The sequence below is a fragment of the Canis lupus genome, chromosome 1 (genome assembly GCF_048164855.1).
Source record: "Canis lupus baileyi chromosome 1, mCanLup2.hap1, whole genome shotgun sequence".
Classification (NCBI taxonomy): domain Eukaryota; kingdom Metazoa; phylum Chordata; class Mammalia; order Carnivora; family Canidae; genus Canis; species Canis lupus.
The window spans coordinates 70,825,431-70,897,519 of NC_132838.1; the positions used below are offsets into that span (position 1 = coordinate 70,825,431).

Genomic DNA, 72,089 nt, shown 5'->3' on the forward strand with positions numbered 1-72,089 from the left:
CGGCCTCAGCCCGGCTTCTTGCGGCCCCCCCCCTTGGATGCTTTTGTTTCTTTATTTCTTTTTTCCTGTCTTCCTACCTTGATAGAAGCACGAACTCTACTCACTGTAGCATTCCAGGTGTTCTCTCTTTAATTCTCAGGCCGAATTCATAGATTTTCAGGATAATTGAAGGTTTTCTAGGTAATTTGGTGGAGACAGGTGATTTGGGGACCCTACTCTTCTGCCATCTTGCCCCTCCCCCTCCACCATTTGCTTTGATGTGGTTGGAACTGGAGGGTATTATGCTAAGTGAAGCAAGTCAATCGGAGAAGGACAAACATTATATGGTCTCATTCATTTGGGGAATATAAAAAATAGTGAAAGGGAATAAAGGGGAAAGGAGAAAAAATGAGTGGGAAATATCAGAAAGGGAGACAGAACATGAGAGTCTCCTAACTCTGGGAAACGAACAAGGGGTGGTGGAAAGGGAGATGGGCGGGAGGTTGGGGTGACTGGGTTATGGGCACTGAGGGGCATACTTGATGGGATGAGCACTGGGTGTTATGCTGTATGTTGGCAAATTGAACTCCAATAAAAAAATTTTTTTAATAAATAAATAAAAATTTAAAAAGAGAACTACAAGCCAGTATCTCTGAAGAACATGGATGAAATATCCTCAACAAAATACTAGCAAACTGAATCCAACAATACATTAAAAGAACCATTCACTATGACGCCTGGCTAGCTCAGTCAGTTAAATGAGCCATTCTTGGTTTCAGCCTAGGTTACCATCTCAGGGTCCTGGTATCAAGCCCCACTTTGGGCTGCATACGGATTCTCTCCCTCTTCCTCAGTGTGGAGTCTACTACAGATTCTCTCCCTCTTCCTCTCCTTCCCCTACTGCTCCTCCCCCACTCACACTCTCACTCTAAAATAAATAAATAACTAATTAAAATCTTTTTTTTTTTAAAGGAATCATTTGCCACAATCAAGTGGATGTATTCCTGGGTTGAAAGGGTGGTTCATTATTGACAAATCAATATCTTGATATTGATTCTCACCAGTAAGAGAAAAGATTAGAATGATATGATCATTTCAATAGATCATTTCAATAGATATGTTTTTGAGAAAGGGTAATATCCATTCATGACAAAAAAAACCTCAGCAAACTAGGTTTAGACGGAACATACCTCAATATAATATAAGCCATCTATGAAAACTCCACAACTAATATCAGCCTCAATGGGAAAAACTGAAAGCTTTTCCCCTAAGGTTGGGAAAACAATAGGGATGCCTACTCACACTACAGTTGTTCAACATAGTACTGGAAGTCCTAGCCTCAGCAATGAGACAACAAAAAGAAATAAAAGTCATTCAAATAGGCAAGGAAGAAGTTTCAATATTTGCAGATGACATGATACTTACTATATGTAGAAAACCCCAAAGACTCTACTAAAAACCTGCTAGAACTGATAAACCAATTCAGTAAAGCCACAGGATATTTAAAAAAAAAAAGCATGCAGAAATCTGTTGCATTTTTTTAAAGTATTTTATTTATGTATTCATGAGAGACACAGAGAGAGAGGCAGAGACACAGGCAGAGGGAGAAGCAGGCTCCATGGTGGGAGCCCAATATGGGAATCAATTCTGGGACTGCAGATTCTCACCCTGAGCTGAAGGCAGACTCGCAGCTGCTGAGCCACTCAGGCACCCCTCTGTTACATTTCTATATGCCAATAATGAAACAGCAAAAAGAGAAATTAAGAAAACAATCCCACTTAAAATTGCACCAAAAATAATAAGATACTTAGGAATAAACCTAATCAAAGAGGTGAAAGACCTGTACTCTGAAAACAATAAAACACTGACGAAAGAAATTCAAACTGACAGAAAGAAACAGAAGGACATTCCATGCTCAATTGAACAAATATTGTTGAAATGTCTACACTACCCAAAGTAATCTACACATTCAATGCAATTACCTACCAAAATACCAACAGCATTGGTGTGCCTGTGTGGCTTAGTTGGTTCAACATTCGACTCTTGATTTTGGCTCAGGTCATGATCTCCACGTTGTGAGACTGAGCCCCATGCCAGGCTCCACGTTGGGAGCAGAGCCTAGTTAATATTCTCTCTCTTTCTCTCTCGCTCCCTCTGCCCCTCCCCCCACGTGCACTCTCTATCTAAAAAAAAAAAAAAAAAAAAAAAAAAAATTCCAACTGCATTTTTCATGGAGCCAGAATGAACAATCCTAAAATGTGTATATAACCACAAAAGACCCCAAATAGCCAAAGCAATTTTGAAAAAGAAGAGCAAAGCTGGAGGCATCACAGTTCCAGACTTCTAGTTATATTATAGAGCTGTAGTGATCAAGACAGAATGGTGCTGGCACAAAGATAGTCACATAGATAGACATAAGAACAGAATAGAGAACCTATAAATGAACTCACAGCTATATGGTCAATTAATCTTCACAAAGCAGGAAAGAATATCCAATGAGATAAAGACAGTCTCTTCAACAAGTAGTGTTGGGAAAACTGGACAGCAACATGCAAAAGAATGAAATTGTACCACTTTCTTACATTATACTCAAAAGTAAATTCAAAGGAGATTAAAGACCTAAATGTGAGACCTGAAACCATAAAAATCCTAGAAGAGAACATAGGCAGTAATTTCTCTGACATAAGCTGTAGCAACTTTTTTCTTCATTGTCTCCAGAGGCAAAGGGGAAAAAAGCAAAAAAAAAAAAAAAAAAAAAAAAAAACTACTGAAAAAATCAAAATAGAGAGCTTCTGCACAACAAAACTAAAGGGCAAACTATGGAATGGGAGAAGATATTTGTAAAGGTCATATCTGATAAAGGGTTAGTATCCAAAATATATAAAGAACTTATAAAACTCAACACCCTAAAACCAGAGAATCCAGTTTAAAAATGGACAGAAGACACGAATAAACATTTATCCAAAGAAGACATCCAGATGGCCAACAGACACGTGAAAAGATGCTCAACATCACGCAGCATCTGGAAAATACAAATCAAAACTACAATGAGTTATCGCCTCAGGCCTGTCAGAATGGCTAAAATCAACAACACAAGAAACAGGTATTGGGGAGGATATGGAGAAAGGGGAACCCTCCAGCACCATTAGTGGAAATGCAAACTGGTGCAGCCACCCTGGAAAACAGTATGAGGTTTCTTCAAAAAGCTAGTAATAGAACTCCCTATGATCCAGCAATTGCACTACTAGGTGTTTATTTAATACAAAAATACGGGACGCCTGCGTGGCTCAACGGTTGAGCATTTGCCTTCAGCTCAGGGCGTGATCCCAGGGTCCTAGGATCAAGTCCCACATTGGGATCTCTGCAGGGAGTCTGCTTCTCTCTCTGCCTGTGTCTCTGCCTCTCTTTCTGTGTCTCTCGTGAATAAATAAAATCTTTAAAAAGAAAAAAGAATACAAAAATACTAATTCAAAGGAATACATGCACTTCAATGTTTATAGCAGCATTATCTACAATAGCTAAACTAGGAAACAGCCAGTGTCCAGCAACTGATGAATGGATAAAGAAGATATGAGATGATAGATGACAGATTGATTGATAGATCGATAGATCATGGAACATTACTCAGCCATAAAGAAAGAACAAAGTCTTTCCATTTGCAATGATATGGATGGAGGGTATTATGCTAAGTGAAGTATGTCACTCATGTGGAATTTACAAAACAAAACAAACAAGCATAGTGGGGGAAAAAGAGAAAGAGAGGGGCATTCTACCTCATTAAAGTTTCTAGAGGCCTAATGATATCCCTTCCAAGGTGAAAAAAATCAGTCACCACATCTGGCCTTACCTGCAAGCAAAAACAAGGTATAGCCCCTTCTGGGCTTCTTTGGATTTTGGAGGCAATATGCTCCTCATTTGTGTGTGCTATTCCAGTCCATTTAACAAATAACTGAAAAAGTTGCTAGTTTTGAGTAGGGCCCAGAACCAAAGAAGGCTCTACACCAGCTCCAAGCTGCTATGCAAGCTACTCTGATACTTGGGTCATATGATCTAGCATATCCAATGGTGCTTGCAGCGTTACTGGCAGATTAGAGATGCTGTTTAGAGCCTTTGGCAAGTCCTCAAGGTGAACCACAATGCAGACCCTTAAGATTTTTGAGCAAAACCCTGCCATCCTCTGTGGACAAGTACTATCCCTTAAAATGGTTAGTCCATTTTCAGTTGTACATAGGACAGTTATATCATGTTAAGAGGAATCATGAACTTGTTGTCTTTATTTGGTGATTAAGTATAGTTTAAGGGAATGTGTATGGGTACCAAGTTGACAAGGAATGAACAGTGATGGTTAATTTTATGTATTGATTCACCTAGGTTATGGTGTCCAGTTGCTTGGTCATACCTCTAAAAGTTGCTGGGATGGTATTTCCTAGATGTGATTGACATTTAAATCAGTACACTAGGAGTAAAACAGATTGTCTGCCTTACTCTATGTAGACTTCATTCAGTTAAGACTGTCTTCAGACTTGACTGAACCTTCACTCCTGTCAGAATTTCCAACCTACCAGCCAGCTGTACAAATTTCAGACTTGCCAGTTCCTAATCACATGTCCCAATTTCTTAAAATAAATGTCTATACATCTTGTTTCTCTTGAGAACCCGGACTAAAAAAACGCTTCACTCTCAGTAATGAATAGACCAATGAAATAAAAAATCTATCAGGCTATCAAAGATTTTTAAAATATTTTCAGGGGACTTGACCTGACCAGTGTTTCAAATGTAGATATAACATTTACAGACAGTCCATATTATGGGTCACAGAAGTCTCAAAAAATTCTCAAAGACTGAAGTCTTAGAAACTTTTCTGATGACAGAGGAATTTTATTTTTTTTTAAGATTTTATTTATTTATTCATGTGTGTGTGAGAGAGAGAGAGAGAGAGAGAGAGGCAGAGACACAGGCAGAGGGAGAAGCAGGCTCCACGCAGGGAGCCCGACGTGGGACTCGATCCGGTGTCTCCAGGATCACGCCCTGGGCTGAAGGTGGCGCTAAACCGCTGAGCCACCCGGGCTGCCTGACAGTGAAATTTCAAAATCTAAAATCTTGTGTTATTGTGATCTCTAGATTTTAGATATCTTAATTCTCATGTACTGTTTCACCGGCACATTCCACAGGCAGTTACTTTCTTTCTTTTTCTTTTCTTTTTTTTTTTAATTTTTTTTATTTATTTATGATAGTCACAGAGAGAGAGAGAGAGAGGCAGAGACACAGGCAGAGGGAGAAGCAGGCTCCATGCACCGGGAGCCCGATGTGGGATTCGATCTCGGGTCTCCAGGATTGCACCCTGGGCCAAAGGCAGGTGCCAAACCGCTGTGCCACCCAGGGATCCCTCTTTTTCTTTTCTATTGAAGTATAGTTAACATAAAATGTTGTATTTGACAAGCAGTTTCTTGATCAAAAGTCAGTAAAATAACAAAATTGTGTTCGAAGTGTTTATTCTATGAAGGCAACTCTACCACATAGAGTGACTGTTTCTGAGGTGACCTAACCACATCAGCTGGGAAGGGCATCTCTCTCCCCAGTAGCAGCAGTATCCTCCTGTCTTCTGGGAAGTAAAAATGCTAAGTGTATATAGAGAAGCTTCAGATATTGGTGCTGAAATTATGCTTCAAATAATAAAGAACATCAGGAAAGATAGAACAAACAACTTCATGTATTCAAGCCTTAATTCCAAGGACCACACCAATCCTTTCTCCCAAGTCTGTTTTAGAATAGAGAAGGCTTTACTAGGGACCATCTATGTGTCAGCCCCTTATTTTGCCTTTACAAACATAAAAAAAAGCCAATAAACTTCTTCTTAAGGACACTTTCATATCCTGGAGGTCTAACTTCCTAAAGAAACTGGTATTTTAAGGAAAATCACATATTTGTTTATATAGCCAGTCTGATCTACTATTATGTTCAAAGGAAGAAGAACATAAATCAGGTTATCAATTCCTGAAATAAAATATATAAAAGCTTCTGAGTTGGACTACAGAAAGAGAATATATTTATTTAAGATTTTATTTATTCATGAGAGAGACAGAGAGAGAGAGAGAGAGGCAGAGACACAGGCAGAGGGAGAAGCAGGCTCCATGCAGGAAGCCCGATGTGAAACTCGATCTCAGGACTCCAGGATCACGCCCTGGGCCAAAGGCAGGCACTAAACTGCTGAGCCACCCAGAGATCCCCCAGAAAGAGAATATTTATTCACACATATATTCTAGTAGACTCATATGAGAAGTGCCATTTTTAGGTCTTTACTGTAAAGAATCCAATAAAATGCTGAAATATGCAAAGTATAATTTTAACAACTGAAGGATATATTAAACATGAAAATGCACAGAAAGCATAAAAAAAAAAAAGAGGAAAGACAGTTTCAGGACATGGAGGGCTCTCCAGAGCCTGCCACCCAAATTCATTTGAACCCCTATTTACGCTCTACACAGTATTACCATCTTAGCATTTGCTACTGAAGACTATAGAAAGACATATCCCTCCCCAGCAGTCAACCTCAGAGATCCAGGACCAGAGCAGAATGTCCTAGAGAGAAAACTGTATCAACCTGTTTATAGATCCACCTGATAAACCACAGTTTCCTTTCCTGAATTTACTCCCCTGAGATGGACACTGGGAATATCCACTCTCCTTGTGGGCCACAGCAGGGAACTGGGCCTCAGCACATAGCCATCTCAAGCAAGGCATAAGACTTCATCTTATGACCCGCAACCCACATCTCAGGTCTTAGTCCTGCCTCTGGTTATGGTGCCCGTTCTCAGCCTGTGGCCCTCACTATAATTGAAGACATCATCATGTTAAGGCTAGGGCCAGCAATTAGATGACAATTTTCCAGCTTCTTTTAGAACTGCTGTTCAAAACCTGCTTTTTGTTTTTTTATTGTTTTGGTTTGGGTTTTAGAGGAAATTATATATTTTTATTAATGACAGCACTATTGGGCTTAAAATATCACAGTTGTCTTTGATTCTCCCTAAACATCTACATCTAATATGATTCCAGGTTTAACCCCATATGGTTTTCTTACCCTATTGCCTTCTGTTACCATTACTTACACCTTGTCAAGGGCCTTGTTACCTGCTGCATGGACTGTTGCACACATGTGCTTGTGTGCGTGATGGGATGGGGTGTGTGACAGAGGGTGAGAGAGAGGATCATAAGCAGGCTCCACAACCAGTGCAGAGCCTGAGGTGGGGCTTGATCTCACAACCCTGAGATCATGACTGGAGCCAAAATCAAGAGTCACTTAACTGAGCCTCAAGTGCTTCACACACCAGATGCACTCAGATATTCAGCATTTGCCAAATTTAACCTTAATTTTGCATCATGGTAAGTGCTTTGGGATTACAGGGGTAGAAACATGGACTTTGGGGGTAGAAAGGTTAAAGTTATAATTATGGCATCAGCTGTACTTGCATGAAAACTATTGAGCCTTGGGTTTATCTTATATCATCTGTGAATGATGACTACTTTGAATGGTTGTTGAGAGGTTAAGCAAGATGGCATGTAGCAAGCATCCAGAACGATTCCTGCATAGAGTCAATGTTCAATCAGTTCCACTGCCAGATTTCTGTCTTTCAGCTAGAGTGGACCTGTATGATCCTGCTTAGATATGCAAAGGTTTATTTTATATTATTACCTACTTGTGGAATATATCTTTAATTCCTCATTACTGACTTTAATCCTTTTTTCATTGATTTTCCATAAACACATCTTAGTTCTATTTTCAGCATTTATTCTGTTCTATATTGTGTTGTGGTTCATTTTAAAAGAGACTAAAGGGTAAAGAAGTGAACAGAAGAGAGGATAAGCAACTGTTCAGAGGAGGGAAATGCAGAGTGCTTAGAAAATAGGGTACAGTGCTCAGTAGAATTGTATAAATTGGTGGTAGGACACAGGCAATGAGAATAAAAAGTAAATGAGAAGTAGATCTAAACTTCCTTTCATGCCATGCAGTGAATTTCTGATATTATTCCATGAAGCTGAATTCTGACAGGTTGTTGCTTCATGTTTATGTGCGGGGCTGAATGCAGTTGCTTCCATCTGTTATGCTCAAATCCAAGACCATATTTTGGATGACAAAAATATAATTGTCTAACAATTTTGTTTGCCCATCTCACAGCTCTTCCAACTGTACATGTTTGGCTGTGCCTTTCACTCTACTTTTCATTCTTGTCTGGAAGTGGTTTATTAGTTTCTACTTACCTTTCAAGACAGCCAATTCTAAATTACCACTTGTTCAAAATAATTTGTGAGATATCTCTTCATTTTCTTGTAAATGAAAGTAAAGTCAGGATGACCTGATTGGGAAACATCCCAGCTTTACATTAAAGATTCAGTTCCCACTCACCTTCACTAGCCATGTGTACTTTTCTTTCACCCAGTCTTCTCAAACTTTAACCCAATATGCCAAAATATAATAACCAGAACATGAAGTTGCCTATAGGTAACAACAGTTTTTTATAGGTACAACAGTTTTTTAAATTTTTATTTATAAAGTAATCTCTTTCCCCAACGTTGGGACTTAAAATCACTACCCCAAGATCAAGAGTCGCATGCTCTACTGACTGAGCCAGCCAGACATTCCTCCTAAGTACAACTTTTAATGAGTTGAGATAGTTCATAGTCACTGCTCAAAAGGCAGGTTGTGCAAATGAAAAGCCCCCAGCTCACACTCTAAAACTACATTCCAACCTAAGTCACCTAGAACATATTTAACTCCAAAAGAGAATATTGCCACTGGCATGTTCCTAGAAATTACAGCAGCCATATTAGGAAAAAATCAGACGAGTGAGGCTTTTTCTGTGGGTTTCTAATAAGGATGGATTTAGGAGGTTCTTATGAGTTGAATTGAGGTCCCCCACAAAAGATATGTTGAAGTCCTAACTTCAGTCCAGTACCTCAAAAAGTGACCATATTTGGAAAAAGGATCTTTACACAGATAATCAAGTTAAAATGATGGGCCCTTATCCAGTATGTCTGATGTCCTTATAAGAAGATGAAATTAGGGGGATCCCTGGGTGGCGCAGCGGTTTGGCGCCTGCCTTTAGCCCAGGGCGCGATCCTGGAGACCCGGGATCGAATCCCACGTCAGGCTCCCGGTGCATGGAGCCTGCTTCTCCCTCTGCCTGTGTCTCTGCCTCTCTCTGCCTCTCTCTCTCTCTCTCTCTCTGATTATCATAAATAAATAAAAATTTAAAAAAAAAAAAAAAGAAGATGAAATTAGGACACAGAGACAGACATGCACAGAGGAAAGACAATATGAAGACATGCAGGGATATGATGGCCATGTGACTAGAGTGGTGGATCTAGAAGCCAGTGAGCGCCAATGATTACCTGCAAATGCCAGAAGCTAGAAGAGCTAGGAAGGATTCTCCCCTAGAGCTGTGGCCTTGCCGACATCTTAATTTTGGAAAGATAAAAATATTCTCTTCTGGTATTTATAAGATCACTAAAGGGAGATATTATTGAAAGGTGTTTTTTTTTTTTAATGACCTGCATACATCACAGAATTTCATATATTTCTCAGAAAACAAACCAACCAAAAAACACAGGTTTAGAACAAGACCTCTGTGTCAGATTTCCAAGATAAACCCCAGCTTGATGATTCAATGATTCACTTGAAGGACTCACAGGACCCAGAAATTGTTATATTCCATAATTACTGTTTTTTACAGCAAAAGACACTGTCTTTCCTCAGTGAGCCACTCAGGCTGCCTGCAAGCAGATCTTTCTAAAGATGATGTCCCAGGCCTGATATAATTTTCTTCAGCAAAGTCCATCCCTTGGCCCTTAGCCAAACTGTCATCAGTAGGACTCCACGCAGGAGGATGAGATCAGTATTGTTATTAATCTCAGTTATGCCCCTTGAGATTTAACACAAATCCCATTAATTACAAACTCTTTATTAGAAAGTGAGGAGGCTTCCTCCTCAAGTTTTTGTACGAATCTTTTTTATGTGACCTAAGGCATCAATTCAGGCACAGAATCACCTGGCCGTAGATTGAAGCTACGTAAATGCTGCCTAGCTGAGATAGTGTCATAATGATCAGGGGCCATACAAAATAAGTACAACCTCTGAGGGCATATTTCAACTGTTAGTGCACCCTAAGTAGGACACACAGTAGGTCCCCAGGTTAACAGAGCATCCAGTGGACCCCCACTGGGCCCTCCAGCCCCAGGATTTTCAGTTTAATTGGAAAACTTTAGTTGGGTCCTTGGTTTTAGAGGGACTGCATGAAGGCAGTTCCAGTTTTGTTTAGCTATGACATCAGTTCACCCATCCTTTGACTGTGTTTTGCATAAAAAGCGCAAGAGCTAGGGCCACCCAATCTGTCCCATTGCCAGCACTATCAGGTGTGATCTACCATCAGCTGTCTGAATCAGAGCATTCTCAGCAGTTTCGAAAGGCAGCACAGGGAGTTTCCTTCCAGAGGGGAAAGTTTCCAGGAACAGTTTTGAAAAACAAAGGTTATAATGCTGCCCCCCACTCCCATGCCTACTGGGGTTTTGTTTTTCTCATTGTTGCAAAATCAATGTGTCCTTTTCAACAATCATGACTTTATGTTTTTTAATCTTTCCCTACTCTTATGCAAACATTTCATCAGGAAGGGTTGTATGCAAGGGGAATAAATGTATTTTCACAGGAAAAAAATATTTTTAAACAACTCAAATAGAGAGAATTGGCATATTCAGGAATCCATGAGAAAATCTTGAATTTTTAAAAATTTTAAAATGGCTTTTCATAAACTCCCACCCCTCCCACCCTGATATTTTATTCAGTGAGCACCTAGAAAAAAAATTAATCCCTTATGAGGAACAGCTGCACTTCATGATCATTTTGCTTTACTAAATAAAGCTTACTTAATGATCAGATGCAAACTGCAGCTAATCTGAAAAGCCAAATATAATCATCAACAACAGTGAGCCACCCCCGAGAGGGGGTCAAGAGTCCATTCTGCTAGGAGTGGGCAGAAAGTTCACAGTCCTTTCAATATGTCCTTCCCTACTTGTACATAGTTCTTTTTTTTTTAATTTATTTTTTATTGGTGTTCAATTTACTAACATACAGAATAACCCCCAGTGTACATAGTTCTTAGCAGAAATCACAGGTTAGAATGCAATTAGTTTTGTGTTAGAAATATAGAGCTAATCAGCAGCCTGATTCCAGATGGTCCTAGTAGAGAACAATCTCTTTCCTGTGGACATTTGCATGTGACCCAAGCAGCTCAGACAGTGTCCATGATGTTTTCAGCCTGTAGCCCCATGCAGGGGTGCTCTGAATCTGCAGTGATACCCCAGGCTAAGTGATGTCTGCTTTTAGCCTAGCACAGTTTGTGCTGAGGCTGAAGCAGCCCCCAGCAGAGAGTTTCAGGTTTTAGCTTACAATCAGGTTCAGGCAATTAGGATCTGTGAGTTAAATTCCAGGAAAAAAACAGCAGCATTTGTTCTGCTGGTAGCAAAACAAACACCCCATGCACCAGCAGCAGGTGTTTTAAGTCCCAGTAACAAGCCAAGGCTTTCTGAAACCCTGGTCATCTTGTTTTCCTAGAACCAAACTGATCCATTCAAAAATATGTGCAGCAGCCAGAAAACTATCAGTCTCTATCAAAGGTCTGATTTTACAGGAGCTCATTAGTAACTAAAAACAGCATTTTAAAATTCTATAAGTGTATCTACATTTATAAATTATCTCTTTTCATGGTGCCTTCCTTGTTTCAGACTCTAATAGGCAAAAATTAGAGCACATACCTCATGTTACACAAAAATTAAACCAAAGTGGATCATTAAAACATTCTTTTTTTTTTTAATTTTATGTATTTATTCATGAGAGACACAGAGAGAGGCAGAGACACAGGCAGAGGGAGAAGCAGGCCCCTTGCAGGGAGCCCGATGTGGGGACTCGATCCTGTGTCTCCAGGATCACGCCCTGAGCTGAAGGCGGTGCTAAACTGCTAAGACACCCAGGCTGCCCTAAAAACATTATTCTAAGAATCCAGAGACAAAGGGCCAAATATTATATGATTTAATTTATATGAAATGTTCAGAATAGGCAACTCCTATTTAGACAGATAGATTAGTGGTTGTCAGTAAGTGGGATAAGGTGTGACAGCTAATAGGTACAGCATTTCTTTAGGAGAGGATAAAAATGTTCTGCAATTATATAGTAGTGTTGGTCCCATACCTTTGTGAATATAATAAAGACTGAATTGTCTATGTCTGTGTCTATGTCTTGTACTATGGTATGTGAATATCTCAATTTTAAAATACCTAGTGCTTAAAAGAAGTTCTCAAGGCAGTGATAGTAAGTAGAGAAAATTAGAAAATAATCTAGAGATAGGAAATTCAATAAATTTTGTCAGGTTAACATGACAATATGTTCAGATGTCAAAATTATGTTTAAAAAGATCTTTTATGGGGCGCCTGGGTGGGTCAGTTGATTAACCATCCAACTCTTGATTTTGGCTCAGGTCATGATCTCGGGGTTGTGAGATAGAGCCCCCGTGTCAGGCTCCACAGTGGGCAGGGAGCCCACTTAATTTTCTTTCTCTCTCTCTCCCTCTGGCCCTCCGCCCTCTCATTCCCTCTTTAAAAAAAAAAAAGCCTTTTACACAACACCAAAGGCACATCCATTTTTAAGAAACTAATTGATAAGCTGGATTTCATGATAATTAAAAATGTCTCCTCTACAAAAGACACTATCAGGAAAATAAGAAGACAAGCCACAGACTGGGAAAAAATATTTTTAAAACATATACCTGATAGAGGACTGTTTTCCAAAACATACAAAGAATTTAACAATAAGAAAACCAACAACTCAATTAAAAAATGGCCCAAATATCTTGACACCTCACCAAAGAAGATAGATTGCAAGTAAGCATAAAAACAGATGCTCCACATCTTATGTCATTAGGGAAATGCAAATCAAAGCAAAATTGAGATACCAGTACACATCTATTAGAATGGCCAAAATCCAGAGTATTAACACCATCAAATTCTGGTAAAGATGTGGATCAACAGAAACCCTCATTCATTGCTGGTGTCACCAGCTAGACCCCAAGACCTGACTTAATGCCTGCCTGCTGGTACTCACTGAAGCTTGTCCCATATTTTTCCTTAAGCTTTTATTTCCAGCTTCTCTTAACTCAGGCAGAAGTGAAACCGCCCCCTCAAGCAATAGCACCTGCCCTAACAAGACCTCCAGCTGGCCCAGACCACCCAAACCAGTTTGAACTTAAGCCTTGACTTGCATCTGTGCAGATGGGTGATGAAGTGACCTCAAGAATAATTGACAACTACTTTGCCTCATTATAATACTAAAATCTCAGCCCAAGGAGCAGCACAAGCAACACAGCATAAGCCATGTTATGTTTACATAACATGCGGTGTGTATAGACCTGTTTCCTTAAGGCACATGTGTGACCTTATGTCCACCTGTACATGGATTGACAGGGCTTCCCTACCTAAATACTCATCTTAACCATAAGTAAAAGGAACCCATTCATCCTTGCTTGGGGAGTCATGACTTTGGAAGCCATTACCCGTAATCTCCTTATTTGCTACAAATAATTTTCTTTGTGTGACAAGTCTACCTGGCACAGTTTCTGACTCACTGAGGAGTGAAATCAATGATTTGGTTACACTCGAAGGAATACAAAATGCAACCACTTTAAAGACATTTTAGCAGTTCCTGACAAAACTAAATATATTCTGACCATTCAAACTGGCAATTGAGGTATTTGGTATTTACCCAATAATTTAAAAACATGTCCACACAAAAGCCTGAACATGGATAGTTATGGCAGTTTTATTCATAATTGCCCAAACTTGGAAGCAACCAAGATGTTATTTAGTAGGCAAATGAAAAAATTGTGGTCCATCCAGACATTGGAATATTATTCAGCACTAAAATGAAATGAGCTATCAAGCTATGGAAAGACATGGAGGAAACATCAATTTATTTTACTAAGTGAAAAAAGAAACAATCTGAAAAGGCTGGTAAGTGTATGAATCCAACTATATGACATTCTGGAAAAGACAAAACTATGGCAATGACAAAAAGATCAGTGGTTGCCAAGGGGTTGGGATTCAGGAGGAATGAGGAGGTAGAACAAGAGGAATTTTAAGGCAGTAAAAACTATTGTGTATGGTACTACAATGGTAGATATATGTCATAGTTTTTTCAAAACCCATAGAATATATACAACACCAAGAGTGAACCCTAATGTAAACTCTGGACTTAAGGTGATAATGATGTGTCAATGTAGATCTATGGATTATAAAGAATGCATCACAGTGGTGCAGGATGTTGATAGTGGGGAAGGCTTGCGTGTGTAGAGATGGGGGCTATATGAGAACTCTTTATACCTTCTACCTTCTGCTCAATTTTGTGGTAAACCTAAGACTGCTCTAAAAAATTATATATATATACACACACACACACTGCATGGCACATTCCAATGAGAGACAAAATGATTACTCAGAGTCCAATATCTTGAAACAAAGAGAGGCCTGAATGAGCTACATATGGTAAGACACCGCCAAGAAGTGCAGGTACAGAGGTGAAGCCCCGAGTCCAGACTGGCTCTCAGTTTTATCATAGAATGTAAAGTATGTGGAAACAAGGAAGGAAAAAGAACTCAAGAAACCAACCATGTAAGGGCAGCAGGGAACTGCATACGTGACTATCTGCACAGGTCTCAGAGAAGCATTAACTAGGGGGTTGCAGGAGATGGGAGAACCGACCTTGGCAGGCCTGGCTATCTTATCCATTGTCATTGCTATTTGCAGTATGTACTGTTTTCCGTACCAATGGATAGCAGAAATAATTGGCTTTTGCTATACACATAAAGCTGTCGTCATTTATGCATGTCTATGTTATTATTGTTTTTTTTACCCATTGAGGTCTTGCTCTCCCACATATATAATATATATAAATATATATACACTGCGTATTCAGTATATATATTCAATATGTACATATTTTTCAGTATATATATATACTGTATATTCAGTACATTCAGTATACTATATATATTGAATTCTTCAGATAAATTTGAATTCTTCTATTTTTCTAAGATTTTATTTATTTATTTATGAGGGACACAGAGAGAGAGACAGAGACACAGGCAAAGGGAGAAACAGGCTCCCTGTGGGGAGCCTGATGGGAGACTCGATCCCAGGACCCCAGGATCATGACCTGAGCCAAAGGCAGACGCTCAACCACTGAGCCACCCAGGTACCCTTAAGTTTGAATTCTTCTTCTTCTTTTTTTTTTAAGTTTGAATTCTTCAGATAAGCCCTATTTGGTTTGAATTCTTCAGATAAGCCCCATTTGGTCAGCATATATTATTCGTTTTATGTATTTCTGGGTCCCATTTACTATTATTCCACTAAGGATTACCATATACAAGGAATTTTGGTGAATTGATTCAGTGATTGCGTGATTTTGGTGATTTTAGTTTTGTTTTCTTTGAATATCTTTGTCTGGTTTTGCTATTAAGATAATGCTGGGGAGGCAAGATGGAGGAAAAGGAGGGGTCTTCATTTCATCTGGCCCTCTGAATTTAGCTAGATATATCCTGAACACCTATGAATGCAACCTGAGGAGTAAGAAAAGAATGGCTGGAACTCTACAAATAGAAAAGCGACCACTTTTTGCAAGGTAGGAGTGCAGAGTAGAGAAATGGAAGGGATATATCCAAAGATAAACAGCAGTGAGGGGGCCTCTATGAGCTGGCTACTGCAAAGTGATATAGCTCAAGTGGGCAAAACTGGGACCTTTAGGAATCTGTTCCAGTGAGAGACATCCCTGCCTGAAAGGGGCTTAGTGGTGAAACAGAGCAGAATCCCAGGTGGAACAGTGAAGTCTCAGGATCCCTGGAGTCACAGAAAGAACACGGGTGCCTGAGCCTGCAGAGTTCCCAAGCATTATTGGAGCAGGGAAACGGTTTAAGTCAGCCAGCCTGGGAGGGGCTCTCAGCTCATTAGTCATACACTTCAGTCAATGGTCCAATAGGGTGACAAGTCTCCTTGTTGGGTCCTTGCAAATGACTGGAACACAGCAACCTTCCACCTTCCTTAGGGAAGGCAGAGCAGGTGCATGAATGACTGGGCAAACTCTTTCCCTACCAGAGCCCTGCAAAGTAAACAAATCAGCATGGCTCCACTCCCCCCCACCCCCCACCCAAAGATCAGAGTGGACATACACCATAGGAGTCTGCAAGGGTGGCACATACCTCAATCTTTCAGCACTGGGGGAGAGATCAGGTTCAGGCATTTATATATTCACCCTCTCAAGAGGCACAGAAAGCCTTCAGGAAACAAAAGCCTTACACAGCAAACACCTTAAACTGAGCTCAGCCCCCTGGCAAGGGGTGGTGCAATTCCACCCAGGCACAGACACCAGAGAATCAGGGCAGCAGGTCCCTCCCCCAGAAGAACTGCTGGAACAACAGGTGAATCCAAAGTTTACAGACCAAACAGGATTGGAAAACTCCAGTGCTAGGGGAGAATAGTATATAGAACTCGAGGTTTTTATTCTTATGAATCATTTATTTTTCAGTTTAAAATTTTCCAATTTTTTTTCTTTTTCCCTGACTCAACCATTTTCTTATTTTATCAACTCTTTGTTTTTAAGTCTTTTTTAACTTTCATTTTTTACATTTTCATTTTATAGATATATTCTTCATTTTTGCCTTCCTTTCACTTTATTCAATTTTATTTGTTATTTATTTATTTATTTTATTATTTATTTATTTATTTATTTATTATTTATATAATTTTTGCTCTCTTTATAATTTTAAAATTTAGTGTCTTCTAAGACACAGACCAAAATTTGATCAGGACCAAGTGGATCACCCTGTTTTGTTCACTCTGTTAGATTAAATTCTCTCTCCCCCAACCACATTTTTTTCTTCATTCCTCCTTTTTTGTTTATTTTTTTCTTGTTTTATTTTCTTTGTCTATCTTTTCTTTTCTGGTTTCTCACCTCTTTGGATTTCTCTAGGGTGTATTTCTCTAGGGACATGGTTGAGATTTTTTTATAGTGCTTACTCGTTCATCCATTCTCTTCTGGGCAAATCACTAGAAGGAAAAAGCAACAAAAAAAGGAAAGCCAGACGTAATATTCTGCCACAGATCTAATTGATATGGATATAAGTAAAATCCCTTTTATCTCTAAGGATAAAAAATATAAAGTTGCTAGCTGGTCTTGAAAAAAAGCATAAAAGAAACTAGAGAATCTTGTAATGCAGAAATAAAATCTAATCAGGCTGAAAATAAAAATACTCTGAGATGCAGTCTAAACTGTATGGTCTAACAGCTAGGGTAAATGAGGCAGAAGAGAGAGTCAGTGACATAGAAGACAAGTTCGTGGAAAGGAATGAAGCTGAGGAAAAGAGAGAAAGACAACTAATGGACCATAAAGGAGAGGCTTAGAGAAATTAGCGATGGCATAAAATGAAGATATATCAGAATTACTGTGGTGCCTGAGGACAAAGAAAGAAAAAGGGAGCCAGAAGGTATATTTGAGCAAAGCATAACTGACAACTTCCCTGATCTGGGGAAGGAAACTGGCATTCATGTCCAAGAGGTAGAGAGGACCCCTCCCAAAATCAATAAAAATAGATTAACAACCTGACATATAATAGTGAACGTTGCAAATGTCGGAGACAAAGAGAAAATCTTGAAAGCTGCTAGAGACAAAAGGTGGCTTACTTACAGGGATAGGAACATCAGAATAGCAGCAGACCTCTCCACAGAGACCTGGCAGGCCAGAAAGGGCTGGCATGATATATTCAGAGTACTAAATGAGAAAAACATGCAGCCAAGAATACTTTATCCAGCAAGGCTGTCATTCAGAATGGAAGGAGAAATAAAGAGCTTCCAGGATAGACAGAAACTGAAAGAATATGTCACCACCAAGCCAGCCCTGCAAAAGATATTAAGGGGAACCCTGTAAGTGAAGAGAGAGCCCTAGAGTAACATAAACCAGAAAGAAACAAAGACAATCTACAGAAACAGGGACTTTACAAGTAATACAATGGCACCAAATTCATATCTTTCAATAGTTATTTCGAATGTAAACAGGCCAAATGCTCCCATCAAAAGACATAGGGTATCACATTGAATAAAAATCTAGACCCATCAATAAGCCTACAAGAGATTCATTTTAGACCTAAAGAGACCTTCAGACTGAAAATTAGGGGGGTGCAGAATGAGTTACCACACAAATGGACCCCTATAGAAAGCCAGGGTACCAATCCTCATATCAGAAATATTAGATCTTAAAATAAAAAAACAACACAGAAATATTAGATCTTAAGCCAAAGATTGTAGTAAGGGATGAAGAGGGACACTGTATCATACTTAAAGGGTCTATCCAGTAAGAATATCTAACATTATAAATATTTATGCTCCTAATTAGGGAGCAGCCAATTAATAACCAAAGTAAAGAAACACATTGATAATACAATAATAGTAGGAGACTTCAACTTCTCACTCAGAGCAATGGATAGATAATCTAAGCAGCAGATCAACAAAGAAACAAGGGCTTTGAATGACACAATGACCAGATGTATTTCACAGATATATACAGAGCATTTCATCCAAAATCAACAGAATACATATTTGCCTCAAGTGCACATGGAATTTTCTTCAGAATAGACCACATACTGGGTCACAAATCAGGTCTCAGCCAATATCAAAAGACTGGGATTATTCTCTGAATATTTTCAGACCATAATGCCTGAAACTTGAAATTGAACTCAATCACAAGAGGAAATTTGGAAGGAATTCAAACACTGGAGGTTAAAGAGCATCTTCTTGAAAAATGAATGGGTCAACCAGGATATTAAAGAAGAATTTTTAAAATTCATAGAAATGAATGAAATGAAAATACAACTGTTTAAAACTTTTAGGATGCAGCAAAGGTGGTCCTAAGAGGGAAGTACATTTCAATACACGCTTCTCTCAAAAAATTAGAAGAACCTCAACTATACAAGCTAATCTTATACCTAAAGGACCTGGAGAAAGATCAGCAAATAAAGCCTAAACCAAGAAGGAAAAGAAATAATAAAGATTAGAGCAGGAATCAATGATATAGAAACTAAAAAAACAAAAACAGTAGAACATATCAACAAAAGCTAGGAGCTGGTTCTTGAAAGAATTAATAAGATCAATTAACCCCTAGCCAGACTTATCAAAAAGAGAAAGACCCAAATTAATAAAATCATGAATGAAAAAAGAGAGATCACAACCAGCACTAATGAAATACAAATTACTATCAGAACATATTATGAGCAACTAGTTGACAACAAATTAGGCAATCTGAAAGAAATGGATGAATTCCTGGAAAATTATAAACTACCAAAATTAAAACAGGAAGAAATAGAAAATCTGAATAAACCCATAGCAGCAAGGAAATTGAAGCAATAATAAAAAATCACCCAAAAACAAGTGTCCAGAGCCAGATGGCTTCCCAGGGGAATTCTAACAAACATTTAAAGAAGAACTATACCTATTCTACTGATGCTATTTCAAAATATAGAAATGGAAGAAAAACTTCCAAACTCTTTCTATGAGGCCAGCATTATCTTGATCCCAACATCGGACAAAGACCCCATCAAAAAGAAGTATAGACCAAAATCCCTGATGAACATGAATGTCAAAATACTCCCCAAGATGCTAGCCAATAGGATCCAACAGCACATTATAAGGATTATTCACCACGACCAAGTGGGATTTATTACTGGGATGCAAAGGTGGTTCAACATTCATAAATCAAACAATGTGACACATCACATTAATAAAAGAAAATACAGAACTATATGATGCTTTCAATGATGCAAAAAAAAAAAAGGTTTTGACAAAATATAGCACCCTTTCTTGATTAAAACTCTTCACAGTGTATGGATAGAGGTAATATACCTCAATATCTTAAAAGCTATCTACAAAAGCCCACAGTGAATATCATTCTCAATGGGGAATGATAGAGTGCTTTTTCCCTAAGATCAGGAACACAATAGGGATGCCCACTCTCACCACTGTTATTCTACATAGTACTAGAAGTCCTAGCCTCAGCAATCAGACAACAACAACAAAATAAGTAAAAGGCATTCAAACTGGAAAAGAAGTCAAACTTTCCCTCGTTGCAGATGAGATGATACTTTATGTGGAAAAGCCAAAATACTCCACCTCCAAATTGCTAGAACTCATACATCAATTCAGCAATATGGCAGGATATAAAATCAATGCACAGAAATCAGTGGCATTTCAATACACTGACAATGAGACTGAAGAAAGAGAAATTAAAGGGATCCCTGGGTGGCGCAGTGGTTTAGCGCCTGCCTTTGGCCTGGGGCGCGATCCTGGAGACCCGGGATCGAATCCCACGTCGGGCTCCCGGTGCGTGAAGCCTGCTTCTCCCTCTGCCTCTCTCTCTCTCTCTGTGACTATCATAAATAAATAAAAAAAGTTTTTTTTAAATAAATAAATAAAAGAAAGAGAAATTAAAGAATCAATCCCATTTACAATTGCAGCAAAACCCATAAGATACCTAAGAATAAACCTAACCAAAGAGGTCAAGGATCTGTACTCTAAAAACTACAGAAGGGGGATCTCTGGGTGGCTCAGCGGTTTAGCGCCTGCCTTTGGCCCAAGGTGTGATCCTGGAGTCCCGGGATCGAGTCCCACGTCGGGCTCCCAGTGCATGGAGCCTGTTTCTCCCTCCTCCTGTGTCTCTGCCTCTTTCTCTCTCTCTCTCTATGTCTATCATAAATAAATAAATAAATCTTTTTTTAAAAAAAAAAATAAATAAAATAAAATAAAAACTACAGAACACTTCTGAAAGAAATTGAGGAAGATGTAAAGAGATGGAAAACATTCCATCCTCATGGATTGGAAGAAGAAATACTGTGAGAATGTCTAACATTTTAACAGATGTACATGTCAGAGCAATCTACACATTCAGTGCAATTCCTGTCAAAATACATTGACATTTTTTACAGAGTTGGAATAAATAATCCTAACATTTGTATGGAAGCAAAAAAGACCATGAATGTTGAAAAAGAAAACCAATGCCAGGGGCATCACAATGCCAGACTTCAAGCTCTATTAATAAGCTATAATCAGGACAGTGTGGTACTGGCACAAAAAAAGACACATAGGACAATGGAAGAGAATAGAGAACCCAGAAATGCACCCTCAACTCCATGGTCAGCTCATCTTCAACAAAGCAGGAAAGAACATCCAATGGAGAAAAGACAGTCTCTTCAATAAATGATGTTGGGAAAATTGGACAGCCACGTGCAGAAGAATGAAACTAGACCATTCTCTAACACCATACACAAAGATAAACTCAAAATGGATGAAAAATCTAAATGTGAGACAAGAACCCATCAAAATCATAGAGGAGAACACAGGCAGGAACCTCTTTGACCTCAGCCACAGCAACTTCTGGCTAGACACATCTTTAAAGGGAAGGGAAACAAAAGCAAAAATGAACTATTAGGACTTCATCAAAATTCAAAGCTTCTGCACAGAGAAGGAAATAGTCAAAAGAAAAAGGCAGCCTATGGGTAGAATGGGAGAAGATACTTGAAAATGACATATCAGATGAAAGGCTAGTATCTAAGATATATAAAGAACTTATCAAACTCAACACCCAAGAAACAAACAATCCAATCATGAAATGGGCAAAAGACATGAACAGAGATCTCACAGAGGAAGACATAGACATGGCCAACATGCACATGAGAAAATGCTCTGTATCACTTGCCATCAGGGAAATACAAATCAAAACCACAATGAGATACCACCTCACACTAGTAAGAATGGTGAAAATTAACAAGCCACGAAACAACAAACATTGGAGAGGATGTGGAGAAGGGGGAACCCTCTTGCACTGTTGGTGAAAATGTGAACTGGTGCAGCCACTCTGGAAAACTGTGTGGAGGTTTCTCAAGAAGTTAAAAATAGAGGTACCCTATGTTCCAGCAATTTCATTACTAGGTAATTACTCCAAAGATACAAATGTAGTGATCTAAAGGAGCACTTTCACCCCAATGTTCACAGCAGCAGTGTCCACAATAGTCAAACTATAGAATGAGCCACGATGTCCTTCGACAGATGAATGGATAAAGAAGATGCAGTACATATACACAATGGAATATTAGTCATCAGAAATTAAGAATACTTATCATTTACATCAAGGTGGATAGAACTGGAGGGTATTATGCTGAGCAAAGTAAGTCAATCAGAGAAAGACAATTATCATATCGTTTCACTCATATGTAAAATATAAGAACCAGCACAGAGGATCATAGGGTAAAGGACTGTACCTGAATGGATAGTCCTTAGAGTAGGAGAAAAACCATGAGAGACTCTTAACTATAGGAAACACACTGAGGGTTCCTGGAGGGGAAATGTATGGGAGGATGGATTAATTTGGTGATGGGTACTAGGAGGGCACGTGATAGGATGAGAACTGGGTGTTATAGGCAACTGATAAATCATTGCACACTATGTTTGAAACTAAGTATGTGGGATACCTGGGTGGCTCAGTGGTTGAATGTCTGCCTTTGGCCCAGGTTGTGATCCTGGGGTCCTGGGATCAAGTCCCACATCAGGCTCTACACAGGGAGCCTGCTTCTCCCTCTGCCTATGTTTCTGCCTCCCTCTGTGTGTCTCTCATGAATAAATAAATAAAATATTTTTTAAAGGAATAAATTGGTTAATTACATTTAAAGTTAATTAATTAAATTTTTAAAAGTATAATGCTAGCCTCCTAAAATGAATAAAATATACAACCATACAAAGGAGTAGCTAATACACATAACTGTATTGATAAATCTTAAAAGATTATGTTAAGCAAAAGAAGGCAGACACAAGAGAGTACAACTCTATGACGATAGTTACACAAAATTATCAGACAGATCAATCTAATCTAGAAGGATAGAATACAGATCAGCAGTTGCCTGAGGGTAGACGTGGGGATTGACTAGGGAGGGAATCAGGGGACCTGTTGGGATGATGGAAAGTTTTAAATATAGATGGTGGTGAGTACATAGAAGTATAAATTTTCAAATCTCATCCAAGTATATGGAAAATTGGTATTTATGGTATATAAATCATGCCTTTAAATATACTTTAAAAAAGTATATAGGTGAGTTTCAGGACTTCATTTTGTGGTGAGACAGTCAATTCTGAACTAATCAAATTGCTTATTGTCCTCACTTGGTTATTATTCCCTGCTCCACCCCCTTCCAGGTGGTTATATGATCCTTCGCAAGTCATGTCTCACCACTAAAATCCAGTTTCCTCTTCTACAAAATGGTCAATAATGATTCTTATTAACTACAGTTCTTTTAGGGAATATTTTCTAAGGTAATCTGCACCAGTCACTTAAAACAATGCCTGACACAGAATAAATACCAGAAAGTAGTAACTTTAGTAGTTATCTATTGCTATATAACAAATCACCACAAACTTCGCGGCTCAAAACAGCATATATTCCTTATCTCACAGTTTTTATGGGGAAGGAGTCCAGACACAGCTCAGCAGTTCCTCTGTCCTCTCGTAAGGCTGTAATTCTGGCATTTGACCAACTTAGCCACCTGAAGTCGTGGCTAGGATATAATTCTGTCACACTTACACAAGGGCTAAGGGGCCGGGGGCTTCTGTTCCTGGTGACTATTGACCTGAGGTTGCCTGCAGCTCTCCATACATGGGTGTGTGAGATTTCTCAGTCCTGTGTAGTGTTTGGAGAGAGCATGTGAGCAGATAGCACTGGAGGGCTTTATAGAAGTAATCCAGGGTAAGGAAGCACTGGCTGTTTAGATGTGAAACTGTCCATCTAAATGGAGCAAAATAAATACTGAGAGGGCAAATTCATTTTCTACTGATATATACTTCTTTGTCCAAAATAGCTACTTTGCCTCAATTTTTAAATTATTGCTTATTTTCCCAGCTGTTGGAAGTGGACTGCCCATCATTGTGAATGAAAATGAATAAGGCCTTCCTACAACTGTAATTCTTTCTCATTTGTTTTAATTTCAAAGGAATACATTGGAAAAAAAAGAAATGTAATACATCAAAATACAAAATAACATTAAAAGAAGCTCCTAACCTCCCACCCCATCATTACTAGCAATAGTTTGCTACGTATTCTCATGGACCAGTGTTTCTCAACTTCAGCACTATCCACATTTTGAGCCAGTTAATTCTTTATTGTAGGATCTGTCCTATGCACTGTAAAGTGTTTAATAGCATCCCTAGCCTCTACCTAATAGATGTCAGTAGCACCCTTCCCCAGTCATGAAATTCAAAAACATTTGTAGACATTGCCAAATGTCCCCTGGGAGGACAGAGCAAAGTCGAGTACCACTCTTCTAGACTTTATGCATATACCTATATATGTTTATCAAAATACACATACACCATTATCTTTTTTGGTTTTTAATAGAATTAAATTATGAAGTATTCTGAAGTTTGCTTTTTGCACTCAGTTATATCATATCCTTGACACCTTTCTATTACACACAGATACATCTCATTCTTTTTTTTTTAAGTTTGTATTTATTTATTTATTTATTTATTTATTTATTTATTATTTATTTGAGGGAGCACAAGCAGGAAGGAGGGGCAGAAGGAGAGGGAGAAGCAGGGAGCCCAACATGGGGCTTGATCTCAGGACCCTGGGATCACGACCTGAGCCAAAGGCAGCTGCTTAACTGACTGAGCCACCCAAGTGCCCCACATATCATTGCTTTAAACTTTTTTTTTTTTTGAGAGTGACACAGAGAGAGAGAGACAGTGTGCATGGGGGGGAGGGGCGGCGAGGAGAGGAGGAGCAGAGGGAGAGGAAGAGAGAGAATCTCAAGCAAACTTCATGCCCAGCACAGAGCCCAATGTGGGGCTCGATATCATAATCCTGAGATCAAAATTTCATCAATATACCAGCAAATTCCCATTTTTCCACACTCTTAAATATCATTAATCTTTTTACTTTTGCAAAACCAAGAGGTTAAAAATAGAAAGATAGCTTATTTTAATTTGCCTCACTTTCATTATGAGAAGGTAAGTATCTTCTGGTATTTTCTTCTCCTTTTGCCCATATTCAGAACAAGACAGGCCATGAGGTGGAATCTATGGTGGGAACAGCATTTCCCCTTGATTTCTTGACTCAGAATGTTTTCATCAGAGAAGCAAAAGCACAGGAACCTCAATGACATCTAAGATGAGCAGTACATTGAAATGTTTTGAAGGACTCTGCAGGAAAATGTAAATAAATTCTGAAAGGGAGTCTAATAGAGGTTTGTAAGGGCTTTGATAACTGGAGAATGATGATGTTATTCACATTTGTAAAAGTGTTAATGATTATGCAGACTGAATATTACTTGTCTATGAGTCAGATTTGGCCACAAATTTGCAACCTGATCTAAAATGACAAAGAATCTAATTGTTCAAAGAAATACATATAAGAATTAGATTTTGGCCTCTGTAGAAAAAAAAAATCTCTTATGTTCAAAATTCTAATATTTAGCTAAATCTTTTTGTTTTAAATTTAAGTTCAGGTTTTGACTTAATTTTGTTTAAAAATTAAGATTAAACTTAATTTTTTTGGAAAACATATACTGTGTTTTTTTTTTGACTCACTTATACCCATAAAGAAAGATCAACTGAAAATAACTATGAATTTGCCAAGAAGCAAGTATTCCACACATTCGATTCAATTCAATTCCACACATTCCAATTAAGAGAATTCTTAATTTTTTTAAGTTGAACTACATGAAATTGACATTTTGAAGGTCAGAAATAGTTGAATGTCAGCAATCTCCTATGTAAATCAAAAACTTTTCTGTAAACTTGTCTATGCCACATTACCTTATTTTAAAAGGTCCAGACCTTTCAACAGGAGAGTAAGAACAATACCATTGAAGTGATAATACTCTTATGAATTAGTTTGTTTTTATAGCTGATTCAAACTTCTTGCTTCAGCTTTTGTTTATTTGATTGCCAACTCATGAGAGAGCCAGGTTTTGGTTGTAGCCTTCACCAAAGGAAACAAACTGTATGTCTCTAAGAGTCTATTTACAGAGTTACTATCCTTCAAAAATTCTACCTTTCTGGGGGTGACTGGGTGGCTCAGTCAGTTAAGCATCCAATTCTTTTTTTTTTTTTTTTAAGATTTTATTTATTTATTCATGATAGACATAGAGAGAGAGAGAGAGAGAGAGAGAGAGAAGCAGTCTCTATGCCAGGAGCCTGACGCGGGACTCGATCCCGGGACTCCAGGATCTCACTCTGGGCCAAAGGCAGGCACTAAACTGCTGAGCCACCCAGGGATCCCCAGCATCCAATTCTTGATTTCGGCTCAAGTCATGATCTCAGGGTCCTGGGATCAAGGCCACACCCAGGCTGGTGCTCAGTAGGGAGGCTGCTTGAGGATTCTCTCTCTCCTCCTGCCCCTCCCCCCAACTTGTGCTCTCCCTTTTTCTCTAAAATAAAATAAATAAATCTTTAAATTAAAAAAGTTCGACTCTCTTCAAAGATGGCTTTTTGGCTCTGACTGGAAATAGTAACACTGACAGGCAAAATGCTTTGTGTTGCTTTGAGGTATGAAACATTACCTGTTTGGTGAAACATTACATAACTCCTGTACCTGGCCTCTTCCATCAAATGATTCATCTGTTTGATGAAGTCATTTGTCAACATCATTATCCTGATCATGACCAATTAGCATTTGTAGAGCAGCCACACAGAGATGACACTGTACTTGATGCTTGACAGAGTACAAGGTAGACAAAGAGTCCAACTTATAAAGTAAACTACTGGAACTGTGCATTTGAATATGAAACATAACACAAACATACCTATGAATCTTAGCGTACCTGGGTCACACATGGTAAGAATAAACTCATGGAAACTCACCTTGAGCTTCACCGTGATTATTTGTGTTGCATCAGAGGATGGAGCAGATGGTCTTCCCACATGAAAGATCCTGAAAAAGGTTCCAGAATCACACTAAAGGTTTGGGATGGCTTTTGCTGACTCTGAGCTGAAATCTCCACAATCCTTTTACAGTGCCCCTGGCCAGGGAGTGACCACCAAGTCTCTAAAGATTTGAGGAATTTGAGGATTCCAAAGAAGATTCAGTAGGTTAAGCTATGGAAATTTCAAAGACTTCTATTAAAAAAAACAAAAACAAAACAAAACAAAAAAACCCTGGAACAAAAACACACTTGAAATTTTCAGGGGAGAACCGTGATACAAATGTTTTTACTTAATAGCTTTAATTAGAGACTTGAAGTGGGCACTGGAGTTGAACCAAGACTATTTTTCACCATTGTTACCATTCTGATTTTAAAGTATTCCTTGATGCTGTATATTTTCTTTCATTCTATCTTGTACTAGGATAGAAGCAGGATAAAAACACCAAACAACAAAGTCTACTAGCACCTGAGAAACTCACTCAAAGCTTCCTAGGAGATTAGGACAGGGTAACCCCAGGTGACAAGCAGGTTGTGCCCTTAGTGTGCATCCAATGGGATGTTAGGAAAATAAGATCTGTTTTCCTCCAGGACTGAGCTCCTGGTGGTTAAGCCCTGAGACTGGAACAGGACACTCCACTTACCTGGCAGTGCACCAGAAGTGGTGCCACATGATGTCACCTAATGGAACCTAACTCCTGTGAGCTACAAGATCTCCCTGGGAAGCCAGGTGCACATCTGTTCCAGTGCAGATGATCAAGACTTGACCTTCTAGCTGCCCCAAGTGGGGCAGCAGGAAATGTGGGCCCTTCCTGGCACCCTGGTAGGACAGTGCAGCCTGACAAAGGAGAGAGATCAGAGTGGCATCCAGGCAGCCTCTGATGACCTTGCCTAGTAGGTTTCCCATCACCCTCTTTGTTTCTGCAGGCCCACAGATCTGCACAGGGGTTCCTTTTCACTAAGGATTTGGAAGTGGCCACTTCAGAGAATGCCCCACCCTCCAGAGGTTTCCTGAGTGTTTATGGCAGATAATGAGGCAGAATGAGATGAGGGCAACAGTCCCTTCCCCGCCCCTTGGTACAGCCCAGTGAACAGAACTACAAGGCAGCTTGTCTGCAGGTTTGAGCAAATCCAGGCTTTGGCCATGAAGGGTCTCTAGTCCCAGGGCTGGGGTACAGGTTTAGGGACAATGAGCAGGCCCAGGGCTATACCTCTGCTGCTAGGAAACCACCCCCCCAGTTGGGTGCCAAGGAGCAGGGGTAGAAGCAGTTCTTCTCATTTTCCTCTCAAAGCCCCACCTCCTAATTGGGCACTGTGAGGAAATAGGCCAACATGTGGATCTCCACAGCAAGCTGGCAGTTGGAAAGGAGGAGGCACCTCCAGGGGGGCAGAGAAAGAATGACAGCATGTATGGCCAAGTGGTCCATTTGGTAGGAGAAGACTCTCAAGCAGCTTTAGAAAAATAAAGTCAACTTCCATATCATTCACTGAGTTTTTAAAAATGTACTTCTATAAATTTATGAAAAGATCAATGACCCAATAGAAAATGGACAGGGACATAAACAGTCTATCTTAGAAGAAATACAAATAAGCGGTATGAAATTATAACAAAAAACGCTAATAATCAAAGATCTGAATCTCAAAAACATTGGGCTAAGTGAAAGAACCCAGCACATAAGAAAACGGACTATATGAGCCATTTATATTACATTCAAATAAAGGCAAAGCTATCATGGCAGAAAGCAGTGATTGTCCAGTGCAGGGCTTAGGGGAGTAGATGGATGGCAAGGAGCAGGAAGGGAAATCTGTGGGGTGATATGGTGGTTACACTACTGGATTCATTTCTTAAAACTGTTCACTTAAAATCGACAGATTTTAGTTTGTAAATGATACCTCAAAGCCAACAATAAAATGATTTTAAAGCCTCCTTGCCTGTATAAAACAAACTTATAATTGTAGACTTTTTAGCCTGAAAAAGTCTTTAGAGACCATTTGGTGTAACTTCTTTCTTTTATGTCAAATAAGTAAGGAAATGAAGGTCCACAGAGAGATTGTGTCACTTATTCAAAATGATACACAGCCTACTAGCTGCAGAACCACATCCAGGCATCCAGTCTTTTCAGATTTCTTTCTATTCTGCTGTCCTCCCAGCACATTTAAACTGTAAATGCACCAGGTCACCCATTACTCACAGGCACCATAAAATACCTTTCAGCTATACAGTACTTTTAGTTTTTAACACACCCCCACTGTGTTCAACCAGAGAGGCAGAGGCAATAAGAACAAATCAACTGATTGCATACCAGGCCCACTCAGTCTACCTGAGGTAATCGCCCTTAATTAAAACCAACTGAGAGGGACTTTTAGCAACACAACCAACACCTAGATTAGTGTTTGATTGAGTAACTAGGGAGTATAACCGGACCCAAGTTGGCCAATAAAACTGACCATCACATCTATGTAATAAACACGATACTACCACTTCCGTTTTTCCACTAGAGGAATGGAAGCACAGAGTGCTTAACTTATTTACCTAAGGGCACACAGCTATCTCACATTTTGTTTTTCAATTGTAAATCAGTTAGCAGTTCTTACCTCACGTGATTATTGTGAAAAATAATTAAGTCCATTCCAACTGTGTATGTAAATCTCTGGCATATTGGGTTCTCAATGTTGTAAAGCAGCAATTAGATCACATTTTGCTTATAAATGAGATGGTTTACAATTTCTGAGGAAATGAACATTTTCATTTGCTACAGGTAGGCAGACACATTGGAATAACTTCAGTAAGTAGTTCCATTTCCAGAAGTTAGTTTTATAATATTTGCACACCCTCATAAAGACACATGTTGCAAGGGGCACCTGGATGGCTCAATCGGTTAAGCATCCCCCTCTTGATTTTAGCTCAGGTTGTGATCTCAGGGTTGCAAGATCGAGCCCCATGTCAGCTCTACACTGGGTGTGGAGCCTGCTTGAGATTCTATCTCTCTCTCCCTTTCCCTCTGCCCCTCCTCCCTACCTCTGTCTCTCTCCTTCTCTGTCCCTCTTTCACTCTCTCTCTATCCCCTTCTCTAAAAAAGATGATACATGTGCAAAAATATTCATTGCAGTAATGCTTGTAAGTGAAAAACAGAAAAACTAACTGTTCATCAATAAGAGAAAAGGAGAGTACTGAAGTCATGGTAGGGGTGAACACTGGAATGCTCTATGTATTGTCATGGAAAGATATCTATGCCATAGTATTAAATCGAAAATAGAAGAGTTTATATTATTTGATGCCATTTAGGATCCTAGACATTTTGCCATTTCCTTTGGTGGTGGGCAGGGGATGGATTTTGTGCCCATTCCATTCAGATGAACATTCTGCCTCCTGAGAAAGAACTCTAAGATACTGATGTTGGTTTGGTTAAAACTTCAAAGTTTGTACCATATGCCTCTGACTATTCTCTCAGATTAGAATACCAATACCTGTTTTCTCTGTGAACACAGGAGGACCTGCAAAGGTTAATAGTGAGGTCGCCACAGGGACTCTTTGGGCAGACAGGCTTAGGATCAATGGTGCATTGAGATGACTTCTTGAAAATAGAGACCAGACAGCAGGTCACAATCAAATGAACTAGAACTGAATCAAGTGACAGATAATGGGCCATATAGTTTGGGCAGAAATACCTGAATCAACAAGGCTCATTTGATCCATGATCAAATGAGCACATGCAGCCGTGGTCAGAATGTCTTTTATTTTATGTCGTTTAGGCCTTCTCTTTTTCCTGATGAAATCTGGAGAAGGGGAGGCTGCTATAGTTTCTCAGGCTCCTTCTATCAGGGGATGGGACAGCTACATGGAAACCTCACTACTTGGGGACCCACAAAATGAGAAGCTGGCAAGACTTTTAGGTCAATGGCAAAGAAAGAAAGCACAAGTCTATATATTATCCAAAGGGAATATTTGACTCATACCTACTGCATCATTGGATGTAAGCTCCTCCAGTGCAGGGAATGTGTCAGTGTTCATTTATCTTTGATTCCTCCGCACAGGACTTGACATAATAGGGACTTAGTAAGGACTCATAGAATGAATGAGTGGCAAAACATCATTTCCTGAATCCAGCTGATGAGGGAGCAGAATGCAAGCTGCGAACAAAGCACTAGCTGACACCCCGCAACCCCCTCCCTCACCCCAAGTGAGATAAGTATGACATTCCTCAGGCACTCCTGGCTTCCCTAAAGCTAAGGGAAGGAAAAACAAATGGTAAAATTTATAAAGATTATAATCCAGCAAGACATGAGTCTCCCTCAATTTACAGATAGATGTCTTAGAGATTTACAAGAAAAAAGCATTCTTATCAATAACGTAACTTCCCAGAAGGAAATGTAGATAAAATAAAATGTCTTTATAACCTGCAGCCCATTGACAAATACTTGAGGCAGGCAGAGTATAATGTTCTTCCAGGAAGCTCCAGCTGTCTTAATGTTGATTCGCCACCTCCTCCTCGCTGGAGGGAAAAACAACCTTAACTTGACAATGGCAAGGGCTCCAGTACCTTGGTAAGTCCTCTTTAGCACATGAAAGTCCTTTTGAAAAACCTCCCTTTTCTTGCCCTCCCCCAACTCCCAAGTATACAATTAGCCACCCCTGTCCCCAGGCTTTAACAAAACCACCATTTTGCACCAAAGACATCTCAAGAATTCTTTCTTGGTCGTGGGCTCCAGACCCCACCTCACCAAACCTCATCTACATTCCAAAACTACATCACAGCCATTGTACTGTCATTATCCTGATCCCTGCCCTTCCCTTTTTAACACTTTATACAGTATACCCAGGAGTAACGGAATGCAGGTCATTTGCATAGGAAGAAATGGAGAGGACACTCAATCCCACAGACTTGGCTAGAGAGCTAGCAGTAAGGACAAGGGCCAGTCTTTCATGTCACTGTTGGCTCAGGCTTGGCACTTTGAGCCAGTGCTGTGTAAAGTAAGCCTCAACTCCTTAAGACCTGTCTCACTGCCTACCACTTTTCCTCAAATGGAAAGGAAGTATATTATACGATTCTGTAACTGTTCTTAGAGGATTTCAAATGCATTCATAAATCCAAATGAATCCCTGGAGGGGAGGGCTTCCTAGGACAATAAGGTAAAAAATGGAAGAAATCTGGCAGAGGACCCTCTGGAATGGGAAGGATGCCAGCACCCATGGTTTTATGGTTATTGAGAGCTGTTTTCCCTGAATCAAGTTACAAACTCCTCTAATGCCTTACAGTAGGATTCTAGATATGTAAGAATGGTCAAAGCCCTAAGCATGGTCAGGACACAATCGCAATGGCAACAATTTTTTCTGCAACGTTAGTGTGACTTTGGATTGAATTATTTCTCAAAGACATGTCAATTTTCAAGGGAGAAATTCTATAAATGCCTCTTTATATCAACACTTATATTATCTCATTTAATTTTTAATACAACTTTATGAGGTCCTTAGTATTATCCACATTTTATAGTGGGTAAAACCAGGGCTTGGAGAAAGTAAATTATTTGTGCAAAGTTTATGCCTTCCAAAGATGAGATAGGAGTTATCTACATTCCAAAGACAGTGCAATTGGGTGGTAAACGGTCCAGAAGTACTAGAAATTGTTTCTTTTATTGGCCTGTCATTTTTCCATTGACTGTTTTAATGCAGATATGGTTCTAACATTAAAAGATTTTAAGCTTTGTGATAGGAGCTTTGTGATATTCTGTAATTTGGGTTATCAAAGTTTAGTATTTACAGCAAACATCCTTATTTATCAGCTCTCTCTTCTACCTCAACCAAAATAATAAAGTATTAATGAGTTTTTATCACTTCTCAAATCCAAAAAGATAAAACAGAAATGAAATTCAGGTAAGTCTCCAATTTTCTTCCCTTTCATAAATTGGGCAAAGCAATTAAATCATCTGTTTTTAGATGGCAAGTCCCTACTGTGCTTACAGAAAGCTTCCTTCAGAGTCCTCAACAGGAGGAAATACAATATTACACCAAATGACTCTATTATGCTAGTATTGTTGGAAATCACTGGATTAAACACTCGATTAATATGAGTCTTAATCTCGATGCTCATTTTTACCATTTTTCTCATGTGCCTCAAACTATTTCTTTTTATCCTCAATAAAATGTTCACAAAGGAGTGGAACAACAGAAGAGGGTCTCCCTTCCCTGGGATCAGTTGAGCAATAGTAGCCACTTGGCTTACCATCCCAAAAGGCCACCCACAGGGAGCTCTTATACTGCCTAAGTGGACTCTAGCAGCGTTCTAAAATCCACCAGCACCCTAAGGATTGGGGTGTTCAGGCCTTAAGAGACCCTTGATGGCTAGTTTCTGTCTTAGGGACTGTCTAAGGAAAGAGGTAGTTCTAAGTTCCTTGTGGCATTTCTAAGCATCTCAAGGACAGTGAGGAGGATCTAGGATTTGTGTCCTAAGAGAAGTTTCCCAAGTACACCAGACCCTGAGCTCTGAGCCCAGTGCCAGGGTCCCCAGGGAGCTTACCCAAATTGGCAACAATTCCTCTCTTAGCCCAATAATTGCCATTTTGCAGTGATATTTATATTTGCAATGATATTCATCACGTTCTGGGGACCTCAATACTATTAAACAAAGTCTTTGTCCCTCAAAACACTTTTGTTGGAGAGACAAGACATGTAACTTAGTTTTGCTTGTCCTCCTGATACAACGAAAACACTTTCTCATGTCATTCAAATTATCATCTACTTCCATCTCCCTCTTTGGAGAAACTCTTCTTTACTACTTCCCAAATTTTTTCAGTCAAATTCCATTTACTTTCTACAGTCATGCAAACCATCCCTGGATACCATCAGTTAGCATTGCATGTCAATAGCTTCTACACTGAGCCAATGGAAATTTATAAACTGGTAAAGTGTTTGCCAGGGTGTAGGGCACTGTGCAGAGAGGTGGATGGATTTCCACATGCCATATCCATAGTAGACACTAATTAGCTTTGGAATCGCCACCTTATGTGATCTTGCTCCCTGGATGAGAAACCTGGGATGATGGGCAAGGAAGCACCCAGGCAGGACAACCAGGCTCCAAGCCTTACTAATACAGTGGGCAGTGGGGCTACACACTGGGGGGATTTGTGCATTCTGCAATGTGCCTGATTTATCCTCCTAGAGTAAAAGAATGCCATCCTGGCACAGGATTCTGTTAATAATAAGAAGAATAATTCTGTTAATTTGAAAGAAGTAGTAGTTGTTGGGGTGCCTGGGTGGCTCAGTCAGTTAGGCATCTCCTTCAGCTCAGGTTATGATCCCAGAGTCCTGGAATTGAGTCCTGCATCAGGCTCCCTGCTTAGTGTGGAGTCTGCTTCTTCCTCTACCATCACCCCTACTCGTGCATGCTCTCTCTCTCTCTCTTCCTTTCTGTCTCTCCCCTCTCAAATAAATAAATAAAATCTTTAAAAGAAGTTGTTGCTTCCTTGGATCAGAACTGTCTATTCTATACTGAACTCTTACATGCCATTTATCTGACCACGTAAGCAGCAATCTTGAAGAAAAATCAGATTCTTTACTCACAGAGTGAGTTAGTTCTCAAAAATAAAAGCTAGGTTCTTCAGTGGATGCTATGGATTTAAGAATAAAGTTTACATATACTCAAGACCACAGTTACAGGTCTGCTCTGAGGACAATAAAACCAAGATAAGAAGGCAGCAACTGTTGGGTGGTGGGTGGTGGATGGGCGAGGGCAGAGAGGGAACACATGATAAAAGAGAAAACAAATGTAAACCACCAGAGTGGAGTCAGTGACTCAGCAAAATTATCAAAGCTTCTGTTGAAAAAATTTCCCTGGTTTTGGTTTTTGAGAGCATATAGGAAATTGGGGGTCCTTGATTGCACAGTTTTATTTCCTTTTTATGGTCTCAAATTTTTTTAAAAAAGAATAATTTACACATGTGTTTCTAGAATTGGTGAATGAATGAACCTCACTTTTTAAATACCTGAGCTTCTCAAAACCCATGAGTCACTGAAGCATTGTCATCAGAGGTAGTCTTAAACTTGAAAATGAATTGATTATAGCTAAGGTAACAGAGTTTTGTCTTCTGGAAATGATCAAGCAAGGAAACACCCTGGGGGCACAGGGCAAAATGCCTTCCAGGAAGCTGGTGGAGCAGGAAGATGTGGAGGCCCAGCCCAGTGAGGGCAGCAATGCCTTCTGCATGGCTCACCTGTCTTCCCTTCCTTTCAGCCCAATGCCAGGCAAGCCTATGTTGAAGTCCAAGCAGGAGAGCCTGGCCCTGGAGAGGTTTGACACTTTATCTCATTATGGCCTCTAGCAGTTTATTGAGGAGAAAAAGAAATATTTTGAGGCACATAAGAGAAATGATAAGTGCTCACTTTCTACTTCTCCTGCTGTCCTCTGGCACCCAAAGTTCAGTTTGCCAAGTAAGTGATGGGGGCTGGGGCTGAGGGCAAAGTCCCCCAAAGTCCAGCTTCCTTTTCTAAGCCCTGCTGTCCTAAAGTACACTTAAGTTCTTTCTTCACGCTAGAGAGAAACCTGTATCACCATTGATTTTGTACACTCCCCACCATGACCATCTTCATCTGTAAAATGGAGTGTATAATAGTACCCATCTCCTAGAGCAGTGGTTCTCAAAGTGGGTTCCCTGATCAGTAGAATCAGCATTGCTCGGGAACTTGTTAGAGAAGCAAATTCTCAAACCCCATGTCAGATCCACTGCAATAGAAACTCGGAGGATAGAAGTCAGCCATCAGTTTCACAAGCACTCTGGTAATTCAGATGCTCACTCAAGTTTGAGAATCGCTATCACAGGGTTGTTGTGAAGAGTGAATGATAGAGGAGCTAGCACATGCTCCACTGAACAGTGCCTGGTACCTCAGTGTTATCTAGCTATTGGTATCCTCATCATAGTCACCATCAGCACCATCATGATCATCACAATTATCATCATTGCAGGAATCCTTTCTAATAACACTTTAATCTCCAAGGAGTGCTGGGTACTCTCCTATGGAGATGCCTATCCTGTAGAACAAAGCCCTAGCACATGTATGTTCAAGGTGACTATTAATAACATAAAGGTCTTCTCTGTCTTGACTACTTACCATAATGACACAAGGTGCCAGGAGAGGAAATGCAAAAACTTATATTTGTAAGGAAAGACTGTATTAATGGGGGCAATTGACATAAGGAGATGCTCAAAGCCTAACTCAGAAATGTTTTCAGGAAAGGATGGGTGAGTAATGCTTTTATATGCAGAGATCCTGGAATTGGTGGCTCTGGAAATATAAGGTGGGTTGGGGAAGAAAAAGGTAATAAAAACTGCTGTGTAGGAGTCTTGAGCCTTAAAAAACTGTGCCAAACATTGCACGAACAGGAGAGTCAAGGCAGGAAATGTCTGTAGTCAGGGACGTGAGCAAATTTTCAGAGTGGGAAGTTCACACAGAGTTTAGGGCCTAGCTGTGCTAATCAAGCCAGCCTAAAAATGTTAAACAAAAAGTTTCAATCAGTTTTCTCAAGAAACTAGTTTTTATTTATGCCATGTTATAGTTGATTAAATAATGGTCCCCAAAGATATCAGATCTTAATTCTTAGAATCTTAAATATTACATAGCAAACATTTTCCAAATGTGATTAAGGATTTTGCAAGGGACAGATATCCTGGATTATCTGGATGGGCTCTAAGTGCAATCACAAGGGTTCTTATAAGAGGGAAGTGAAGGGAAATTTGACTTAGACAAAAGAAGAGAAGGGAGAGATTGGGGTGATGTGCACAAGCCAAGGAGTGGCTGAAGCCACCAGAAGCTGGATAGAACAGGTTTTCCCCTAGACCTCCAGAGGGAGCACTGTTCTGTGACAACTGGTTTTCAGCCCAAGTGATGAGATTTTGAACTTCTGCCCTCCATAACTGTGAGAGAACAAAATCCTGTTCTTTTAACCCATTGTGGAAATGTGTTGTTATAGCAGTCATAAGAAACTGATACTTCTTGTTTCATGAAAAGACTTTTTTTCAGATTTGAGGAAGAGATCCTCTGGCAGCCAAAGGAGAGTTTGTGGATTATAGTCTTGACAGTGGGAAAAATCCCACTGGGACAAAGGTCAGCACCTTTGTTACCTTCTACATCAAGACACTTTGCCATAATTTCATTTAAATGATACTGGTAATGGCTGTGTTCATATGCTGTAAAATCAAGATTACCGTAGTTGATATCAGATTTCATTTTATTATTTTTTTAAAGATTTTTTATTTATTTATTCACAAGAGAGAGAGAGAGAGAGAGGCAGAGACACAGGCAGAGGGAGAAGCAGGCTCCATGCAGGGAGCCCAACATGGGACTTGATATTGGGTCTCCAGGATCACACCCTGGGCTGCTGGCGGTGCTAAACTGCTGAGCCACCTGGGCTGCCCAGATTTTATTTTTTTTTAAGATTTTATTTATTCATGAGAGACACAAAGAGAGGCAGAGACACAGGTAGAGGGAGAAGCAGGCTCCCTGCAGGGAGCCCAGTGTGGGACTCTATCCCAGGACCATGGGATCAGGACCTGAACCGAAGGCAGATGCTCAACCTCTGAGCTACCCAGGTGTCAATATCAGATTTTAAAATGGAAATGCTGGGATCCCTGGGTGGCGCAGTGGTTTGGCGCCTGCCTTTGGCCCAGGGCGCGATCCGGGAGACCCTGGATCGAATCCCATGTCGGGCTCCCGGTGCATGGGGCCTGCTTCTCCCTCTGCCTGTGTCTCTGCCTCTCTCTCTCTCTCTCTCTCTCTCTCTGTGTGACTATCATAAATAAATAAAAATTAAAAAAAAATAATAAAATGGAAATGCTGAGCTTCAGTAAAGCTAGTAGGGAAGTTACATGTAGAACATGTCTAAGTAAATGAACAAACTATACCCTGAGACGACAATGATCACAAAGTAAGAGTTTAATTAATTCTTAATTGATTTACTTAACAAATTGGCTGGTTGTTTAATATTACAGTAGCTAAAAATATATATATTATTTCATACATGATTTCATATGAACATCTAACCATAAACAGGCTCTTTTTCATAAAATTATAAATTATAATAAACCATTTTACAAATAGACAGTTGTCTGGATAATGCTTTTAAGAGTAAGTCTTGGCTCATTGAATTTAAACAAATTGGAATAGTTGTTATATTGAGGAGAGATGTTAAGTGGCCCCAGGATCTTGAATACCATTACCCTGGATGTGTTCACTGCCCCATGGTTTAAAACTTCCAGAGATGAGGTGAAGAATTATATCCTGTTTTACTGGTGAGCAAAAGAAATCTAGACATGAACATGAGAATATACTTTCACAGAAACTGCATTTTATTTTATTTTATTAAAGATTTTATTTATTTATTCATGACAGACAGAGAGAAAGAGAGGGAGAGACAGAGAGAGAGAGAGAGAGAGGCAGAGACACAGGCAGAGGGGGAAACAGGCTCCATTCAGGGAGCCTGACATGGGACATGATCCCAGGTCTCCAGGATCACACCTGAGGCTGAAGGCGGTGCTAAACTGCTGGGCTGCATTTTAAATAGGAATTGGGAAATCCTGACAAATGAATTTTATCAAAGGCAGAACTAAATTTTGGCTGCTTGACTAAAATGTGACAATTTTAATATTAGCACCCATTTAAGTTATTTTGCAAAGGAATAAGAAGAAAATGGACACAATGGTTAGTAATACACATTTCTGTAATGCATTATTTAACAGATTATGTAGAAGTACATGTCATGAGTTGGATGGAGCAATATCTTCCACTCTTTTGCTTAAATGACTTTCTCCCATATTTCTCCTGAATTTATATATCTCTTGATTTAATCTTACGTTTTGAGCATAGACACCATTTTCTCCTCTATTGAGTTTGTATCACATTCCATCAAGCAGAGGTGATGCCATTCTTTGGAGCAGCACCTGCCAGTCAGCCAGCCTCCCGCCAGGCTATTACCTAGGTGCAGGCATTCACACAGTAGCAGGTTTTTCCACCCTGTGCAATCTTATGGAGCTGTGACCCCAGGGCAACTATAAAACCCACGTGCTAGAATAATTTAGATTTCTTGTGATTGACTGAGTAAACAAGCAAACAATGGCCATACTTTACATAACAAAGAACTCTGACCCACAAAAGAAACCTCTCTGGCAACTGTCTCAGAACAGTCAGGACTTGCTGAATGGCTATTACTTTATCTTTGCCTCCACTTCCAACCCAGGACAAACCGGAGAAATCCAAATATTCTCCCCCAAACCAATCACATAAATGAAGTTCCATTTCTAGTTATTCGTCCTCCAGCTTCCCCATGACAACAGAAGCCTCCCTCTTTTTACATAATTAAAGCTTTTCCTCACTCTGGTTGTTTTAAAATTGTGTCCTTTTTCTTTTCTTTTTTGGAATTGTCTTTTTGTATCGTGGGTGGTCTTCATTTATTTCTATTTGCGTATGATGCTTGTGCTGACCAGCATTGTTACTTTTTTTTTTTTTAAGGATAAAACAGCAAAATCAAAGTCCAGCCATATGCAATACATTTTTGTAACTACCTGAAAACTTGGGGCCCTTAGCTGTGTGTGAGAGGAAAAGGATTCTACTTTCCAAGGACATAAAATGAAATTTTTAATAAGTTGACTTTTTGTTTTAAAGATCTTATTTATTTATTCATGACAGACACAGAGAGAGAGGCAGAGAGGCAGAGGGAAAAGCAGGCTCCATGCAGGGAGCCCGACGTGGGACTCGATCCTGGATCTCCAGACCTGGGCTGGAGGCGGCGCTAAACCGCTGAGCCCCCGGGGCTGCCCAATAAGTTGACTTTTAAAAATATCTATTTGTCTGACTTTGTACTTAGTTAAAATTAAATTGATAACTTTTGTAGAAGCAAATTCACATGCACCAATTTCTGTAAAAATTAAAAAAAAATATATATATATATATATTTATAGGCCTAGAAAAAAGGAGGGAGAGCACAGGGTTGTTCATTTTCTAAAATATATTTTCTACAATGAATGTTTCTTACACAATTTAAAAAAGAAACTTTTAGAAACATTTCTAAATTGATTTCCTTAAATCTCTACATACAGCTAACACTCGAACAACACAGGCTTGAAATGTGGAATTCACTTACATCCAAATTCCTTTGATAAATGCATTAGAATACTGTAAATGTATTTTCCCTTCCTTATGATTTTTCTAGTAACGTATTTTTTTTCTAGCTTACTGTAAGAATACAATACATACAATATATATGTTAGTCACTGCTTGTTATCATTGGAGAAGCACCCTGACAATAAGTGTTAGAAAGCATATTCCTTATAGCTTAAGAGAAGTACTTTGGATACTGAGAAAGACCAAACAACCTCTAATGCAAAGTGTAGGGAAATAAAAGTTTCCACCTTTCTCAACAGCGTTTTTCATTGAACCAAATTTTTCTGTAAATAATTTGTTTCATTGTTTTTGAGAAAGGCTGGAGAGGGAAGAAGGCAGAGATACAGGAACGAAGCATTACGAAATACCAGGCCTTTGTGTACTCCTACCCAGTCTGTCCCTTCGCTTTCCAAGGATTTAGGTCTTGACTACCGCATCCGTATTTGGGGGATTTCCAGTCCCCTCCAGATTCTTCCCAAACCGAGAGGCACCGCATCCCCCATCCTCCACCCGCCCCACCTCTGCTTGGAATAAACAGGAACCACTAGACAGACTATCCTGTTCTCAGCCTTCCAGGAGATTTTAACCGAAGACTGTAGGACGAAAGGACACGCAGGGGGATGCTGGTGAGCTTCCTTTCGAGAACGACCTCCCCCACCGATCCCGTGAGTTGGGGTCATGACGCCATCTAGGTCCCCAGCTGGCCCCTGGACACCACCCCCCGCCCACCCTGCCTCGCCCCCTCGGCGCTACCCCTGGCCCCCCTGAAGCAGGCCTTGGCTAACCTTGAGGTCATGACGTCATCGGGGCTCCCAGACTGGCTCGGGATCCCACCCCTCCAGCCCGCCCCCCCCCCCCCCCCCCGGCGCTATACTCCACCCCCCTGAAGCCGGCCCCAGCCGCCTCGGGACCTGTCCAGACGGCGCTGCGTCACGCGCTGGGAGCCCCACGCCCGGAGGCCCCGCCCACAGGTCGGCGCAGCCAATCGCCGCGCGGGCAGGCGGCGGGGGCGGGCCCGAGAAGGCCGAATTCCCGGGGCCTTAAAGGCTGAGTCAGGCGCACTCGGGCCAGACTCCTGGGCCTTGGCGATCGGTGGGGTTCGCCTGCGCAGCTGTGGGCGCCGCAGGTCAGCGTCTCGGTCTGGGAACCAGCGCGTCGGGCACCGGGACTGGAGCGGGGGTCCACCCCGGGGCTCGGGCGAGGGGCGGGTGCGACCCGCTGGGTACGAGTATCTGCTTACCTGGAGTTGATGAGGCTAAGTCGACGCTGCCGGGATCCCGTAAGCCTGGAGGTGGGAAGTGCGGGTTGAACGGTTGGGGGAGCCCAGGGCGGCGCTGAGACCACCAGGGCCCTAGGCTGCGCGGGAACCGGAGCGCCTCTGGCCGTGGCGGACTCAGGTGCGGTAGCCGGGAGCTCGCGGCAGCCTGACCGCGGCGTCGGCTGCGGGGCCCGGCGCCCGGTGCGGTCGTCCGTCAACATCCTCCCGGCGCGCAGGCCGGTGAGCGGGGCGGAGAGCCCCCTGGCCCAGCCCCGCCTGCCGCGCCGCTCTCGTACGGGTCGGGAACTGGCTGCCCTGGACTCCGTCGTGCCTCGGGACCTCGTCCTTGATTTGGGGGCCGGAGAGGTGTTGGCGGCAGAGGCCAGATATGGGGGCACCGCGTGCACTCCCGTCTCCCTTCTGGGAATGCCTTTAGAGAGGTTTCAATTCAAGAAATAGAGGTCCGAAGGCATGTCTCCCCTCATGCTGTACATTAGTTCAGAAGAAAGGTGTGAGGGGCTACTTGAGTCCTGGGGGATCCCTGCCCCTACTTGGGAACAAGTGTCCTGATAAGATTTCCTGGGTCACCTCGGTATTTTCAGTAAATAAGTTGGACCAACAGTTTCTGAGTTGTCTAAAGATTCTGAGACCTCTATCAAAACCTAAATTGTCATTGCACTATTACAATGAAGTCTATTTCAATTCCTACAGCACTTGTCAGCCTGTTTTTCAGTTGAAGGCTGAATCATATATAGTTCCTCTGTTTAAGTCCTTGGCCTGTTTTTCTCCGCCCACATCCATAGCCTTCTTCCACAGACCTGTAAATATTTGGGAAAATGGTTTTTAAGTGTTTTTACTTAACATCTCAGGACAAAATAGGATGGCTTTTTTAAAGGATCAGTCTCATCAAATATTCATTTTGTTTTCCTTATTAGGTTTTTGAAACATGAATCCTTCACTCTTCTTGACTGCCCTTTGCTTGGGAATAGCCTCAGCAGCTCCCAAATTTGATCAAAGCTTAAATGCACAGTGGTACCAGTGGAAGGCAACGCACAGGAGATTATATGGCATGGTTAGTAACATGAAACTGTCCAGAGGGACCCCAAGAGAAAGGCCCTTGCCGTTGAGAATTTATAGCTAGAGAGTAGCATCTAGAAGTTAGCTTTTACCAAGGCAATAACTTCATGGCACCTGTTACTGAGCACGATATAGGCATAATTCCTGTTGTATGGTTGTTGAACAGCTCCCAGAAGCATAAAGCCATCCCTGGCCATGGTTTTTTCTCCCTGTATGTAAATCCCCATGGTGAGGATGGGCTGGGTTTTAAGTAGAAATAAAGATAAGTTACATATTTACCTCTAGAATGAAGAAGGATGGAGGAGAGCAGTGTGGGAGAAGAATATGAAAATGATTGAACTGCATAATCGGGAATACAGCCAAGGGAAACATGGCTTCACAATGGCAATGAATGCCTTTGGTGACATGGTGAGTGTGGCATAGATTGCTGAATGTTTTGTGCTTCCTCTCTGTACTTGAGCAAAATAACCTCTTGCTTTTTCAACATCTAATTTACTTTTCCATAAAGACCAATGAAGAATTCAGGCAGGTGATGAATGGCTTTCAAAACCAGAAGCACAAGAAAGGGAAAATGTTCCAAGAACCTCTCTTTGCTGAGATCCCCAAATCAGTGGACTGGAGAGAGAAAGGCTATGTAACTCCTGTGAAGAATCAGGTATGGTAATATTTAGCAGATCTCCCTCCAAGAGTAGAGCCAAAAAGGAATTAATGTCCTTGCTTTGGTAGACTGTGGAGTAACCTCAGTTTGCTTTTTTGTTTTAAGAGTATTCAGGTATATGAGGTATTGTTTGTATTGTAAACTGGTAACTTTTTTATTTTCAGGGTCAGTGTGGTTCTTGTTGGGCTTTTAGTGCAACTGGTGCCCTTGAAGGACAGATGTTCCGGAAAACGGGCAAACTTGTGTCACTGAGTGAGCAAAACCTGGTGGACTGCTCTAGGGCTCAAGGTAACGAGGGCTGCAATGGTGGCCTGATGGATAACGCCTTCCGGTATGTTAAGGACAATGGAGGCCTGGACTCAGAGGAATCTTATCCGTATCTTGGAAGGGTAAATGGGACTCCTTATCTTGTTATTCAAGATCTGCTTTTGAAAGTTGAACATTTTGAAAGATGACATTTTATTAAGCATTCACAGTTTAGATGCAAACTGACAGAACTGTCCATATAAATTATCAGCCTTTGCATAAATTCTCTGAATAGATGGTTAGCTGTTCTTACTTCTATGTGTAACTTGGAGAGTTTATACACTATTCTGCACATAATGCAAGTTTCTCCACAGTGAAGTTTCTTGTGGACAAGTAGGCCTAAGGGTTTCACTGAAGAAACATCTGCTAATTTTTCAATTTCAAATCAACCAGTAGCATTTTGCTGTTGACTGACAACAGAGTCAACTTGGAAATCATTAAGCTACAAACTGCTGAGAGTTGAGGTCCTAGAACTCCTGTCCCCCAGGAGTTGGATGGTAGTGATCAACGTTCTTTTCCATTTACCTTTAAAAGGACACAGAGACCTGCAATTACAAGCCTGAGTGTTCTGCTGCCAATGACACTGGCTTTGTGGACCTCCCTCAACGGGAGAAGGCCCTAATGAAAGCAGTGGCAACTCTAGGGCCCATCTCTGTTGCTATTGATGCAGGCCATCAGTCTTTCCAATTCTACAAATCAGGTGGGTATTTGTATTTTTACTGTGGAAATTCAGGTAGGCAAAATTGGAAAACACCGTGATGGACTTTGGTTTGGAGTCCTGCTTTCCAAGACAGTAGAATTTTGAGTGTGTATTGAATATACTGATGTTTCCACTTGACATGTTTTAGGCATTTTTTCATGACAAATTCTTTCTAATTTTACTTTATTTATTTATTTATTTATTTATTTAGATTTTATTTATTCATGAGAGACACAGAGAGAGGCACAGATACAGGCAGAGGGAGAAGCAGGTTCCATGCAGGGAGCCCGACGTGGGACTTGATCCCAAGTCTCCAGGATCACACCCTAGGCTGAAGGCAGTGCTAAACCACTGAGCCACCTGGGCTGCCCTTCTTTCTGATTTTATAGTAATTCTGTAAATACAAACAATTGATGTAACTATTGCCCAATTGTTGGATATCTTTTACAAAAAATGTTTACTATGGAATATAAACACTGGTGTTGTTTCCTTTTAGGAATATAAAGGATTATGCTAAATAATGGAAGTGGCTAAATAACCTTAGCCTTGATAACTAGATTTTTTTTTTAAGATTTTATTTATTTATTCATGAGAGACACACAGAGAGAGGCAGAGACAGGCAGAGGGAGAAGCAGGCTCCAGGCTCCATGCAGGGAGCCCGATGTAGGGCTGGATCCCAGGACCACTGGATCATACCCTGAGCCAAAGGTAAGATGCTCAACTACTGAGCCACCCAGGTGTGTCCCCGATAACTAGATCTTATTATTGGAAATCTTTTTTTTTTTTTTAAGGAGAAAATAGGGACACCTCTCTCTCTCTCTCTCTCTCTCTCTCTCTCTCTCTCTCTCTCTGTGTGTCTCTCATGAATAAATAAAATCTTTTAAAATTAAATAAATAAATAAGAAAATATCTTTGATTTAACTGAATTGTGTTGATTTCTAGTGAGTTGAGTTTGGCTTTTTTTCCTTTTTATGAGCCATAACAATCTTTTGGTAAATACTTGACTTTATTTGGAGTTTGTTGATGACATTTCATTGCATTTTGAGATGTCTCTCTTAACTGTAGTAGAGTGAGTTAATGTCATGTGTTCCCTGGAGCTTCTTACCCTGACATCAAATTTTACTCTTCTAGGCATTTATTTTGATCCAGACTGCAGCAGCAAAGATCTAGATCATGGTGTTCTGGTGGTTGGCTATGGCTTTGAAGGAACAGATTCAAATAATAAATTTTGGATTGTCAAGAACAGGTATAAAACTCCAAATGTTGTATATATTAAATTGAAAGGGAATGCTTGTTTGGAATCCGTTTTTGATTTCAAGTCCAAAAACTTGCTTTCGAAATCCCAGAAGTCTTTCTCCCACTTAAAATGAACACTACATTTTTATAAAGGTAAAACTTACTGATACTTGATTACAAGACTCTTTAGCAAGCTTGTTGTAATTATTACTATGTATTTGTAACATTGCATTTCTAAATTATGAAATTGTTTTTATCCAGAAACCTATCTGGCCCTAAGAGTTTGAGATAAAGGATTTTGCCACCTGTAGGGTTAAGGGCTGGTTTTCCTTTTTTCTGTGTCCCAGTTTTTCAACAAGGTATATTGAGCAGAAACCCCTGCTGACTCTTAAGTCCGAAAGATTTTCCAAGAGTCCAGTGGACTTTGTGCGTCCTTCCTGTTACCACTTACCCTGCCATTTTATTCTATTTCCCAACTCTCCAAGGCTTTGAGGATTGTCAGGATCAATTAATTGAGATGAGGGCTAAGATAGCCTGCAGAGAAACAGACTGCTACATTGGAATTCTAGCTTTGCCTCAATTTCCTGTCTTAAAAAGTTACGGACCTATGGGAATTAATATACTTATGTAACAGCACTTAGAATAGTGCCTGGTAAGTGGAAAGCCTTAGTATTAGCTATTAAGTGTGTACTTAATTCTTTGCATAAAAGAAAAAATATGCTCTTCTTTTCAGTTGGGGTCCAGAATGGGGCTGGAATGGCTATGTAAAAATGGCCAAAGACCAGAACAACCACTGTGGAATTGCCACAGCAGCCAGCTATCCCACTGTGTGAGCTGATGGATCGCAAGATTAGAGGACTTGAAGGCAGCATATCTGGAGGAATTTTATCTTAAAGCTGACCAGACTCTTATTGTGTAAGATAAGACACTTGAATCATTGAGGATCCAAGTTGTGATTTGAATTCTGTGACATTTTTATCAGGGTAAAACATTACCACTACTTTAATTACTGTTATATATGGCTTTATAACGTTGAAGACTCATTACTTAATTCTAAGACTTTTGACTTCTCATTTTTTCAAAAGATATAAAACTTTGCCTTTTGAAATAAATTTTAATTCAATATGTAGAGGTGGAACTTCTCTGCTTCCAATGCATTAACTTTTTGTGTAGTCGGGAAATATAATTGGGCTGTAAAGACAACTGAATATACCAATGCTGAATTAGGAGGACACTGGGTTGGCCCTCAGCATCTTCTAGTTAAAAATATGTCAGCTGCCCATTGGCTATGTTGAGCCAACCCTTGAATCTGACAAAATACGACAGTCTCTAAGGACAAGGTAAATTGTTTTAATAAAGTTTTAATAGTTTTTAACAATTCACTCTTTAGGAAAGTGAATAAACATACAGATTCTTAGGCTCTACATACTAGAAAAGGAGATCCTCTTGACTCAAAATGGTTAAAATCTAACAAGGTCATGGAATAAAAGCCTCAGAGCCAGTTAGTTACTGAAGCAATCTCTTTGAATTGCTGGTGAAGATCATGTGACTACGTTGCAGCTGAAAGAGGACCAGATTCTAGGTTCCCAAGTCTGTCTTGTCTTTGTTCTGCCAAGTCTGTTGGCTTTCCACATTACTCTTCTAGGAGAAGTTTTGTTACCTAATGTTAGCAAAAGTAAATTTAATGGCTATGATGAACAAGTCTCAGATACTTTGTAAGAACTGGAGAAATGTATTAAAGATCCACAAGAGATGAGCACAGACTACAGAAATAGTCCTGGCCTAGGAAGCTGGAGGAGTGATCACTAGGCCAAACCTGGGCTTAGCTAATCTTTGAATTAAAAAAAAACTTGGCGGCAGCCCCGGTGGCTCGGTGGCTCAGTGGTTTAGCGCCGCCTTCCGCCCAGGGCATAATCCTGGAGACCTGGGATCGAGCCCCATGTCCGGCTCCCTGCTTCTCCCTCTGCCTGTCTCTGCCTCTCTCTGTGTGTCTCTCATGAATAAATAAATAAAATCTTTTAAAAAAATAAAAAAACCTTGGAAGGGATCAAAACAGCCTAAGCCTATGGTTGACAGGCAGTAAATACAAATGAGACAATATATTTGTATATTTAAAAGATGGAAAGGAAATATGCCAAACGCTTGGGTGGATTATGGATGATGCTTTTCTTTAACTTGTTCTGCAGGAGACATGTAGGAGGAAAAATGTCAAAATATACTACATTCTGCAAGTTAAAGAAGCCTGTATACATGTGCTTAAAAATTTCATGCTCTTCATAAGTAAGACAATATAACAAATAAATTGGTGAAATATTTAATCTAGCCATAATCCATTAAGAAGGGAATGAGATGGAGGACACCTGGAACCTTCTATTCCCCAAAACCTTCAGTATCCTTTTCCGTGGCCATTTTCAGAAAATACAATCACCCACATTCAGTCATAAGTTTTCTCTGAGAAGGGACTCCTTCATCTTGCAATAGTAAGCTAACTGCTCTTCACAGATTATCCTGGAACAACTCAAAATAAGGAAACATTTGGGTGCTAAACTGGAAGAAAGTGTGATGGCTTTTTCTTTTTTTTTTTTTTTCTTTTTTTTTTTTTTTTGGCTTTTTGGCTTTTTCCTTTTAAAAAAAAGGTTCAAGTCTGTCAAAGCAAAGGACTCCTCATGTGTCTAAACTGTTTGAGGTTTTCTTTAAACTTCATGTCATGAAGTACCAAACTACAACTATCATTTAAAAGAATTTCAAAGGAGCCGTTAGACTTGAAATAAAGAGCTGGAAACAAATGTTATCACTATAATCTGAAGAGTAGGCTACTGGTATTTCCTATAGTCCAGACATCCAAATGGTTCCTTATCCTAGTTATATTCCAAAGGAAGTAAGGAAAGGTGAGACAATTAGGCAAGTTATGAGGAAGGAATTACCTCATGTGGGTTTATAGCTATGTCACTTTGGCATGTTATTAGGGGAGGGAAAGTGCTCAGTACAGTAGTCCCCCTCCCCATTTTGCACTGTATTTTTCACTTGTTCCGGTTTCAGGCAATAGTAGCACAGAAGCAAATGATCCTTTTGACAAATGAGCAGGTCAGTAGCCTAATGCTACATCACAATGCCCATCCTTCACCTTACTTCATCTCATCACATAAGCACTATACTATCTTCCTTCACAAGAAGAATGAGTACTAGAAGACATTTTGAGAGAGACCACGTTCACATAACTTTTATTACTGTATATTATTTTTTAAAGATTATCCATTTTCAGAGAGTGTAGCAAGGGGCAAAGGGAGAGAATCTTTAAGCGGACTCCCCACTGAGCACAGAGCCTGATGTGAAGCTCAAATCTCATGACCTGAGCCAAAACCAAGTCCGATGCTTAACCTGCTGAACCACCCAGGCTCCCTTATAGTTTATTTTTATAACCATTCTATTTTACTGTTAACCTTATCCTGTGCCTAATTTACAAATTAAATTTTATCATGTATGTATAGGAAAAAACAGTACAATTGACCTTTGGATAATGTGGGCTTCAGGGATGCCAACTTCACCCCCACCTCATGCATTTGAATTCTATATAACTTTCAATTCTCTAAAATCTTAATAGCCTACTGTTTACCAGAAACGTTACTAATAACATAGCCAATTAACGTGTTTTGTATGTTCTACATATTATGTACTGTATTTTTACAATAGAGAATGTTAAATTCTTAAGGAAAAATCCACATAAAAGTGAGCCTACACATAGGAGATAAGCCATATGCTTAAACCTTGATGCTACACTGTAACTTTCAAATAACATTTTTGAGGTATAAATTTATGTAAACTTAGTGTAGAAGCATAGAGCTGGGCACCTGGGTGGCTCAGTTGGTTGGGCAGCCAACTTGGTTTCAGCTCAGGTTATGATCTCAGGATCCTGTGATCAAGCCACTCATCAGACTCCACTCAAGAGAGAGTCTGTTGAGAGTCTGAGGATTCTTCATCTCCCCCAGCTCACATTCTTTTTCTAAAATAAATCTTAAAAAGAAAAGAAAAGCAGGGATCCCTGGGTGGCGCAGCGGTTTGGCGCCTGCCTTTGGCCCAGGGCGCGATCCTGGAGACCCGGGATCGAATCCCACGTCGGGCTCCCAGTGCATGGAGCCTGCTTCTCCCTCTGCCTGTGTCTCTGCCTCTCTCTCTCTATCATAAATAATAAATAGAAAAATTAAAAAAAAAAAAGAAAAGCATATTGGAATATGTCTGCATAACTGATTGAAACTACACTTTGTATAATCCATCTTTCAAGTGACATTTTCATTTAGATAAAAGGGTTTGTAAACTTACGTAAGAGCATGTGGGAGTAGCTTTATGTTTAACTCATTAAAACTACACTATAAAAAAAAGAAGTGAGCCTGCACAGTTCAAACCTCTGTTCAAGGGTAAAACATGTATAGAAGTTTCAGACATCCACTGGGGGGGTCTGGGAATCTATTACCCACAAAGAAGGGAAAACTACTATAATTAGGAAACTGCCATTTGGTGCACATATTTCCATCACCATCTCCAAAGTATATTTACTTTTTTTTAAAATTCAAGTTAGACTTCTGCTAACTTGACCTAGAACTCTTATGCTTATGTAGATCAAGTAAGAATTTAGTGGCCAGCCCATCTACTTCTCTCCTAGGGACATGATCAGCTAGCCAATGCCATAGGGTTTTGCAAGTCAGACTAGACTACTACATTGACTCTGCTGTTGACTGTAGTAACCATGTCCACTGTGGCGTGTTTCAATTGAGTAGGGACTGGCAGCTGTGGTGGTGACAGAGGTCACCTGAGGCAGAACAAAGGAGATAGAAGTTACTGAATACACTGCAAGGGAGCAGCAGACAGAGCAGCAAAGGAGAGACTGCCACAGGGCTGTGGTGAGGGACTATAGTTATGGTATATAGTGGGGAAATATGGGAATGTATGGAATTTTCCCTTTTTTGGTACCTGTGCCTGGTTGTAAGTAGCTCATTGGTTAATTAAGGCCTATGGCTATGTCAGGGTGGGTCTAGGTCATTTAATGAGCCAGTTTGCATCAACTTGGTAGTCACTGTGGGCCCTTCTGCCTTGCAGGTTTCCATTGCTCATGCGTGTTGCCTAAAATCAGCCTCTATATCCACCTTATCTTTGGTTATTAAATTGCCACCATTTGGCTCCTGCCCCCCAGAATCCAATTATTCCCATTGCATTTAAGGATCCCATGTCAAAAAAAACAAGAATCCCATGTCAACAATGACAGCAGTTTCCTCTGTAATCTCTCATCTGTAGAGGAGAGTGACCACAGAGCTTTTCAAGGATACTGGGACTTGCCTCACAAATTTCTTTCTTGCAGTCATAGTGGAAGGTGTGTCCTCTATACCCTTCTGAGGTGAGTGAGCAGTGTTACATGACAAATAGACTCTAACATTTCAATCAATCTCCCTTCTACAATGTACCAAAGCATCTCAACTACCATTTTGTATAGGTGTAGGAGTGCAGGTAATACTGATTCTACTCTTTGGCCCTCCATCTTGTTAATGTCTCTGCAATGATTTCCTTCAGGGCTATTTGTTCCAGGCCCCTTGAAGGTTAATGTATCCCCTGACCAAAATACAGGCAGGTTTGTTCAGATCTTCCCTAAAGATGTTTGGACAACTGGTAGAAATATCGTTGTTTCTTCCCCTCCCACACTCTGGTGCATAGATGATCTGTTAAATACTCTGACCCCATGATGATCTCTGCACATCTCCTTGCTCTATAAAATCTGTGGATTAAGGTCCTGACATGCAGAGAAGAGCTGTGAAACACCTGGATCATCATTTACCCAATCTCCAGATCAGTAAAACTGTATAAATGGTATGGAGTGGCTTGCTTCATTTTTTGGTCTCAAAGTGCCTTCTCAGTTTGGAGGACACTTTACCATTCCAACAACTAACAGTTGGTGATCCAGGCAAGAGAACAAAAACAAAGCAAGCATGGATAAAGGGGCTCTACCAGGGGAAAGCCCATTGTAGGGGAGGTCCCACCCTGGCCAGCCACTGCCATGTGAGGAGACTCAACTCTTTTGGGGGGTGCATTTTGGAGCAGTGTATGAGTACAAGGATACCGTGAAATGGCCCAAGGGATTATTAGATATCCTATCCAAAATGGTAGGGGAAAGGCATGGAGAAGTGAATAAGCTATTATGGTGTTAGGTTGGCCATTGCTAGGTACACCACAAGACACTGCAGAAAAATAAGTAAAAAGAGAATAAGAACAGACTAACAAGCATTGACTTTGGTGAAAGATGTACAGGCACATCTTTAACAGGCATGTTCTCTAATATGGACATTATGTCTAAAAGAATCCAACAGCAGAGGAATGCTTAGAAATTATGACACACACACACACACACAAAAATTATGACACATAAGTTGGCAAAGATGCTGACTACCATACACTAAAGTGAAAACTATTATATCTTAAGATATAATAAGATATATTATAAGATATAATTGGGACCCTAAAGCATGGAATCCCTGGAATAATGACTACTCTCATGAGGAGGACGTTATCATGGAGGAGGAAAATGTTTTACTGTCATGTTCTTTGATTGAAACAAAGACCCAGGATATTCATGAACCTTGAGATTACATAGAATAAATTCCACCAAGTCAGAAAATGACTACAAGGGAATAGTCTGCTGGTGAATTAGAGCTAATAAGCCACTTTAAGAGAAAAGGCCAAGAAGGGGTGACAGCTTGGATGTTAAAAGGGTGGGATATTGGGGCAGATGGTATGTTAGATGGGTCTAAGATGCTAAAAATGATCTTAGTTACTGCTCAACCTGCCTTGCAACAAATGTTATATGCCACAGGCATGAATGAGCATTCAGCTAATTTGATTAATTGGATAAAAACTCTAGCATTAAGATGACCTGGCCTAATGAAGGGGATGTTCCCTCCCTTCTATTGCATTGGACCTCTATAAGAAATTCTATGATAATTGGGAATGAAACATGCCATTCACACTCAGCATTTTAGAGGACCAAATAATTATTTTCCTCTTTTTTTTATTTTTATTTTCCTCTTATATGAAAGACCATATCGTACACTCAGCCCTGGGGCATGGTATGGGACTTTAGTATGTGTCTTTGCACCTATGGTTGATCAACCCGCTATAGTAGCTTCTGTAAGTTGGCTGACTTACATGAAACCAAAAGAATCAGACATAGGGGAAATAGGTTGAAAAACAGAAAAACAAAAGATGCTGACAATAATAAAATGGCAAAAAGAAGGCCATCGGATTCTTTAGTAAACAATTGTGACAAGATCTAGTATTATCTGGGACACTGAGAGGAAATATAGACAAACAATCCAATTGAGTCTTGCTAAATCCATGGAAGGCATTCCCTAAGGGAAAGCAGTTTACTCCCTTGAAAGAAAGCTCAAAAAGGCCAGAATGTGTTCCTGAGAGCCCCTCTGCTCACAGAGTCTCTACCACTAGAGACTAGGGGTTAGGCCAAAATTTCCATCTAGTGAGTACAATAAGGTATGACCAGAGGCCCCATGTTGAATTAACCATTTATTAGTTTCACACTAACAGACTTTACTAGCTCTAATAAGCACTGGTAACTGCATACTTATCTATGGAAATCCCTCAATATTTCAGGGAGAAATAAAAGCAATTGGTGTTATGGGAGACAAATTACAAAGGTCAGACAGACTAGTGTCTACCTACAGATTGACAAATTCCCTTCCTGCTGCTTTTGGTGCATATTTTCTGCATACCTGAGTATATTTTGGGAGTAGGTGTTTACAGGACCTGGATCCAACTACCATGAGAGCAAATTCAGGTTGCATATTCAAGTAGTGAAACCTGTCCTCGTGGGTCATGCAAACTGGGAATCTATGCAGCTGCTGGTTCCTCTGGAAAGTAATAAGCATAAAACAATATAAGGTACCTGGCATAATGAGGCTACTGCCACTATTACATAATGAGAAAAGGCAAGGGTGATCAGGCCTGCTCAAAGCCCATTCAATAGTCTAGTTTGGCCTGTAACGAAATCTAATGGGACCTGGAGAATGAAAATAGATTAGGTCAACCTCCAGTGGACACATGAGACTGTTACTGATCTATCATAGCTTCTAACACAGGAAACAAATGGGTGAGCCCTGGTGCTGCCATGGCTAACTGTTCTGGCCCAGGAAATCCTAAGGGGGCTGGACAAACCCAAAATGTAGCTCCTGGCTGCTGTTTTTGAGTGCATATTTCCCCCATTCCAGAATATACTTTGGGTATAGATGTTTTACAGGGTCTAGATCTAACTACAACTATAGGCAAATTCAGGTTGTGTATTCAAGTAATGAAACCTGTCATTCTATAAAATGGGAGTCTATAGAGCTGCCAGTTCCCTGTAGGGTAATAAATGTAAAACAATATAAGCTGCTTGGGGGACATGATGAAATCACTGCCAATAGTAGAGAATTAGAAAATGTGGGGGTGATCAGACCTGCTCAAATTCCATTCAGTAGTCTGGTATGGCCTATAAAAAATCTAATGGGATCAAGGTGGTGAGCAAAAATGGATTATAGGGAACTCAATAAAGTTACTCCACCCATCCATACCATGGTACCTAATACAGTCTTAATGTTAAAGAAAAATCATGGCATTCATTAAGACAGATCATTATCTACTGAACCTATCTAGCCCTCTTTATAGCATTCCATTAGGACTTGAATCCCAAGACCAAATCACCTTCACATGGAACAGGAGACAATGGACTTTCCAGGCATTGCCCCAAGGGTACCTCCATAGTCTCAGTTTGTCACAGGATGGTAGCCAGAGGTCTGGAAAAATAGATATTGCCAGAAGAGATGGTAATTTATCATTACATAGGTGATGTTAATTTGTGATGATTTATTCTCCCTGTCTCAAGCAGCTGCATCATACAGGTATACTTAAAGTCACAAGGTTGGGAAGTAAATAGTGACCAAATCAGAGGCCACGTCAATTAGTATCCTGGATATCATCTGGATGAGTGAGACAAAAGTAATGCCAGAGGCAGTCATTGATAAAATACAAGCCCTCCCAATCCTGGAATTGGTAAGGAATTACAGGTTTTTGTTGGTCCTTTGGATTACTGGAGACCTTTTATTCCCCATCTAGCACATTGAGACCTTTCTATGCCTTGCTTAAGAACAGAAGCTGATGGGAGGCCGGGCAAGATGGTGGAAGAGTAGGGGTCCTCAACCCACCTGGTCCCACCACTTACCTAGATAACTTTCGAAGAAAAAAAAGGGGGGGGGGACTGGGAAATCGTGGTGGGAAGAAGTTGTATTGGAGGGAGGATGTAGTCTATCTGAGGGATCCTAGAAGGTGATCCTCTTGGTTCTGAGTGTCCTAAGTTCTGTATGTTAGAAGATGCTCAGTCCCAAATTTATATAAAGCCGCAATACTTGTAGAGAGCCCCAACATTGACCACCAAAACGTAAATGAGATAAAAGAGGGGGGGCAGAATGGGAATGAAGAGAGAATATAATCTCACAGAATGATCCAACACGGTGTTCCACTTGGTTCTGGGTGCAAGCTAGTCATGCTTTAGAAGGTATTAACTTCCAACATTGTGGAGCAAAATGAGGCAGAGAAAACAAAAAACACAAAACAAAAACTCATATCTTGTATATCTCCCAAAATTAAATTGAGTATGTTGAAGGGAATCTAGAAGTGGAAAATATATCTAAGACATGTAATTGTAGAAATATAAAAGCCAAAAAGGATGAAACTTATAACGAAGAGCTGGTAAAATATTGTAGTTAATGTAGGAAAAGAGAAAAAGTACTGGAAATTTTTAGTCTGATATAAAAACAAGTTGTAATGGAAAAAGGAAAAAATAAAAAATAAAATAAAACAAAACAAAACAAAACAAAATAAAATAAAAAAGGAGGGTACCCTCTAGTTCTGTATATCATTTCCCTCGGTCCTGGAGCTTTCCAGCATGCTTGGTCAAGAACTTGCTCTTCCCCTGTTCTTCCAGCTGGTCTTCTGGGGGAGGGGTCAGCTGTGCTGATTCTCAGGTGTGTGTACCTGGGGGAGATGCCCTGCACCCCACCAGGTGCCCGGCTCAGTGTGAGCTGTTTATCCTGTGAGGCCTTTGTTCCTTGGCAGCCCCGCCTCTTCCAGGCACAGGGTGCAATGTGGAGGAACAACAATGGCAGCGGCCAGATCTAGAGCTCTGGAGTCAGCTCCGCACTAGTAACTAACGCAGTCTCCCAGTCCTCACTGGCCTAGATGCTCCCGGGGCAGGCATGGGTGTGCTGATCTGCACAGCCTGGGGGCGTCCAGTGGTAGGAGAGTTCCGGTGTCCTGTGCCCTCCCCCCTTCTGCCTGTTCTGGGGGAGCGGGGCAGGGCGGGAGGCAGGATCCTGGGCTTTGTCCACTAGTTGCCCTGGGATCTGGGGCCCTGTGCTGCTGGATTGGTGCTCCCAGGGACTGCGGCTCCCAAAGGCAGCAGGGCACAGACACCTTCGTCTGGAGCTGGCCTGCATACTGAACTGGCTTCTCCCAGATGCCCCATGGGCTGTGGCGCTCCAGCCCTTACCGAGATCGGTCCATGGTTTGCAGTGAGCTTTCCCCCTGGTGCCCCTCCTCTTATAGTGACTCCGGGAATCTGGAGATGTCACTGACCCTCCTGCAACTCTGCCCTATTTCCCTGCTAAGCACTTTTCCATCCAGGAAAAATACCGGCGTGGATTTTTAAAGTTCCCACTTCTCCAGGACTAGGCTTTCCTATCCCAGAGGCTCTCACTGCTCGGCTTTAGCCTGGCTCCTCATGGGGCACCTCCCCCACTTTATTCTTTCTTTCTTCTTTCTTTCTTTCTTTCTTTCTTTCTTTCTTTCTTTCTTCTTTCTTTCTTTCTTTCTTTCTTTCTTTCTCTTTCTTTCTTTCTTTCTTTCTTTCTTTCTTCTTTCTATTCTTCTTTCTTTATTTCCTTCTTTCTTTTCTTTCTTTTTTTCCACCTTCCTACCTTGCTAGAAGCAAAAACCCTTCTCTCTGTAGCACTCCAGCTATTCTCTCTTAAATCTCAGGTCAAATTCGTAGGTGTTCAGGGTGTTTTGCTCTTTTTTTTTCTTTTCTTTTTCCTCTTTACCTTTGTTTTTCTCTTCCTTTTTTTTTCTTTGGGATTTTTGGCCTTTTATTTTTTTATTTTTTTATTTTTTTTTGGCCTTTTATTTCTTACTACTTTGTTTTAAAATTTGTTTTTCACTTTAGTGGTCCTTTTGTTTTATTTTGTTCTGATCTTTGTTTTCATTTTCTGGTCTCTGGTCTGCCAGAGTCACTAGGGTGACATTTGCTTAAGTCGTGGTTGATATTCGTGACTCAGTCCCCTCATACAGCCAGTCTGCACTGAGCAAAATGACTAGAAGGAGAAATTCACCACAAAAGAGAGAACCAGAAACAATACTCTCTGCCACAGAGTTACAGAATATGGATTATAATGCGATGTCATAAAGCCAATTCAGAACCACAATTATAAAACTACTGGTGACTCTGGAAAAAAGCATAAAGGCCTCTAGAGACTTCATTAATGCAGAATTTAAATCAAATGAGGCCGAAATCAAAAAATAAATGAGATGCAATCCAAACTGGATGTCCTAATGGCTAGGGTTAATAAGGTGGAAGAAAGAGTGAGGAACGTAGAAGACAAGTTGATGGTAAGGAAGGAAGCTGAGGAACAAAGAAAAACAAGAGAAAGAGACCATGAGGAAAGGCTAAGGGAAATAAATGATAGTCTCAAAAGGAAGATCTATTGGGGTACCAGAAAATGCCAAAAGGGCCCAAGGGCCAGAAAGTATATTTGAACAAATCATAGCTGGGAACTTCCAAATTTTGGGAAGAAAACAGCCATTCAATCCAAGAGTTAGAGAGGTGCACCCACAAAATCAATAAAAACATTTCAACGGGATCCCTGGGTGGTGCAGCGGTTTGGCGCCTGCCTTTGGCCCAGGGCGCGATCCTGGAGACCCGGGATCGAATCCCACGTCAGGCTCTCGGTGCATGGAGCCTGCTTCTCCCTCTGCCTGTGTCTCTGCCCCTCTCTCTCTCTCTCTCTCTCTCTCTCTCTCTCTCTGTGTGTGACTATAAATAAATACAAATTAAAAATTAAAAAAAAAACATTTCAACACCTCAACATTTAATAGTGAAACATGCAAATTACAAAGATAAAAAGAAAAATCCTTAAAGCAGCAAGAGACAAGAGATTCCAAACTTATATAGGAAGAAATATTAGATTAACAGCAGACCTCTCCACAGAGACCAGGCAAGCCAGAAAGAGATGGCATAATCTATTCAGGGTACTAAATGAGAAGAACATGCAGCCAAGAATACTTTATCCAGCAAGGCTGTCATTCAGAATAGGAGACACAAAGAGCTTCCAAGATAGGTAGAAACTGAAAGAATATGTGGCCACAAAACCAGCTGTGCAAGAAATATTAAGGGGGACCCTGTAAAATAAAGAGGAAGCTCAAGGAAATAATCCACGAAAACAGGGACTGAATAGGTATTACGATGACACTAAATTTATATCTTTCAAATAATTACTCTGAACTGAATGGACTAAATGATCCCATCAAAAAAACATGGTTTCAGCTGGGTACAAAGCAAGACCCATCTATTTGCTGCCTACAAGAGCCTCATTTTAGACCCAAGGACACCTCCAGCCTGAAAATGAAATGGTGGAAAACCATTTACAATTCAACTGATCCTCAAAACAAAGTAATCTTCATATCAGATAAATTAAAGTTTATCCCAAAGATGGTAGTAAGAGATGAAAATGGACACTATATCATACTTAAAGGGTCTATCCAACAAAAAGACCTAATAATCATGAATATTTATGCCCCTAACATGGGAGCTGCCAAGTATATCAATCAATTAATAATCAAAGTAAAGAGATACATAATAATACACAAATAGTAGTAGAATTCAACACGGCGCTTTCTGCAAATGACAGATCTTCTAGGCAAAACATAACCAAAGAAACAAGGGAAACTAAGGAACATGAAGATAAAACTGTTCAAAGTTTTTCAAATACAGCAAAAGCAGTCCTAAGAGGAAAATACATCGCGATACAAGTCTCCCTCAAAAGATTGGAAAAAAACTCAAATACACAAGCTAACCTCACACCTAAAGGAACTGGAGAAAGAACAGGAAGTAAAACCTAGACCAAGCAGAAGAAGAGAGATAATAAAGATTCGAGCAGAACTCAATGAAATAGAGACCAGAAGAACAGTAGAACAGATCAACAACACCAGGAGTTGATTCTTTGAAAAAATTCATATAAGAGATAAATGATTGTCCAGCCTTATTAAAAAGAGAAAAGATTCAAATTAATAAAATCATGAATGAAACAGGAGAGATTACAACCAATACCAAGGAAATTAAAATGATATTAAAAACGTATTATGAGCAGCTATATACCAACAAATTAGGCAATCTAGAAGAAATGAATGCATTTCTGGAAAACCACAAATTACCAAAACTGGAATAGGAAGAAATAGAAAACCTGAACATGCCAATAACCAGCGAGGAAATTTGAGCAGTCATCTGAAACCTCCCAAGACACAAAAGTCCAGGGCCAGATGGCTTCTCAGGGGAATTCTATCAAATGTCTAAAAAAGAAATAATACCTATTCTACTAAAGCTATTCCAAAGGATAGAAAGAGACTGAATACTTCCAAACTCACTTATGATGCCACCATCACCTTAATTCCAAAACCAGACAAAGACCCCACCAAAAAGGAGACCAATATCTGTGATGAACACAGATGCAAAAAATCTCAACAAGACACTATCCAATGGGATCCAACAATACATTAAGAAGATTATTCACCATGACCAAGTGGGATTTAACCCCAGAATGCAAGGGTGGTTCAACACTCATAAAACAATCAACACGATAGATCACATCAACAAGAGAACAAACAAGAACCATATGACCCTTTCAATAGATGCAGAGAAAGCATTTGACAAAATACAGCATCCATTCCTGATTAAAACTCTCAGAGTGTAGGGATAAAGGGAACATTCCTCAGCATCCTTAAAGCCATCTGTGAAAAGCTCACAGCAAATATCATTCTCAATGGGGAAACACTGGGAGCCTTTCCCCTAAGATCAGGAACACGACAGGAATGTCCACTCTCCACCACGGCTATTCAACATAGTACTAGAAATCCTAGCCTCAGGAATATGGCAACAAAATGAAAAGGCATTCAAATTGACAAAGAAGGTAAACTCTCCCTCTATGCAGATGACATGATTCTGTACATAAAAACCCAAAAGACTCCACCCCAAGATTACTAGAACTCATACAGCAATTCGGCAGTGTGGCAACATACAAAATCAATGCCCAGAAATCAGTGGCATTTCTATACACTGACAATAAGACTGAAGAAAGAGAAATTAAAGAGTCAATCCCATTTTCAATTGCACCCAAAAGTGTAAGGTACCTAGGAATACACCTAACCAAAGAGGTAAATGATATACCCTAAAAACTACAGAACACTTCTGAAAGTAATTGAGGAAGACACAAAGAGATGGAAAAATATCCCATGCTCATGGATTAGAAGAATTAATATTGTGAACATGTCTATGCTACCCAGGGCAATTTACAGATTCAATGCAATCCCTATCAAAATACCATGTACTTTCTTTAGAGAGTTGGGACAAATAATCTTGAGATTTGCGTGGAATCAGAAAAGACCATGAAGAGCCATGGGAATATTGAAAAAGAGCCAGAGGCATCAGAATGCTGGATTTTTTTTATTTTTCATTTTTTTAGAATGCTGGATTTCAAGCTGTACTACAAAGCTGTGATCATCAAGGCAGTGTGCTCCTGGCACAAAAACAGACACATAGATCAATGCAACAGAATAGAGAATCCAGAAATGGGCCCTTAACTCTATGGTCAACTAATATTTGACAAGCAGGAAAGACTATCCACAGGAAAATGGACAGTCTCTTCAATAAATGGTGCTGGGAAAATTGGACAGCCACATGCAGAAAAATGAAACTAGACCATTCCCTTACAGCATACACAAAGATATATTCAAAATAGATGAAAGATCTAAATGTGAGACAAGAATCCATCAAAATCCTAGAGGAGAACACAGGCAACACCCTTTTTGAACTTGGCCACAACAACTTCCTGCAAGATACATCTATGAAGGCAAGGGAAACAAAACCAAAAATGAACTATTGGGACTTAATCAAGAGAAAATACTTCTGCACAGCAAAAGAAACTGTCAAAAAAATAAAAAACAACATACAGAATGGGAGAAGATATTTGCAAATGAGACATCAGATAAAGGGCTAGTATCCAAGATCTATAAAGAACTTATTAAACTCAACAGCAAAGAAACAAACAATCCAATCATGAAATGGGCAAAAGACATGAACAGACATTTCTCCAAAGAAGGCATACACATGGCCAACAAGCACTTGAGAAAATGCTCTGCATCACTTAACATCAGGGAAATACAAATCAAAATGTGTATTTCCACAATGAGATACCACCTCACACCAGTAAGAATGGCAAAAATTAACAAGACAGGAAACAAAAATTTGTAGAGTATGTGGAGAGAGGGGAACCCTCTTGCACAATTGATGGGAATGCAAACTGGTGGAACCACTCTGGAAAACAGTGTGGAAGTTCCTCAAAGAGTTAAAAATAGAGTTACCCTACAACCCAGCAATTGCACTGCTGGGCATTTACCCCAATGATACAGATGCAGTGAAACGCTAGGACACCTGCACCCCAATGCTTACAGTAGCCATGTCCACAATAGTCCAACTATGGAAGTAGCCTCGATGTCCTTCAACAGATGAATGGATAAGGAAGATGTGATCTATATATACAATGGAATATTACTCAGCCATTAGAAACAACGAATACCCTCCATTTGCTTCGATGTGGATGGATTGGAGGGTATTATGCTGAGTGAAGTAATTCAATTGGAGAAGGGCAAGCATCATATGGTTTCACTCATAAGGGGAATACAAAAAATAATGAAAGGGATTAGAGGGAAAAGGAGGGGAACTTAATGGGAAATATTAGAGAGGAAGACAAACCATGAGAGGCTCCTGACTCTGGGAAACAAACAAGGGGTAGAGGAAGGGGAAACACCTGGGGGGATGGGGTGACTGGGTGATGGGCAGTGAGTGGGGCACTTGAAGGTGTGAGTACTGGATGTTATACTATATGTTGGCAAATTGAACTTCAGTTACAAAAATATATATATATATATATATAAGTAATTTTTTAAAAAAGGTTTACTCCAGAAAAAAAAAATTGGAAGCTCATGGAATTAACCAAGAGACTTTTTTATTTTTTAATTATTTTAATTATTTTTATTTTTATTTTTTTTAAGATTTTATTTATTTCTTCATAGAAATAAGAAGAGAGGGAGAGAGAGAGACGCAGAGACAGAGGGAGAAGCAGGCTTCATGCATGGAGCCCGATGTGGAACTCGATCCTGGGTCTCTAGGATCATGCCCTGGGCTGAAGGTGGTGCTGAACCACACTGAGCCACCCAGGCTGCCCAAACAAGAGGCTTTTTAAAAGGCAAAAATGGTAGTAAAACCAATACAGTCCCTGAAAGTATTGAAGTCAGACGCGAGATGTGAATTTATATCCAGAAGGATTTGCCTGTGGCCTTTGACAATGAAAAATGGGAAAGAATCCCATTTAGATTCTGGTCTCAATTATGGAAGAGAGGAGAAACCAGGAATAATCCCCTCAAGGAATAATTATCAGCTGTTTATTTTGCACTGCAACAGACTGAAGGACTGACAACCACCTGCCTGAGACACTCTGGCTCTCCCTATCAGTTAGGAGAATAGGTTAACTACACGTTCATCAAACCTAAGAGTACCTGTGTCCAGATAATTACCGCACAGAAATGACACACTTACCTATAGCAGGAAGGCACTTATAATACCAGCTTGCTGTCTCATGAACTACACTCATTACTAGGACTGGTCACTTAGGTTGACCCAGCCAACTTCCAGAAGTCAATAACATTGTGCCCCTCCTTCTTTAAGTTCAGGAAGGGGTAAGCTCACTTCCAGTGAACACATGGTGCATATATGGCAGTTGCATGGGAAATCCCCCCACTTGGTATCCCTCTGCCATGTCCCTGGATTCTGATGTACTTTGGTTCAAAGAAGGAACCAAAAGTAGTCCAGTACATGGAATTGAGAGCAGTATGGATTGTGTTGACGTGTGAACTTATGCCCATTGACTTGAACACTGACAGCTGGGCATAGTGGAATGGATGCCACCATGGCACAGAAAAGTCTGGCTGTATTAAATAGACCCCTGTGGAGAGCATAACTATGGAAAGATAATTAGGAAGTATGTAATAAGCTCAGTGCAGCTGTCCAAGTATGGCTGTGTGCCCGCCCACACTTCCCATCCACATTGCCAGGCAATTGTAAAGCAGACATTCTAGTTCAGGTACAAGTGCTTTTGCTGGAGGAAATGCTGAGTGTGTCTGAAGTATGGAATGGATGCACAATAAATTGAGAGAGAGACTGTGGTCTCAAAACTACTTGAAAAATAGTAAAGAGATTACACTTGCCTTTAAATTATTCTCATCTGCAAGTTGCTGACAAGGAGTGCCCAGAGTGTCACCTCAGGGGATGACTGTTGCACCATGCCTTGGGGCATATTGAATGGCTTACATGCCCTATTTCTTGCTGGCAGGTGGATTACATAGGTCCTTTGCTGGCATTGGAAGGGCACAAGGATATGCTGGCCTGCATGGTCACTTTCATAGGACTTTTACAAGCAAGTGTAAAGGATTAACAAAACTACAGAACATGTAGGTAATGTGGACTCAGATAGCTAGTGATCAAGGGACTTATTTTACCATCCATGAGGTCTAAGAACGGGCAGAGGCCCAGGATATATTATGGACTTTTCATCTGCCATCCAGTCCTACTGCTGCAGGCCTAATTGAGAGGGTGAATGGACTAATAAAAAAGACATGAAAGGCTTTGTCACCAGAAGGCTCAATCACTGGACCATCTGGGAGACTAACAGAGGCCATTTGACTTCTTAATGCCATTTCCAAAGTAGGATATACATCAGCATATGAACACCTAACAAATAACACCCCTTCAACCCACCCACACTATAATGTATACACTGCTTTCCTCAAAGTCAACTAATTATCTATACTAATTATGTGTACTAAATACCTTCACAGCAACATCTACACTAGTGTTTGGCCAAACCACTGAGCACCATAGCCTAGCCAACTTGACACATAACATTTAAACATCACAGGGATTTTCTCCTTGATTCATATCTCTTCCTCCCCATCATCTCTTCTTCACCTTTCCACCTGGTCCTCCTCTTGCTGTCATACACACCTTATGCCCCCCAACATACATGCATACACACATACACACATTTACGTTCAAAATAGTTATTCTTTTTATTATTCTAATATTTCAAGATGGCCCCAGTAAGCTGTTGCTGTTGTTTAGTTAATACATTCTAAGTGAAAGTGTTTTTACTTCATGCTGGGACCACCTAGTCACCAAACATTCCATGATCCAGAGTTTATGTTTCCAATGTGAAATTGCTTCCCAAAATAATAATTAAAATAATAACATAATACATAGCATTTATGGAGAATTACAAAAAACTTCGTGTTACATAATTTCACTTGATACAGAATAGCCTCCAACAAAACTCAAGATTAGGGCCTTAGGTCTTCCATTTTATGAGTTGGAATTTGCCACTTCTGTGTGTGATAAGGAAGCTCAAAGTTTTTCTTCCTCACTTTGCTTATTTTCTTTTCTGCTCATCCCTCGTCAAGAAGTGGTTAAGTTCCTCAAGCAGATTTCTTACTTAAGCACTCTTTAAAACCAGACTTGGGAGAAATTCTTCTTAAAAATCTTCAAAAGTTAGTGGATGGAAAATTGTGAGTACCTAAGTTGTTTTTCTTGGCCAACCACGTCCTTTTATAACTAAGGTTTACCTGAGACACTTAAATTAATCCACTTGACTTTGAAAAGAATAACCACAAAAATTAAAATGAAGCTCCCTGAGTTATGTGAGTCATTTCCTTGATCTTATAGCAGAAGAGACACATAATCATGCCTATGAAATATACCCTTCAGGTAAAAAGCAAGTTGCAGACCAATATGAATAATTTGGTATAATTTTTTTAAATGCAGAGAGACATACACATTTTTGTACATGCATTTTTAAAAGTTCTCAACGATTATAAACTAAGATATGCTCCTTGGAGGTGCTAAAAAGAGGCACTTTTTCTTTGTGCTGTATTACTTCAATTTTTAAAAATAATTAACATGCATTCTTCTCATGAGATAATATAGTTCAATTTAAGAAACTAAAGAATTGGTAAAGGAAAAGAAGGAGGAGGAAGGGAAACAAACAGACCATCTTTAGATAACTTGAATAAAGGCAATTCTCCTGTTTGGAGGATTTATCCTCCTGAGATTTACACTGACACTGCTCAGCCAGTCCATTCACCCAACACACATATGAGGAACTGCCACTGGCCAATCAGCTGCCAGTATTATTCAGGCAAGTCTCAGCAACATAGAATTTCTCAAGAGCCATGGACTGTGGGTTCAAAGTCATTAGCCTCAGCCAGGAGGAGTAGAGAGGGATTTTGTTAAGAGCCAAAGGAGAGGGGGTCAACAAGGGAATATACCAAGAGACAGTTCTTTCTTAAGAATTTATTTACTTATTTGAGAGAGAGAGAGAACACAGGCAAGGAGGATGGGCAGAGAGAGGGAAAAGCAGACCCCCACTGAGCAGGAGCCCAATGTGAGGCTGGATCCCAGCACCCTGGGATCATGATCTGAGCCGAAGACATATGCTTAACTGATTGAGCCACCGAGGTACCCCCAAGGGACAACTCTACTTAGACCACTTTGGTGTGAATAGAAAACTGATTCTTGTCTGAATTCCAGAATTTTTTTTTAATTTTTATTTATTTATGATAGTCACACAGAGAGAGAGAGAGGCAGAGACATAGGCAGAAGGAGAAGCAGGCTCCATGCACCTGGAGCCCGATGTGGGATTCGATCCCGGATCTCAAGGATCACGCCCTGGGCCAAAGGCAGGCGCTAAACTGCTGCGCCACCCAGGGATCCCTGAATTCCAGAATTTGTATTCTGTTTCTTTCCCTCTGTCCCAACATGCACCCCCCCCCCCCATATCCCAACACTGGGTCAGAAGCATCCTTTTCTCAGCTTTCTATACCCTTTCCTCGGTTTCCACATCCAAGGACAGCACTAGATTGCTACTCACACTACACTCAGAGGGAAGCCCAAGATAAGTAGAAGCTAAAAAGCAAATCTTTGGCTGTGGATTCTCAATTCTGTTCTTAAAAATGATATCAGAGCATTTCACTAGGAAAGTCATGAGGGAACTTTCTGGGTTGATGACAATATTAAAACTCAGAAATCTATAAGCTTAAGATTTGTGCAGTTCAATGGAATCTTGTCTCACATTTAGATCTTTCATCTATTTTGAGTTAATCTTTGTGTATGATGTAAGAGAGTGGTCTAGTTTCATTCTTCTGCATGTGGATGACCTATCAGATAAAGGGCTAGTATCCAAGATCTATAAAGAACTTATTGAACTCAACAGCAAAGAAACAAACAATCCAATCATGAAATGGGCAAAAGACATGAACAGAGATCTCACAGAGGAAGACATAGACATGACCAACAAGCACATGAGAAAATGCTCTGCATCTCTGGCCATCAGGGAAATACAAATCAAAACCGCAATGAGATGCCACCTCACACCAGTGAGAATGGGGAAAATCAACCAGGCAGGAAACAACAAATGTTGGAGAGGGTGCAGAGAAAAGGGAACCCTCTTACACTGTTGGTGGGAATGTGAAATGGTGCAGCCACTCTGGAAAACTGTGTGGAGGTTCCTCAAAGAGTTAAAAATAGATCTGCCCTATGACCCAGCAATTGCACTGCTGGGCTGCTGGGGATTTACCCCAAAGATACAGATGCAGTGAAACGCCAGGACACCTGCACCCCGATGTTTATAGCAGCAATGTCCACAATAGCCAAACTGTGGAAGGAGCCTTGGGGTCCATTGAAAGATGAATGGATAAAGAAGATGTGGTCTATGTATACAATGGAATGTTCCTCAGCCATTAGAAACGACAAATACCCACCATTTGCTTCAACGTGGTTGGAACTGGAGGGTATTATGCTGAGTGAAATAAATCAGAGAAAGACAAACATTATCTCATTCATTTGGGGAATATAAAAAATAGTGAAAGGGAATAAAGGGGAAAGGAGAAAAATGAGTGGGAAATATCAGAGAGGGAGACAGAACATGAGAGACTCCTAACTCTGGGAAACGAACAAGGGGTGGTGGAAAGGGAGGTGGGCGGGGGTGGGGGTGACTGGGTGATGGGCACTGAGGGGGGCACTTGATGGGATGAGCACTGGGTGTTATGCTATATGTTGGCAAATTGAACTCCAATAAAAAAAACAGATTTGTGCAGTTTATAGTATGTAAATTTTACATAAAAAGAAAAATGTAAATTTTCAATAATTTAAATATTGAATCCTCGTTATTTGTATGCTAAATCAGAAGTACTAATGTCTTCTAATTCTATTTTTCTTTTTTCTTTTCCTTTTTATTTTTTTCTTTTCCTTTTTAAAAAGATTTTATTTATTTATTCATGAGAGACACAGAGAGAGGCAGAGACACAGGCAGAGGGAGAAGCAGGCTCCCTGTGGGGAGGATCCTGATACAGGACTCGATCCCAGGGACCCCAGGACTATGACCCGAGCCGAAGGCACATGCTCAACCACTGAGCAACCCAGGTGTCCCTAATTTTACTATTTTATTTTTGTGGAAAAATATACATAATATAAAAATTCACCATTTAACCATTTATAATTCAGTGGCATTACGTATATTCACAATGTCATACAAACCACGACTATCCACTTCCAGAATTTTTTTATCATCCTAAACAGAAGCTCTGTACCCCTTAAACAATAACTCCCCATCTTTCCCTCCTCTCCACCTCCTAGCCCCTGGTAATCTCTACTCTACTTTCTATCTTCATGAATTTGGATGCCTTTATTTCTTTTTCTTGTCTGACTGCTGTGGCTGAGGCTTTCAATACTATGTTGAATAACAGGGTGAGAATGGACATTCTTGTCTTGTTCTTGACCTTAGGGGAAAAGCTCTCAGTTTTTCACCATTGAGCATGATGTTCACTGTGGGTTTTTTATATATGGCTTTTATTATTTTGAGTATTTTGAGGTGTGTTCCTTCTAAACCTACTTTGTCGGGAGTTTTTGTGATGAATGGATGTTGTACTTTGTCAAAAACTTTCTGCATTTTGAAATAATAATATAGTTTTTATCCTTTCTCTTGTTGATGTGATGTTTCACATTAATTGATTTGCAAATATTGAACCAACCTTGCATTTTGGGACTAAATCTCACTTGATCATGGTGAATGATTTTTTTTAATGAATTGTTGGATTCGGTTTGCTAATATTTTTTGAAGATTTTTCATCTATGTTTATCGAGTTATTGGCCTGTAGTTCTCTTTTTTTATAGTATCATTATCTGGTTTTGGTATCCAGGTAATGATGGCTACAAAGAATGATTTTGGAAGTTTTCCTTCCTCCTTTATTTTTTTGGAATAGTTTGAGAAAAATAAGCATTTTTTAAAAATTTATTTATTCAGAGAGAGAGAGAGATTCAGAGGCAGAGACAGAAGCCGGCTCCATGCAGGGAGCCTGATGCAGGACTCGATTCTGGGTCTCCAAGATCAGACCCTGGGCTGCAGGTGGCGCTAAACCGCTGCGCCACCGGGGATGCCCGAGAAAAATGAGTATTAACTCTTCTTTAAATGTTTGGTAGGATTCACCTGTGATGATATACGGCCCTGGACTTTCTTTTATTGGGAGTTTTTATTTATTTTTTATTTTTAAAAAATATTTTATTTATTCATTAATGAGAGACACACACAGAGAGAGAAAGGCAGAGACACTGGCAGAAGCAGAAGTAGGCCCCATGCAGGGAGCCCGATGTGGAACTCGATCCCGGGTCTCCAGGATCACACCCTGGGCTGCAGGCGGCACAAAACCGCTGCGCCACCAGGGCTGCCCTGGGAGTTTTTAAATTGTTGATGCAATTTCATTGCTGATAATGGGTCTGTTCAAATATTCCATTTCTTCCTGTTTGTTTTGGGAGGTTATATATTTCTAGGAATTTATTCATTTCTTCTAGGTGGTCCAATTTGTTGCCATATAATTTTTCATAAAACTTTTATACTCCTTTGTATCTCTGTAGCATTAGTTGCTATTTCTTTTATTTCTGACTTTGTTTCTTTGAGTACTCTATTTTTTTGGAGGCGGCAGAGGGATGAGTCTGGCTAAAGGCTTATCAATGTTGTTGGTCTTTTCAAAGAACCAACTCCTGGTTTCATTGATCTGTTCTATTGGGCTTTTGGGATTTTCTTTGTTTTTGTTTTTGTTTTTTTTTTGGTTTCTATTAAATTCATTTCTGCTTGGGGCACCTGGGTGGCTCAGTGGTTGAGTGTCTGCCTTTGGCTCAAGTCATGATCCCAAGGTTCTGGGATCGAGTTCCACATCCAGCTCCCTGCAAGGAGCCTGTTTCTCCCTCTGCCTGTGTCTCTGCCTCTCTCTCTGTGTCTCTCATGAATAAACAAATAAAATATTAAAAAACAAAAACAAAATAAATGTATTTCTATTCTAATCTTTATTATTCTTTTTCTTCTACTGGTTTGGAGATTTGCTCATTCTTTTTCTATCTCATTTATGTGTAAGATTTAGATGTTTTATCTGAGTTTTTTTTTTCTTCTGAAGACAGGCCTGTATTACTAGAAACTTGCCTCTTAGAACAGCTTTTGTTGCATCTCAGACATTTTGGGCCATTGTGTTTTCATTTTTATTTGTCTCTCTGTATCTTTTTTTAAATTTCTTTTTTGACCTCTTGGTTGACCCATACATTGTTTAGTAGCATGTTATTTACCTCCATGTTTTTGTGCTTTTTCCATATTTTTTCTTGTGGTTGATTTGTTGTTTCATAGCATTTGGTCAAAAAAGATGCACAGTATGACTTCAATCTTTTTGAGGGTTGAGACTTGTTTTGTGGACTAATATGTGATCTACTCTGTAGGATGTTCCATGTGCACTTGAAAAGAATGTGTGTTCTGCTATTTTAGGATGGAATGTCTGTATATATCTAGCAGATCCATCTGGTCCAATGTGTCATTAAAAGCCACTATTTCCTCATTGATTTTCTGTTTAGATGAAATATCCATTGATGTAAATAGGGTGTTCAGGTTCCCAACTATTATTGTATTACTATTGATTACTTCCTTTATGTTTGTTATTAACTGCTTTATGTATTTTGATGCTCCTATGTTGGCTGCATAAATATTTAAAATGATCATATCTCCTTGGATTGTTCCTTTTATGATTATAGTGTCCTCTTTGTCTCGTGTTACAGTTTTTCTTTAAAAGCCTATTTTGTCTGATATAAGTATTGCCACCCAAGCTTTCTTCTGACTTCCATTTGCATGATAAATGTTAAATATTTCTCCATACCTCACTTTCAATCTCATGCATGTCGTTAGATATGAAACGAGTCTCTTGTAGACAGTATATAGATGCATCTTGCTTTTTTTATCCATTCTGACACCCTGTATCTTTTAATTGGAGCATTGAGCTCATTTATATACAAAATAATTAGTTATAGACACATAAATATTGACATTTTGTTGCTTGTTTTATACTTGTTAATGCAGTTCTTCAATTTTTCTTTCTTCTCTTGCCTTCTTCTCTCACCTACTTGCTGGCTTTCTTTAATGATATGCTGGGATTCCTTGCTCTTTCCTTAAATGTCTATTATTGGTTTTGGAAATTTGTTTGCCATTTTGTTTGTATATAACATTTTCTGCATCTAGCAGTCTGTATTAAGTAGATGGTCATTTACGTTCGAACTTATTCTTTTTTTTATTAAAGATTTTTTCTACTTACTCATAAAAGACACTCAGTGAGAGGCAGAGACACAGGCAGAGGGAGAAGCAGGCTCCATCCAGGGATCCTGATACAGGACTTGATTCTGGGACTGCAGGATCTCACCCTGTAAAGGTAGATGCTCAACTATAAGCCATGCAGGTGTCCCTCAAACCTATTCTTTACTTCTCTCCCCCTATATTTTAAGCATATTGTGTCATATTTTATATCTTTTTATTTTGTGAGTTTTTTGACTGGTTTTTAATAAATATACTTATTTTTACTCCTCTTGTCCTTTCTACTTTTCTTACTGTTGCTTATAGTCCTTCTTTTCCACTCACAGTTTCCTTAACATTTCTTGTAGGACAGACTTAGTGGTTATGAACACCTTTAACTTTTGTTTCTCTGGAAGAATCTATCTCTCCCCCTTTTCCAAATGGTGGCCTTCCTGGATAGAGTATTATTGGCTGTAGGGTTTTTTTTTCCTTTTAGCACTTCAAATATTTGCTACTGTCTTCTGATCTACAAAGTTTCTGATGAAAAATCAGCTGATAGACTTAAGGAGTTTCTATGTGTGTGCAATTGTTTTCTATATTCTTGCTAATTTCAAAAGTCTTTTTCACTACTTTTTTCCATTTTTTAAAAAGATTTTATTTATTTATTCATAGACACACACAGAGAGAGGCAGAGACACAGGCAGATGAAGAAGCAGGCTCCACACAGGGAGCCCGACGTGGGACTCGATCCCAGGTCTCCAGGATCACACCCCAGGCTGCAGGCGGCGCCAAACCACTGCACCACCGGGGCTGTCCCTTTTTTCCATTTTTAATTACTGTGTTTCTTGGTGTGGACCTCCTTGGGTCAGTTTTGTTGGGGGCTCTCTGTGCCTCTTGAATCTGGATTTCCATTTCCTTTTCCAGATTGGTAATTTTTCAGCTATTATTTCTTCAAATAAATTTTCTGCCCCCTTTTCTCTCTCTTCTAGAATTCCTCTAATGTGAATGTTTTTACACTTGATAGGGTTGTTGAGCTCCCTAAGTCTATTTTATTATTTTTTTCTCTCCTGTTTAGTTTGATTGCTTTCCATTACTCTATTCTCCAAATCACTGATCTGTTTTTCTGCTTCCTTTGTCTATTATGTTTTTCATGTGGTGTATTTTTAATTTGTCCCTGAGTTCTTTATCTTTGATTGGCTCTTAATGTTTTCTATCTCTTTGTTAAGGGTCTTACTGAAGTCTTTCACTCTTTTCTAAAGTCTAGTGCATATCTTTATGACCATTTTCTGTATCTTCTATCAGGCATATTACTTCTCTCTATTTTGTTTGGGTCTCTTGCTGTGATTTTGTCCTGTTCTCTCATTTGGGACAAATTCCTTGATCTCCTCATTTTGTTTAATTCTCTGTGTCTGTAAGTGTTAGGAACGTTAACTATGTCTCCTGCTCTTGAAAGTAGCAGCCTTATGAAGAGTTCCTGTAGTGCTCTGCAGTGCAATGCCCCCTGTCACCAGAACCTGGCATTTCTCCTATGTGTGCTATGTGTACACTGTGCACACTACTGTTGTGGCTGAGCTGCTTTTGCCTTCAGTCCAGCCATCTGCAATGTCTCTCCACCTATTGTGGGCAGGGTTT

At 40.0% G+C, this 72,089-nt stretch overlaps 1 protein-coding gene across 6 annotated transcripts; it reads left to right on the forward strand.

The window, feature by feature from the left end:
- The first annotated feature begins 40,576 nt into the window (after positions 1-40,576).
- Positions 40,577-47,614, forward strand: LOC140637767 (procathepsin L). 6 transcript variants are annotated; one of them, XM_072834063.1, is made up of 8 exons: positions 40,577-40,793; positions 42,361-42,497; positions 42,788-42,910; positions 43,011-43,157; positions 43,325-43,549; positions 44,001-44,166; positions 45,298-45,412; positions 46,136-46,527. In XM_072834063.1, the coding sequence occupies exons 2-8, from the start codon at positions 42,372-42,374 to the stop codon at positions 46,233-46,235; spliced, it is 1,002 nt and encodes a 333-aa protein (XP_072690164.1). In that variant the 5' UTR covers positions 40,577-40,793; positions 42,361-42,371; the 3' UTR covers positions 46,236-46,527. The 6 variants fall into 6 exon arrangements, with proteins under 6 accessions (XP_072690164.1, XP_072690163.1, XP_072690166.1 ...); XM_072834062.1 differs by lacking the exon at positions 40,577-40,793 and adding an exon at positions 41,142-41,293; XM_072834056.1 differs by lacking the exon at positions 40,577-40,793 and adding an exon at positions 41,196-41,458.
- Positions 47,615-72,089: the final 24,475 nt, after the last annotated feature.

Bases quoted from the DNA above. Each gene is read 5' to 3' on its own strand.
- LOC140637767 (XM_072834063.1), top strand. From the start codon at position 42,372: ATGAATCCTTCACTCTTCTTGACTGCCCTTTGCTTGGGAATAGCCTCA. The intron at 42,498-42,787 runs GTTAGTAACATG...ATTTACCTCTAG, and splicing joins ACAGGAGATTATATGGCATG to AATGAAGAAGGATGGAGGAG. The intron at 43,550-44,000 runs GTAAATGGGACT...TACCTTTAAAAG, and splicing joins CTTATCCGTATCTTGGAAGG to GACACAGAGACCTGCAATTA.